We start from the raw sequence: 68,641 nt of genomic DNA, 5'->3' as shown, positions 1-68,641 counted from the left end.
CCAACTCTTTACTAATAAGCGACTAAAAGACTACATCTGATGGAGAAGAGGATTATCTACTGTATTCCTTCCGTCGTCCTATACTTATTTGTGCTAGTGGCACTTTTTAAGGAAGTTAAATTATCAAAAGGGTATTTCTACTACCTACTCGTTACTCAAGCTGTTTTGGTATGTGTTTTTAATAGAATTGTTTATAAAAGAAATAATAAGCACCAAAGGGATGAATTTCAGAACATAATTGTATTTCTAAATTCATTTTATGTAATCCAGCTTGCAAACTTGACAAACAGTAGAAACTGGTGGAGTATTTTGTACACGAATGTACCTGTCCTCATAAGTTCCGTCGTAAGTTGATAAATATTCAAAAATTAAGTACGTGTGCAACTTTAGAGAAAAAGATTTGGATCAAGCGGCAGAAACATAGCTGGATTTACGAAATAGTACTAAACGTATAATTTCAGAGCTACTGCTTGGCGACGCACTTTGCATTCGTACAAACCTATATGATCTTCTTCATATCGCTCTACAGGATGACTTTCACCACGTGCCCTGTAAAGCACATAATGGTTAATGTTTACTCTTTGGAGGTAAAACTAACGACACCTTTTCCCTAAGCTCAGAGTACGCATCAGCAGAGAACTTTATCTGATTTTGATGAATTCTAATAAGTTGAACATATGTTTCACATGCTAGACAAATACTGGCCAAGTCTACAGGCATACATACGGAACAACGCGTGAGGCTCATAAGATGACGCAAAAGTGAAGGTATTGCACTGAAGTTGAAAAAAATAGGATTTTTTCTTCACGTCGACTCAAAATGACGCCACCAATAATCCGAAAGTTGTTGTAATTTGAAATTTTTGAAAAATAATGCTACTGACTTAGCAAGACCGACTTGATGCGAAACAATAGTTACTATAACTGCGTCCGCTAGGATGCTTTCATTTCCACTGTCGCCTTGAAAATAGCAGGAAAACGGGAAGTTAATGGTACATTATGCAGATGAGATGATTTAGAAGCAAAGTGAAGGATGTGAGAGTGAAGAGGAAGAATCGGCAGAATTTGCATATCTTTTCTTCAGACGTTTGCAGTATATTCTACTCTGTTTTTTTAGATATGGAAGTACGCGTTCCCTCTCAGTATAACGTTTACCTTGCTCACACCATTCTTTTCAACCTATAAATTTTTGATCTACAAGAGTTGGTTTGAAGAGGACGAAGAATCTAAATGCTATTTCATAAAGACCGATGCTGTAATTAGTTCTCTGTATCTTATTGGACTTTTAGCAAAGTGCTGATCGGATTTTTAGAGGATGTATATTGTTATGACTGAACTTCTAGCCTTCATGTGCATACTCTTGATACTTTCCACAACCGTTGATATCGTAACGGTGATATTTCTCAGCATTCGTTCTGAAAGTTACAATCATAACAGCGGAGAGCGAAATATGTTTGTACTGGCACTTTTAGATGTATTTATTGAGACTATTTTTGTCACTTTATACGTGAGTTTTCTTTCAACTTTCTAATTTCACAATCAAAAAAGAAAAATGGAAAACTGAATGTGAAAATCTTGTTTCGCTTGTCAGATCTATGCATTTGTGGTAGTTTTCCGTAAACCATACTGTAAGGGTGTAGGTGATCAGTTAGGGTGCCATGACTATCAATTTCTCCCAGTTGTTTTTAAAAAAAACGGCACTGGAAACGACCTTCGCGATTGAGAATTCTCCTACTAGGCTCCTGGCAACGCTTCACGTATGCGCGCTAGCGAGTAGAGCGTCGATGCGTCAATAACCCTGTCCTCTACGCTGTTTTCGAGGACAGCCAGAGAGAATTGAGCACTCATGTTTCTTTTCATCATCTTTAACCCTATTTTGTTGCGAGCAAATCCAAACGTTAATTCTATGATGCCTATAAAATTGGATTTTAAATACATAGGTCAGAGGTGTGGATGCACTTTTTCGATAAACGGAACTCATTTGCAAAAAGTTTCTCACTCCTCTAAGCTAATAGTATTACAAAATTTAAAAATATAAAGAATTTTTTTTCATTTTTTTTCAGGCATTAGTAATTGGCGGTTTTTTCTTGTATCGAGTAACGTACTATTATTTCTCCTTTTCAAACCAAATTTGTATTATTTGTTTCTTGTTTTCTTTTGCCAAAACACTCACTACTATATGTGTAATAAAAAATCAAATGCTGATTAATGGACAGCAAACAAACAACGAGACCTACGCTGAAATAGTGGCTAACAAGGCAAAACAGTCAAACGTTTCAGGAATAGCGATTCAGAGGCAGAATTATTAATTCAGATAATTATTTACGTCGAAGCAGGTGTCAGTATGACAGCAAGAAAGTTGGTTCCTTATGCATCTGACGTTCTTACATTCTCGAACGCATATCTCCTCGTCATTCTGAACAAACGCATTCGCAAACGTGTTAAAGGATTTATTTGGTGCCCAGGTAGAGTCACGCACATTCTCTTGGTTACAACGCATTTCTGCCACTTACGTTAAAATTCGCAGCCAATAAGTATCGTTTTAATGGTACCTATTTTCGTAGTTAAAATAACTATGTGGAGAACTGTTTTTACAACTTTAACAAGGTTCTGTTTTACAAAAAAAAACTCCCTTCTCCTGGTCATTTACAGTATGTATAGATGAATGTTCTATACTAGGATAAGAAATATGTAAGCATCTGCAACTTACACAATCTTCTTTATTATAATTTCTTAGGTTCATTTTTTTTTCTTGCGCTATCATAACTTCTTATATCCATTTCTTTTTTGAGGACTAAAAAACGTATTTTCAGGATTCATCACAAAAAATCGGTTTATGTCGAAGAAACGTGTTCCTGTACTTGTTGTCAGTGTTCATCGAATAAACTAACTACAACAACTTAACAACTAATAAGTGACTACAATAATTGACTTTGTCATTAACATGACAAACGATTTGTACATCAGTTGACAGTAGGTTACACGGTAGTTTCAGTTGGAAAATGACGACTATAAAAAAGTGTTAGAATTAACAAATCAGTAGTTGATGTTAAACTTATAACTGTAATTTCAAGTGAGATAATTGCGCTCCTTCATGTTGTTTTGCTCATATCTAGGACAGCTATGGATGTCTACGAAAAGTTGCTATTAACAAATGATTTGCTATATCATACCCTGAAATTTTTGCACACTTTTCCTTGGCTAAAATTTTGCATAATTTTTTGTGAAGTGTTCGAAGGTCGCGAAGGTCGTTTCCAGTGCCGTTTTTTTTTAAAAACAACTGGGAGAAATTGATAGTCATGGCACCCTAACTGATCACCTACACCCTTACAGTATGGTCTACGGAAAACTACCACAAATGCATAGATCTGACAAGCGAAACAAGATTTTCACATTTTCAGTTTTCCATTTTTCTTTTTTGATTGTGAAATTAGAAAGTTGAAAGAAAACTCACGTATAAAGTGACAAAAATAGTCTCAATAAATACATCTAAAAGTGCCAGTACAAACATATTTCGCTCTCCGCTGTTATGATTGTAACTTTCAGAACGAATGCTGAGAAATATCACCGTTATGATATCAACGGTTGTGGAAAGTATCAAGAGTATGCACATGAAGGCTAGAAGTTCAGTCATAACAATATACATCCTCTAAAAATCCGATCAGTACTTTGCTAAAAGTCCAATAAGATATAGAGAACTAATTACAGCATCGGTCTTTATGAAATAGCATTTAGATTCTTCGTCCTCTTCAAACCAACTCTTGTAGATCAAAAATTTATAGGTTGAAAAGAATGGTGTGAGCAAGGTAAACGTTATACTGAGAGGGAACGCGTACTTCCATATCTAAAAAAACAGAGTAGAATATACTGCAGACGTCTGAAGAAAAGATATGCAAATTCTGCAGATTCTTCCTCTTCACTCTCACATCCTTCACTTTGCTTCTAAATCATCTCATCTGCATAATGTACCATTAACTTCCCGTTTTCCTGCTATTTTCAAGGCGACAGTGGAAATGAAAGCATCCTAGCGGACGCAGTTATAGTAACTATTGTTTCGCATCAAGTCGGTCTTGCTAAGTCAGTAGCATTATTTTTCAAAAATTTCAAATTACAACAACTTTCGAATTATTGGTTGCGTCATTTTGAGTCGACGTGAAGAAAAAATTTATTTTTATGTGTTGCGCTAGACGAAATCTTCCATGAGCGCCGCACATTACGCAATAGTGGTAACTATCCCACTCTGGTTTCGGTAGTACACATCTAAATCGGAGTTGATCGGATAATGTTGCACGGTTGCATTGCACCTATCCTGTCGATACATCACCGCTTACCTTCCGTTAACTCTACGGTCAATCGTTGAATTCGTTTCGAAGCTATCCAGTGAGGAATGAGCATCTTGGCTAGGTCTCCGATTCGCTTATGTTCAGCATCTTGTTCTGTCTTACGTCGAGTTTGACGGGACTCCGACATGCTTCGTGTTGTCGTTTTCTTGCTATCTGAGCTGTTCTCAGTTACTTCGGGCTCCTTAACAACAAAGTCTGCGTGGCCACGACTAACGCGGCATTCGAACTAGTGGAAACATAAGCATGGAAGTAGATAAAGAGAAGAATACCACATCAATTATCGAATACAGCGGCAGCAAGATTTACGTCTTTATCTGGCTAGATATTTGTTAATTCAATACGTATATATAAAGTACATAAAATATACATAACACATACAAAATACAATATAGAATATATAGTATACAATGCACAATATAAAATATACGATATAATACATCTGAGCATTCTAATCCTCTTACTACCACCTCACCACACTACACGGAGTATCTGAAAGCTCTGCGTAGATAAAGATCTTAACATTCGTTGCTGTTTGCAGTACTCTCGAGTAAGATCTAAATCCACATGGTAGAAATATCAGAGTCCTTCTCGGCCAGATTTCACACCTGCATTCCTCTCACGAATGTGTGGGGGCATAATGAATGCCAACATCAGCCAGATCGTTCAACTGACTGATCTCAATATCCACACTTTTCGCTCTTACGGTCATCGCTATGTTACTCCCATCGTGGAGCAGGAGCGCATTCATCATGTGGTCGCAGTATCTCTTATTGATGTTGTACGCCTTTTTCGCTCCTGACATCGTTACGAAATTATAATTAGATTGCCTCATAAGATATCGCTTCCTGTCCACATCAGTTTCGTTCTCATAGATAGAGATCATGAATAATCTATATGAAATGGGTTTATTATTTGTAATCTGTCTCTGTCTTCTATGTTATCACTTTTTGTTGTCTTGGAAATAAAAATTGTCTACTTTTACCATCTTTTTTCAAGTACAGTCTGATTGCTGTGCGAAACTTGTCTCTACGACGGTGACGATCGAATGCGCCAGTGCAGTAGAGGGGGTACCTGGCGATAGTTTTTAGGTGTTTAGGTTTCCTTGCTGTGAATGAATGTTTTTGTAGCATTCTCTTTCCACATACTGATCTTTAAGTGATAGCGTCTAGGTGATTGGAGTGCAACAGGAAAAGAAAGAAGAAGAAGAAATATATATAAACAAGTAGAAGTATCGGAATCATAGCCGATCATTCTGTAAGGTGTTGTTTCGACATTCAAAGTTGCTTTCTTTGAGTGTGCTGTAATCGCGTCAGTTTGTATATGGAAGTTGGCCAGTTAGTTGCACTAATCAATTGGCGAGGCGTTACAAAAATTTCTGAGATCGCAGTGAGTTGTGAACACAAATAATAATGTAAGTAGACGTGACATTCTGGACGATCGATGACGAACCCACTCTTGCTGACGTTGAAAAATGGGATGCTCACGTGCTTCTAGCTGCCGCCAAACAAAAACTACGGAACGAGAAAGGTAGCAAACACACGTACGTCGGGCATAGGTGGGTTTTTTCACAACGTTGAATAAACCTAGATCAATGAGGTACAATTTCGAGGACAGTAGCAATGATGAAACAAAGATGACTAGAGAAGAACGATTGTAAAAAAAAGACCTTCTATTCAAAAAAAGATCTACTGAGGTGAGAGTGAATGGTCAAAGTCATGCGGGTACGGTTGTGAATGTTGTATTGTAGGCCGAACACGTCGAGCGCGGATAACTCTGCACTTAGCCTTTTCTTTGTCTGACCCGGTCCTGGGTTTCGTGGCGATGGTGATCACGGTAAGTTCCATTGCAGGATAAGAGAGATGCATTTCTCAGAGGTGATCCCTGAAGAGACGGATCCTGTCATTCGTGATTTTTTGATAAGTTCTGTGTTTTCCTTGGCGTGCATGATCTCTATCTATGAGAACGAAACTGATGTGGATAGGAAGCGATATTTTATGAGGCAATCTAATTATAATTTCGTAACGATGTCAGGAGCGAAAAAGGCGTACACCTTCAATAAGAGATACTGCGACCACATAATGAATGCGCTCTTGCTTCACGACGGGAGTAACATAGCGATGACCGTAAGAGCGAAAAGTGTGGATATTGAGATCAGTGGACATGTGGATATTGAGATGTGGATATTGAGATATGGATATTGAGATCTACCATGTGGATTTAGATCTTACTCGAGAGTACTGCAAACAGCAACGAATGTTAAGATCTTTATCTACGCAGAGCTTTCAGATATTCCGTGTAGTGTGGTGAGGTGGTAGTAAGAGGATTAGAATGCTCAGATGTATTATATCGTATATTTTATATTGTATATTGTATACTATATATTCTATATTGTATTTTGTATGTGTTATGTATATTTTATGTACTTTCTATAAACGTATTGAATTAACAGATATCTAGCCAGATAAAGACGTAAATCTTGCTGCCGCTATGTTCGATAATTGATGTGGTATTCTTCTCTTTATTTACTTCCATGCTTATGTTTCCACTATTTCGAATGCCGCGTTAGTCGTGGCCACGCAGACTTTGTTACTAAGGAGCCCGAAGTAACTGAGAACAGCTCAGATAGCAAGAAAACGACAACACGAAGCATGTCGGAGTCCCGTCAAACTCGACGTAAGACAGAACAAGATGCTGAACATAAGCGAATCGGAGACCTAGCCATGATGCTCATTCTTCACTGGATAGCTTCGAAACGAATTCAAGGATTGATCGTAGAGTTAACGGAAGGCAAGCGGTGATGTATCGACAGGATAGGTGCAATGCAACCGTGCAACATTACCCGATCTACTCAACCCCGATTTAGATGTGTACTACCGAAACCAGAGTGGGATAGTTACCACTATTGCGTAATGTGCGGCGCTCATGGAAGATTTCGTCTAGCGCAACACACACTAAGGAAACATCCGGATCTTAGTCACAGAAGCGATGAATTTAAGGTGAGGGCAGAATTGGTGCAACATTGCAGGGTGCGACGCAATAAGATACGAACCTAAACGAAGCGATGGGAATAGATGATGTTGCAGGTGGTGGAGCAAGTAAGCCGTGGAATAACGGAAAGGATGAAGAAAGCATCGATAGATATGCACAAGGTTCTAGTAGTAGTACTAGTAGAAAATACCGCATTCACAGAGAAATTTTCGAACAACTACGCGAGTGCGGAATCCCCGCTTTTCCCAGTGTCATCGTTAAGGTAGGCAATGCGATCAGGTGTCGATCGGTTCACATTCACAGCGTAATGTAAGTAGCTTAGATGTGTGCGTATGTTAGAGCTTTGCTGGTTTAGGAACAACCTGGACCAACATGTCCACCCACATGGTCCGCATCCCTTATACCACGATGCAGGCAGTATCGGGTACCTGACGACCCCGATTACATCGGTATCGATCGACTTTTCAGAGTAGTCATGTAAACGTTTATATGCATTTGCACGTATAGGAGGTGCAAAAGTGGACAGGCAGTTCACGAGTCTCCCATGTAGGGAATCGATGTTTGCGCACCAGTGGGACGATTTCAAGGACGGGTATACGGAACAACGCTTTAACGTACCCAATTCTCTGCAGAGTTCCCAAGGTTCTTTCTTTCTCTTTCTTTCTTACTCACTTTCTTTCTTTCCTTCTCTCTTTCTTTTCTCTCTCTGATCGTGTCCGCTCCACCGTATTATGTCCTGCTCATATGGATGTGCGCCTGTGTGTTTTTTGTATGTTGGATATGTGTGTATGTATGTATGTGAATGTTTATAAGTGTATATGCATCTATACAAATATATACGCATTCAATTCTGTCTTCTTTTTTCCGCTTGGATGGAGCACGCTGATAACGAATTGAAATTTTGAAGAAAATTACGTGCTCAAGATCATCCACTGTTCCAACGGTATAGGGAATACCTGGAGTCGATTATGGTGAGTACTGCATAGTCATGTAGTTACGCAGATCGCCTCACATCTTTATTTTTTATACGTTATTTTTTATACATATCCATATACGTGATTGACGACAATAAGTGTGATAGTGACTTCGTGAACGTAGATAATACCTGTGGACCTAGGATCAAGCATGGAGATTGAGAATAAGGGACGTGCAACATACGTGTCTTATTTGTGCCGCTTCATGTTAGTTGCGATGCGATCAAGACGAATTATGCTCTTCGGTTCAACTATTCGCTTGATGGATGAATGTAGCTGACAGTTTCCTCTCTTTTAGACTTGGTCGAATCGTCACAATGGACGATGCGATTTTTTCGTCCGGTATACTGTTATCGTTCTTCGAAACAATACAAAAAGCCAAGGTGCCAGTAACAACCAGGAAAGGGTTTACTAAAGCGTTAAGCACATGGTACCACTTTCTGCTCCTTGTCCGCAATACTGGTAAGCGGTAGGATGTCCGCGGCACAACTGAGACAAATGGATGGCCACTGTTCTTAGCTCGATTTCGTTTCAGGTATGGGACAGCAACGTTTGGCTGAAGTGGAGCAGGCGAGATATCGTGTGAAAGATATTTTGGATAGAATGAAAGGAGAGGAAAAAATCCAAGTTACTTTTCGTGGAGTGTTGCCAAGAAGACAACGAAAAGTACTGAGTAGGCATGCTCTGCGACACGTAGTCGGATATCACAGAATTTTTAGGCAGAGATGTTGTGCAGTGTAGTTCGCATGATCGTAACTCACAACCGAGTGCTCAATGCGATGAGGGAGATATACAGCGTTTGCACCGACACTCATAACCTAGAGCGAAGAGAATACAACCATTTCATGGGGTGCGTAGAAATTACAAACTATAGTACAGCGCTTAGATTATGTAGACACCACAGTTTTCACTACTATCAGATCGAGTCGAACTTTTTCAGAGCTCTTATGGCGTACATTGTGCACTGCAATACTGCGGGGAACGAGTGCATCTACAAAATGATGCACGGCTCTATATATCCCCCGTCCGACCGTGAGCCGTCAGAAACTGGGAAATCGATAACGAGAAGAGATGGTGTAATGGTAGATTATTGGGTGGGTTGTTTACAAAGGTTTGCCAGTGGTATTTCATATTAGGTGGTTGCGGTGGCACCGTAGCGAAACGTATGCTATCTTCTGTAGGTTGGCGTGTACGGTAAAGGAAAGACAGCGGAAAGAATACGCAAAGAAAGCACCTACCGAGGGAATTTTTTCGTCATCGATGAGGTGTCGCGGTTGCTGGTTGAAATGTACACCAGAATGCGTGAATGGTATGTATGTATGTATGTATGTATGTATGTATGTATGTATGTATGTATGTATGTATGTATGTATGTATGTATGTATGTATGTATGTATGTATGTATGTATGTATGTATGTATGTATGTATGTATGTATGTATGTATGTAAGTATGTATGTATGTATGTGTGTGTTTGTGCGCTTCACTTGTCAGCTCGTTTTCAGGGTAGCTGAACGTAACGAAATCCGTCTAGCAAGTATTGAACAACCCGATTCACCGTTCTTCCTTAGTTGGTTCGGTCGAGCAGTGTCGCGATCGATGGTCCCAAGACTAATGAGGAGGTTTTTTACAAATTCTGGTTGTGATAGTCTAAATATCTCCTGTAACACGGTATGTAGTTGCGCATTTCGAAAATCGAAAAAAATATGGCACGATAATGATGAGTAGGTTGGACGTTTTTACGCTTACAGTCAAGACATCAGACAGCCAGGTTGCAATACGAACGATACTTGGAGAAATTGTATCGGAGTCAACAAATGCCAGGTGTAGATACGGAATGTGCTATTCTAGCAGGCATGTACAGTATCTAGCAATCGTAGTTGTGGCTTTTTTGAAGGATACGCCACTGAAGGTCACAAACCGTTAACTCAACTACTGAACTATAACGATAGCTGCATCTCTGCCTGTGCGATAGCTTACAGTCGCCTAATGAAGTATGCGGATCGTGAAGCAAGGAAAAATACGGATATCATCGAAAGAGTGAGGTCAATGGTGAAGATCGTGAAGTATGTGCTTTTAGGCGTTTGCATGTGTGTATCATTGCAGCAGCATTACATCACATAGATCGCCATTTTCGGCTTGAAAGAAGAGTTGGCGCGTGATCAGGAAGAAGCTGAAATAGGCGAGGATCTAGAAACACCAGAAAGTGTGGCGGCGGCAACGGCAGCGGCAGCAACAGACGACGGCGAAACAACGTCACTGTCTTCAGCGGAGGGAAGTGATTATGAAGCAACAGCTGTATCTGCAAGAGATATGTGATAGGCGTCGGATCTCATCGGCGGTATTGCACTGTATGCAACACATGATGTGGTGCTGATGGCCGCGTACAACAGGTTACGTAGTATGTCTTTATTTATGTGTATTTATGTGTTAAAAACACACTCGCAGCACATCACCACAATTGTTGAGAAGACCTGCGCGACAACAGAAGTGAATGCGAGAAGGTGAGGTTGAAGCAGTGCTCATAACATTTTTATTTGTAATATGTGTAAAAATTCTATGAATGTATAAATATATTACACCGACACCACCACTGTCATGCTATTATTATAGATCAATACACGTTTGAACTTGAATCGGAAGGAGTAGGAGAAGCAGGAGCACTCGAGAGAAGCAGCTTTTCACCCACTGCTTCCTCTTCACCATTGGTGCGACGAAGAAAATATCCACCAGTAAAAGGGGAAAGTAGTAGAAGCGCGCAGCTATCCGCCGGCGGTGATTACAGGATCGATGAGAGACCAGTATCAGTGCTTGTGAATCCAGACGAACTGGCGTTCGAAAGTGTGGAGTCCAGTGCAGCCGAGCTCGGGGAGGACGCAGCTCGCGGAGACCAGTAAAGAAAGACGTGTAGGAGGACGGACACCGAGTTTGTTGCAGAGAAGCCGGTTAAACGTATAGGTAAATGATCAAATTATTTATTGAGAATAGAGTTCATTTACCATTGAGTTTCTGTGTGGACATAGACGTATATAGCTCATCCGCTAACACACAACAAATAAGATTCTCTTTAGTAATCGACGACGAGGACGACGACGACTATGAGAAAGAGGAGGTCGAAACCGGGACGGATAGCCAAGTCACTGACCATCGTCGAACATTTGCTTCGCCTTTTTCACTGCTGCCATCACCACCCGAAGTCGGACTTGTGAAATCCGACGATGGTGGCGACGGCAGCGGCAGCAATGGTGGTGATGACAGTGGTGATAGCAGCAACTCGTCATCCGATAGACTTGTAACTGTCGATGAGCCAGCAAAAGGAACAGCGCCACCAACATCATCAACACCACAATCATAACAGCAGCGGAGGGGAACTCACAACTCACCGAGTCTACGCAAGTGAAGTGGTAGACGTTGTTACCGTAGGGTTGCAGCAATTAAATGCTACTGAATACACGGGCGGTCTAACGTCGTTCTCAACGGATTTCGAACGAAGGGATTTCTTGCGACGAAGGCAGCAAGCACCAATACAGGCTCATTTATTCACTAACGTATTTCTCGCTGTGCAACAGAGGCAGAGTCGTCGTGTTTAGGACTTTCCATGGGTAGAAATAAGAGAAATTCCTAGTATTGGTGGAAGAGGAGTGTTCGCTAAAGTCCCAATCCCAAAGGATTCCGTTGTCTGAGACTACCGTTACGGTAAGGTAGTGGTCGTCGTCATGGTCGGTTTAGTTTGCTCATCCATCTCATTTTAATGTGGACTGGTGAAACATTTAAAAGAAGTCGACGAGATGCTTACGACATTGAAAACCGAGCGACGGAAATATGTAGAGGCGTATTTAGTGCAATCTACAGGTAGGTGATTTTGTCCAGCTAGCCAGTATATATATATATATATACGTATACATATATATATACATATACATACATATACATATACATATACATATATATATATATATACTGACTTATATAAATATGAATAAATGAATTAATATATAAATATAAATATATGTTATATATATAGTGGTTTCAGTTCGTGAATCTGTGAAAATGTACCAGCACGCAATACTCGCTCATGAGCCAACGTACAAAGGAACAGTTAATATTGGAAGGCTTTTGAATCACAGTTCGAAACATGCAAACTTAGCGAATCACGTTTACACGACGCTCATCGAAGAAAGGCTCGATTCAATGATGTACTTCAGAGCGATTCGAAAGATTAAGGTTCGTGGTGGCAGCATTGGTCTTTTCGCTGTCTATCCTCTAGAAAACTGGCATAATTTTAGGTAGGCGAACAGCTGCTGTGGGATTACGGAAAGCAGTACAATAAAGAGTTTTTGCGGAAGAAATGTACCTGTAATGTGTGCGATCCACAGCTAGTCGAAGGTAGGTATCGCGTAGTTTTCGTTTCGCCGTAAACGGGAAAGCTAGCGTCATATTTCCGATACAGAGTCAACAGCTTGCCTCAAGCCATTAACAATCACCGAAGTGGCCGCCGCCAAACTTGAAGCGAAGGCAGAGCCGTGGAGTGGTGATCCATCGTTTTCCCAGCAAGTGTTCGGATCTGCACTACGTCGTGTACCCTTCGGTGTTCGTGATCTGTTGTTATCGGCGGCACGTAAAGCAGGAGGTAGAAGTTTTCTTCTCGAAGACGTAGGAGGCGATGCGTTTACAGCATAGGCACGGAGCCGAAATGTGGTGTTTGGTGTGTCAGGAGTGAGCATAATACGATAGATATGATAGATATTATATATATATATATATATATATATATATAATATACCAGTACAAAACATATTTAAGAAGAACACTTCACTGCTGACATAGAGGTACCACCAGGTTGCACAAGCAATCTTTGTTGTATGTTGTTGGCTGCATACAAGGACGCGTACATACGGAGAAACGCAGTGATTCTAATCCTGAATCGCGATCGTCACCCAGCTGTATTACTGCTCCGTCCTCGCCTGCTCGTATCGTCGAAACAGCGCTACAGTTGCTGCCTCGCCTACGTTGGACATAATTACAAAGTGTACCCTGTGGTAAGTTGCGTTACTCATATCACGTACAGGTTGTGTGTGTGTGTGTGTGTGTGTGTGTGTGTGTGTGTGTGTGTGTGTGTGTGTGTGTGTGTGTGTGTGTGTGTGTGTGTGTATGGTGGGTGGTGGTGAAAAGGTTTGCAGAGATTGTAGGTTGCACATATTTCAACATGTTTTCGTTTTCCAGAAACGGCAGACAATCGGAACGAGTTCACGGCAACCGATAGATGTCGAGTACAGAGCTGGAACATTGCCACACTTCCCTACTCTTTCCGATTTCCCGCCCTTATCGGTGTTGCTGGCAAGGTGCAGTCTGCAGAACGTGATAAATTTTTAAAATAAATCTGAATATCAAGAATAAAAGAAAAATAAACATTACCCGTTTGTTCTTTCACATCGTACGCAACAATTCACGTCTTGCACAAACAGACACACAGACACAGACAAACAGGCACACAGGCACACACGTATTCGTGATCTCTTCACGTCTCTCGGTTTTTTACGCGCTTACGGCTGCTTCTCCTTGAATTTGAATAATGAAGCGCTTGAAAAAAAAACTTGATGTTACTTCGTGAGAAACAGCTACGATCCCTTGACTCATCCAACACGAGACATATCTGTTTGAGTGGGTATCCTCAGGCTACTGCACATATTTCTGGTAACAATGTCGGCGGGCAGTGTTTACGTCCAGTCGCACAAACTTCAGTGTTGAAAAAGTCAGATATGTCCTGAAGGGATCTTCCGGCCTGTCTCAATCCGATCGTTTCTCCATCGAGGAGCTATACGCGTGATCAGCGTCGTCAAAAACCCCCACTGCCTTGTCTAAGGTACAACAAGGTGCCCTAAGGGCATCCTCCATCCGCCTCCCCATGCACCCATACTCAACTGGTCGCATACAGCTGTGATCAGCGTCATCGAGAACCCTTACTGAACAAATTTCGTCAAAATCCGACCATTCCGAGTGATACAGATAAACTATGGTCTCAAAGGATTATATAAATCCTTTTTTCCGATTTTCAATATCCATTACGCGCTACTCTGTTCAACCCCGAATTTTTCCGCGGTGGCCCTTTGGCCGTCTCGACAAATAAGTTGTGGGCAATTACTTATAGTGTGTAATTACTCAATGCTATCAGTACTGTTTCGCCGCGCGCGAAGTCGCGTCCAAGCCAAAATCGCTTCGCGCGGGAGCGGCCGGCTGCACATGCGGTGCGGAACGCCTCACAAACGCTTATCAAAAGAGGAGCGACAAGAAAGAAGAACTAGTTCAACAGAAGATTTGAAGATGCTGAGAGGAGTCGAGGATGTGGTTCAAAATGAAGGAACGAAGACACTGCTCATCGCCCTGGCACCCGCTTAGAGAACCGCCGTGCAGCAAGGATCAATAAACCACTTTAGTATGTATGTGTAAATGTGCGTATCCTACGGAGAAGTAAGTCACACTTACTCGCCCCCTGGTACAAGAGATGTCCAATGACCGAGCCGGTCATTAGAAATTCAGTCTTGTCGGACAACAAGAAGCGCGATTTGATCCTTATGAAACAGGTCAAGGACGAATATCGCAAGTATTCTGATGACATACTACCAAAGCAACATTTCATAACAACTTCGATACGACAGCCGCAAACCAGGAAAAACTGTTTTCGTCCAGGAAATCATTGATTCGATGACGGTATGAGTGTCTCAGGATAAACTGCGGGTAGACAAGGACGGCCGACTGAAGGAACTGGACTACGCAGCACTGAAGGCTCTATAGTTCGTAGTAGAACCTGTAGATCCATCGCTTCCTGAAGTTCGTGTTAGAATGGTCAGTCGATTAGACGCATGCAGAGGATACGCCGTTGACGATAGAAGACCTCGTTGCTGAATGTGAGGATTTCACCGCATTGAAAATGGACCGCAGAGACGTGGATTGAAGTCATAATGTTCATGTCATGCAGAAAAAGATTGTGGAGTCCTTCAATTGTGGAGGACAGCACTACAGAGGCACATGCCCGCTTTTCTCCCCTTACGTTGGACAGAATATGCGACATAAACCCAGAAGATTATCCTAAGAGAGGGCAGTGCAGGAATGATGTCGCTTTGACCGCTCGAACCTACTTCGATGTCAGAATCAAAGGACGTTCTTTACGCTTAGGGCTCGACATATATGCAGGTACCACATTGTTTTCACGTCGAACGTGGAAGAAGCCCATATCTCCAGCCTTGGAACCCTGTATCATGCTAGTCCAGACGGCAGACGGATCACCGATGAAGAGTGATTGAAGATTCTCCGAGGACTTCATTGTCGGAAACCGCATAACAGGGAAGAACATTCAAGGTAATAGAACTTGTCACGTCACCGAAACCACGAATCTACCAGGACTGGAGTGGTGTATTCAACTCTCGGCCCACAAGGAGATAAACGGCAAGTACCACTGATGAATAGTGAATAATGAAAAAGCAAACATAGCGCAAATTATCACAGACTTGTAGAAGTAATACGATGAAGTATTGAAGTGCGCACATGGAAGATCCACTAAGACAGAAATTGCTGTTGAGGGAGAACGCAGTGCCTGTTTCTAATAAGAAGCGAAAGGTACGCTATGCCTCCGTGCCAGATTTGGATGCAGAAATTGGTTGGCTGGTTGCCGAAGAAATGATCTTCCCAGCAGAACATTCAGAGTGCGCCTATCGTTGTAGTGATGAAAAAGCGGACAAATCCGCTTGTATGAAGACTTCTCAACAGGATTAAATAAGGCGCTGCAGTTGGTCCAGCACCCATTGCCCATTGCGGAAGGCATGACCACAAAGCTGAATGGAAGACAGCTTTTCACGTTACTCGACTTCGCAGAAGCATATCTGCAGGTGGAAGTTGGAGAAGAATCGAAGGAAATGCTGAAGATTAATACACACAGAGGACTGTATCACTACAATCGTCTACCCTTCTGCGTGAAGTCAGCACCTGGAGTATCCCAGCAGATTATGGGTTCAGTGATCTGTGGACAGGGGGAAGGAAGCGTTGCTGCCTATCTGGATGGCTTGATAGTCACAGGTCACACATAAGAGAAGTATCGCCTTTATTTGGAAGCACTACCCGGAAAGATCCACTAATACGGCTTCCGCCTCCGACTGGAGAAGTGAAACTGTCTGATGCCGCACATCCGTTATCTGGGAAGCGTAGTAGACAAGGACAAGCGCCGTCCTGACCAAGAGAAGATTCAGGTCATCCGCTAGAAGCCAGTATCGAAGAACGTGACAGGAGTTCGCTCGTTGCCTGATATGATAACAACCATGGATCGCGGAGATGGGCACCGCTGGATGCTTTGTTGAAGGAGAAAGATCCGCACAAATGGAATGAAAAGTGCAAAACAGCCTGATTGCACGCTTCAGAATTGCTCCTGAAGCATTTTGGTCCTACTCTGGAAATAATTTTCGCGGCTGATGCATCAGACAATGGAATTGGAGCAGTGTTCCTGCACAGGATGCGGGATGGGACTGAGAAGCAATATGTCGCGCAAATGCATTGCTGCAGAAGAGAACTGCAGAGAGATCGAGAAAGAGGGACTCACCCTGATATTCGATATTCGGAAGTTCCCCCGTCACATATATGGATGTCGATTCAAGCTCCTCACGGATCACAAGAGGTTCCCACACTTTTTCGGACCAAAGAAAATACATATGTACACGGCGAATCGATTGCAACAATGAAAGTTGTTATCTCTCGGATATGATTTTGATCTCGATCACCAGAAGTCGGCAAAGATTCGTCTTGTGATAATCGGGAACAAATTGGCGTGAAAAGCTGACGTTTTGTCACGCCTGAATCCTCCAAGATAGCCTCAAGTAGTAGATGTTGTGATAGCCAAAATTGAACAGGACATTCTCTCCGTTCATAGTGCTGCTGTGAAATCATTGCTCGTGACCAGGAAAGCTATTGAAGAAGGGTCCAGAAAGGACGAAAAGGTATCGGTAATATGAATGCTGCAGACAGGAACAAAGCTTGTTAGACAAAGGCGAATACCCATTTTTTCTCATCGACTATATTTTGCTATTGTTCCTATTTAGCTTGAATTACCTCAACGAGTTTATTCCCATTCATTTCACACCTATTGATTGCGGGACTTTCACAGGACTCGTTCGATCGCCGCCGATTTCAATGCCCCATGTTCAGTTCTTATCGAAGGTGAACTCAGCGTCGCTAGCATTAATTTTCTTCGCAGCGAATAAGCAGGTGTAGCGCAGTTGGTAGGACCTTCCTCGTGACTGGATTATTTGCCGATGGTCCGAGACCGGCCTTGTGCAAATCATCCCAGATCCCTCCTGAGTCGACAAATTTTTACCAGACTTGTCTGATAGTATAAAAACACTGACCCGGCAATCGTAATGCTCGTAGGTTGAATCACTCAGTGATCTATTAGGAAAACGAAATCAACCGAAACCAGTGCGAATTACTAGACTCGTCCACAGCGCGGATATGATACAGTTAGAGAAGCTGAAGTTTTGTGTGGAGAAAACGTCTTAAGCAAACTGTGAATTACCTGTTCCCCTAAAAAATCAGAAAAATGGGAAAAAATGTATAGGACAGGAAATCTACAGACCTCATATGGTACGGTGAAGTTACATCCCTATATGAATCGCTAAAGCAAGAAGTGTACTATTCAACCCCACCATGTTCGACGATGCTCAGTATGGTGTCTAGATATTTGTCCTTCTACATGAAAATAGAGCTTATGCTCTCTACTATCACGTGTGCTACGGACACGATGCAACACCGACCAAGAACTACAATCAGTTCACGTCTTCCTTGAATTCAACGAATGCAGAAGAGAAGATCCACTGTGCAAAACATGTGCAAAACTATTAGTGTTACTGTGCTACTAAATATCTGATAGTGCGGGTTTATGATGCCTGTATATAATTAATTATAGAACAATTTATTTCCGCTTGCTTAATAAACTTGAAAAGGTGATCTTCCAGTCACCGTATCTGTGTTAAGTTGTTAAGTTTGGCACTAGTGTTATGCCGGGCTCCACAGTGGTCTGGACAATGTCTGGGGGTGTTCAACTTGGGAGATGGTTGTGTCCGGACAAATTGGAAATATTGTAGGCGTTGAACTAACATTCAAACACAGCTCGAGAATGATCGCAGAAGTACGAGGGTGTAGTGCTTCCACTTCACGCACTGCAGCTATCATGGATGGGCACATCTCAGGACAAACATGTTCGAGCATCAGATTCTGGCGAACGATTATCTCGCAAGCATAATGAACGCACTGAAAGTGGATTCGTGAACAAGAAAAAAAAACTGCTATATAGGAGCAAACTCACAAGAGTGACGGAATTTCTCCCTTCCCAACAAAGACGAGGATCATCACGAAGGGTTTCACTCAAACCATATTCGCATAGATCTTTGCAGCTGGAAAATTTCTCATTTGGACAGGTGGCTGCTTTTGTTGTCGGAGGCTTTGCAGTAGTCTGTGACGCCGGAACAATGCCCGAACACAATTCACTAATCTTTTTTTCATCAAACTGTCGTCTGTCCATGTCGCGGCCACGCATTTCAACTGCCATAGACGAGCACATTTTTGGACAAGCATATTCGGGATCTTGACCATCTTCCATCAGTATTCCGCTAATAACTTCATTGCAAGAACTAAGAGTACACTGAAAGTGGATTCGTAAACAGCTCGGTAACAGCTAGTTAGCTGTAAACTCACAGGATTGTATTTTTTCGATTTATGCGGACAGAAAAACTTTGTAGGTTCAAGAGTTTTAGGAAATACGTGCTGGCACAGCTGTTCGCAGTTGTGAAATTCTTGGCTTGGATAGGTCATCGCTGTTGTTGTTGAAAAAGGTGTGGTGGTTTTTGATGTTGAAATTCTCGAACAAATTCCACGAATCAGTTTTCCGGGATAGTTTCGTCTATTCATGTCGCGGTCACGCATTACAACTGCCATGGAAAAGCACATCTTTGGACAAGCATATTTGGAATCTTCCCCATCTTCCATCGTTAAAGCAGGTATTCCTCTATTAACTTCCTTACAGGAACTAAGAGTACACTGAAAGTGGAACCGTAAGTAGCGCGGTAACAGCCAGTTAACTGCAAACTCACAGGATTGTAATTTTTTGCTTTTTGCGGACAGAAAAACTTCGTAGGTTTAAGAGTTTTAGGAAATACGTGCCAGCACAGCTCTTCGCAATTGCGAAATCCTTCGTTTGGATAAGTCATCTCTGTTGTTGTTGTTGTTGTTGTTGTTGTTGTTGTTGTTGTTGTTATCGTTGTTGAAGGCGTCGATGTCGTTGTTGTTGTTGTTTGTAACGCGTTAATTAGTCGACAAAACTCACGGTGTCTAAACCCGTCCATATCACGAAAGTCGACGAAATGTTCAGCTATGTCTTCACATATCGTTGGGCATGTCTCGAAGTAATAGTCTCCACGAACCGTCTCTTTGAAAGCAACAAGTTCGCAATTTTCTAAAATGCGCTGAAAGTGGATGCGTAATGGAGAAAAATATGGAGATAGTTATGTGAGACTCACCCGACGATCACAACAGAGTTTGCTAAATATTGCACTCGTTATTGCACGGCATAAGCCGTAGCAACTGTAGTAATCGGTTCGTAGAAGGGCACGCGGGATACGAATAGGAATTGGAGTAGTAGCTCTCCAACTGGAGTGCGAACAAATTTCCAAAAATTTGCCCATTTCTTCAGCAGGACGTAAGGAACGAATTCTCTTGAAGTGGGCCATCGTGTGTTCGCAGATTTCTGGGCAATCAGATGTCGGATATTTGTTAATAAGTCCGCAAATATACTGGTAACACTGAAACTGGATTTCTATAGAAAATGGAAAGATTTTTCCTCACTAGGAACTTACTGAGTTCTCGAAAATACAGTATTTATTGAAGAGTGAATTTTGAAGCAGTGCGTCCAAGCATAATATTTTGCAGTAGGAAGATGTGTAAGCCACAGACAACCGGACATAGAACATGAGAAGAAGTGTTATTGCAGCCGTTATGAAAGATTTCATATCGTTTGGCGAGAATGTTAAACCATTCAGAGAGAAGCATATATATGTAGCGATTAGCGATAATGCAATAACCCCTCGCTAAAAGCATTCGTATTACACGTCGTAAAGCCATTAGAAGCGTTAGATACTTTCTGTTCAACAGAAGCAGGAAATGTTCTGCAACCAATCAATAACGAATTAGTAACTGTCTATTCACATTACCATTGCCGTTCATTAAAAGCGCGAATAAAAGGGCTTATAATTGCGGTGTTTCTACGTATTTGTATAAGAAGCGGGGAAGAGATGATGTGATATATCGAAGTATCGGGGCGAGAAATAATTTCTGACTGCTGTTTTTTCAAATTTCAAAAAGGAAGTACCCACTTGATTTACAATTTCCCGATTTCCAAAAAACTTGTGCTGCTATTTCTTGAAGTATTTCCATTCAATTCTTTTCCTTTTTGCTCATTAGAATGATTATTAAGTGGAAAAAACGGATCATTTTTGGCACCACTTGTTTCCTCCGTTTAACAAGGACAGTGTGGCCACTGGAATTAGTGCTGTGGACGGATAATCAGTCGAAGGTGATAATACCGCTCTCCTTTCGTCTCCCTGCTCTCCAGAAATGGGGAATATAACCTTAAACACATTATAAACATTATGAAACATATATAGGTATAACAGTTTTTCTGAGTTGAAAAAAACGCTTTTGTGACGGGTGTAGCGCAGTCAAAGAGAGGTTTGACTGCAATTGTGCGATCGATTTTATGGAATCGCTCAACATCATATTCCAAATATTTCATCTTTCTCACCTCGATTATTGGTACCAAACTCGCTAGGGGAGCTCATATAAAGCTCGTCGAAAAACACCTGACATATAACCGCATTGGCCCACGCAGATCTCAGAAGAGGCCACAAAAATGTAAATTTTCAGAATTCTGGAATGATACTGAAATGAAGCGGAAAGGCTCATCTCTGGCGATTTGATCAACAGATTCTACTTCATTGTTATTGCTCATTTTTTCTGAGAAGTTTCAGAAAACAAACCTCTCTGACAGTGGCCGTTTTTTGAGTGGTCAAAGATTAAAGTCAAAATTATCCTTTTTGAAGATCCTGGAGACAAACGGCGGACAGCATTCTTAGGTATAACTTTTTCATATACAACACTAATGTCAACAACGGCGGCCTCACTGTCTCTACTAGACGAAGAATATAGATGAAGAAAGTGTTCGTTTTGTTCATCATTGAACCATCACCGGTCCCCCGGACTGAAGACTTTTATCCATTGAACACACAAACTAGTGCTTTTAGAAAACAGGAATCGATGAAACTTCAAGAAATTGTAGTCTAAATTCGTTGTATAACAAAGACGTCCACTAGGTCAAGTGGCTATATGACATGCCCAGCACTGACTTTTCTTTTGTGAAAACATATTTCACACTCGTTATTGATTGATTGCAGAAAATCTGACACCTCTGTAAAATTGAATGCATTATCAAGGACGTCCTCAAATGCGTCATGCGCCACATATAATATGATGATTCCATTAGCGAAACATAATTCCATTATCGTCAGTCGCTAAACATATTCTTTTTGCTCAAAGCATTTACACCTTCAGAAAACGTTACGAAATCTATCATAAGGGCTGCTGTTCCACTTTTGCTTGCTTTTGGTTGTCTCTGACCTTTCCAAAACAGAAACTGTTTGATTAATCAGAATTTGCGAATAAGCTTAATGCGCTTCGGGCTCTGTATGAAACTGAAGTTCTTAACTATCGTCTTTGTCGAAGGAAGCCTTATTCAACACGTGAGGAATATTGGCAACTACTGCTGCTACTGCTCACAAATCCACTTTATACTATGTATGTATGTATGTATGTATGTATGTGTATGTGTATGTGTATGTGAAACAAAAATCCACAATGGAGAATTACGACTCCAACGACGTTACATGGGTGAGCTCGCGCCTCAGAGCCGTAAAACCAGGTTAGGCGGTTCCAACTGCGTCGAAGTGCCGCGAATCCAGGGGGCTACAGCAGCCTGATTGCTTCTTTTCTGCTACGCCTTCAAGACGCTCCGCCCTTGCCACCCTCCCCACCCATTTCGCCGCGTCTGCCGCTCTTACGACGATTCTTTTTTCGCCGCGTCTCCAGCTCTTATGATGCGCTTTTAAAAACGAACGGAAAGAAAAGTACGTGGTATTAGATGTAGTTTGAAGCTCTACATAATGTGTGCTTGTAAGTTAATATAAAAGAAATAGAGAATGATATGGGTTTGTACATGTGATATGCCATTTAGAAATGCGAGTGGAAATGAAATTATCCTGTTTCAACTTGTTAGGTGCAAAACACATCCATCTCTGGGAATGCAAGAGACGTTTCAGAGATGATGCACTGATTGGTGTAATGCTATATTTTTTTTCACTTTTTCTTCGCTTCCTAGGACTTTCCTTTCGCTTATCTAACTGGGTAAAACTGTCATCCAACGGCGAACGAGGCACTAATAATGCCCTGGAGACATGGGTTTTGCTTAAAGGCATCACCCCACGAATCTGAGGTGGCAAAGATTTCAGGTCGTATACGGGATGGGAAACTATGGAGAGGGAGGTGATTCCGTCCATTTCTTCTTAATTGCCATGAAAAAAACGGCCCGGAAGATGCGGCTCCGCACAGGGCTGGCGCGCTCCATTCGAACTCCCTGTAGAAAATAGTGCGTCAAAACGGCTGAAGCGGTATCTTCCGGACCGTTTTTTACGGCAATTAGGAAGAAATGGACGGAATCACCTCCCTCTCCATAGTTTCCCATCCCGTATACGAATACACCACCTAAAATCCTTACCACCTCAGATTCGTGGGGTGATGCCTTGCTTGGAGTGTGCGTGGAGTGTGCTTAAAGGTATATCTCGAAGATACAAAGGTCTCTGTTCGCCACTGAAACAACTTACCTGCCATATTGATTTTATGCTGGGAATAGATAGATATGAAGCGATAAAACGCTGTTGAAAGAAGTTTGAAGAACCATACAAAGTTTCATTACATAAAACTGTATGAAACGTACAAGTAAGTATTGAAATATTTGACATGTGCTCTACATAAACATTATATCTATGAAAAATTTTGGAAAGATAAAACGTAGAAAGGAGCTTAAAGAATGCATACAAAGTAATAAAGTTGCTGTTATTATAGCTGCTGCGGTTGAGACTTGAACACGAAATCGTTGAATGGTATCGTGACAAACATATTTATGCACTGCTAGTTTATATAAAAGACTTAGGACATGAAATGTAAATTATGAGATGTGTGAAAATATATGTATATTGGAGCATCTTTTTGAGATAATTTCTACATATTTAAAGTTAAATTAAATAGAAGGATCTACTTCTTCTCTTTTATTAACATGCACTTAGTTTACTATATCATCAGAATTCGCTGCGGCAATTCGTTTTTCATCCCCCCCCCCTTCAATCACCGCTTCGTCTCGGCGGGAACGTCGCACGCGGCGTTGATTAGAGAGCAATAGGGCTGCGGGGTGTAGGTGATCTCAGGCAGTCGTGGAAGCTAATATCTGGTGGAGCGGCATGCGTAATTACGCGGGGACGCGCGGTGCTGAAGGAAGGGCAGGAGCAGTCGCGGGTTCCTCTTATCCTGCAAACGGGAGGTACTACTGCACCTTGTCCCGTCCCCCTTAAACGAGTGCCACATATCCCGAGGTGCAGTAATACCTGTCGTATGCGGGACAAGAGGAACCCGCGACAACCGGCCGACTGCTCCTGTCCTCCCTTTAGCACCGCGTCCCTCCTTGTAACTACGGCTGCAGCTCCACCCATCTATACGTCCTTCACAACCGCTTGGGATCATCTATCTCCCGCCTCCCTATTTCTCTCTAATCAACGCCGCGCGCGACAAAGCGATGGATATTGCGAATTTTGAAAGAACGGGAGCGAAAAACGGATTGGCGCAGCAAATTCTGATCCATTGATATCGTAAACTGAGAACATATTATTGGAAATAAAAGGGGAGGAGTAGATCCTTCTATCCATTACTTCACATAAGTAAAGGTTGTCTTAAAAAGATTCTGCAGGTCGTTTGAGGTTTAGGAATGTGTAGCTGGCCATGGCAATGAATTGCTGTGGCTACCCGATAATGAATTCAATGCTCTCATTCTCCCAGACATGTACGGTAAAAATTTGTCTGCACCGGAGGGATGAAAGACTTAGTGAACACCAGGACAGATTTGAACGTCCGATCGATCGTGCAGGCAGCAGAACCTCAAACCGACTGAGCCACACCCGCCCATTCTCAAGACCACATCGGATAAAATGCAACATCTTGCATTACAAAGCTCCAACGCTGTAAACATCGATATCATTGATCTAAGCAGAACTGGGAAAGCATGCTCCGTTGGATCGTTACTGTCACACCGTAGGAGATCTAGTCATTAAAAATTAAATTTCTTGCCGGATCCTTGTAACCTCCTCTTTCTTCGGAATCGTTAGGATCTCAAAAACGTTCGCTCTTAGTGGAAAATGATAGGAGTCAGTTGATGAGGGTACGTAGTGTATTGTAAGTAAAATGTTGTAAGTAAAGTTCATTTTCTATTACTGTGCTTTGCTTAAAAATTTAAAAATGTTCCACACGAAAGGAGGAACCACTGGGCTACTCTGGCATGCCATCGGGACAAATGGAAGAATTACTGGCACCCGCTCGACCAATTCGAAGATCAAAGGGAGTCAAGGTGATCAAGGTGGTCAAGGTAAAAGTTTTTTTAGCTGTGTGAGAGAGCCAGCCGTGAGTCGGCCCACCACGGTTTCGAACCGCCAAGCAGTGCAGTTCACCCGGAATTTTTCCCGACTGCGCTACACGCCCATAAAAACACATACAGACGGATTTTTTACTGCTTATTCCTTCACTCTAACATCAATATTAGCTTCTCCTCCGTGCCAATTCCTACACCTTCCTAATTTTTTTCATTCTAAGAGCGAACGAAAATGTCTCTTCACCTTACTTATTAATGACTGTTTAGTTAGAAATGTTGATCTGACAGTTGTAAGTTTATGGGTCACACACGGGAAACGAAAAACGATACCTATGAGAAGTCCTTGTAACTATAAGTGCTAATATATTGCCCTGAAAACCAGCCCAGAAGATATAAATATATACATTAGTTATCATTTTAAATATTAGCCAAATTCAAAATTAGAATAATCGGCATACAGCGATACATCACTAAACCCCAAATTTTCAGATAATCAAGCTGAAGGTTGAGAAAAATGCGTTTGCAATAGGTCTCCGCGATCCAAGCATTAGATCACCTGAGTGCGAACCGTAAGTACATTCTTCTTAAGGACTTAACGATCTTTTTTTTCTGAGGAAACGGTACCAAAAATTAGTCGAACTTTTTCAATTTGCTGTGATTCGCGGCCAGAACTACTTGTTATGCCTATGTGCAATCCGATGCGTTTTCAGCAAGCACTTCTAAGTCAATGTAAGTTTTTTCTTTGAAATATTCATATCACTTTTTTAGTTTTCGATCTTATAGGTGTTCAAACAGATGATTATTTTCAAATATCGCGAAGAATATATCAGAAGAATGGAAAAAATTTCCAAGAAAGTTAAAAAATAAAAAGTGAAAAATAAACTATTAACTTAGTAGTTCAAATGTTCTCTTGTCTTAGAACCTCGGCATATTCGGTCTGTGTTTTTTGACAGTGTGCCTGCAAGGTTTTTAGATGGAAATTTTTTATATTTTATATTTTCACTACCCTGAACTATTATCGAAACACTGACCCAGGGTAGTGGAGCACTTGACGGGACAGAGGTACGGCTTCGAGCGCTCCGGAGTGCTATTTTCTACAACGAGTTCGATTTGAGCGCGCCCTTCTTGTGCATGCGCCGCATCTTTCGTACCGTTTTTACGGCAATTAGGACGAAATGGATAGAATCACTCCCCTCTCCATAATCTTCAATCCTGTATCGTATAAGAATGTTCCACCTGAAATCCGTTCAACCCGAGATTCGCGGTATGCTGCCTTTATTGACACGTGAGCTCGGCCTTATTTAAAGCTGTTATTTGATTGCGTTCGTCTTTTTAGCACAGATATCTAGCAGCGGCACAAAGGTCCTTCAATCCTATGTTGGATTCTACATTTCCACTACTGTACTACTTGTAGCTGTGAGTTCCAACATTACTTAGGGGTTTTTTTTTTTTGTTGAGCAGATAGGCCTTTCAACGGATAAATTACGCTCGATTTCACCCTTTCAGGCTCCGAAATAGGGAAATTCGACGAAACGTTAGCAAAGATTTAAGCATTGTAGCAACCTCGAGTTTGGTTCAACTTAAGAAGACAAAGACTGGATCTTTGGAAGCATTTATTGAGCGGAAAATCTGTTGACTTAATAGAATCAAGTGTGATTGGGCATACCTTCGTTATGAATTCATCTCTGGTTCCATAAACATTGCTTCCTTGGCGCGTTACATTTACTGTACTAATAGGCTAGTTTTATTAAAATACTCGAGCTCATTCCTATAAGATTGAATTTCGATTAACTAACCTTCACCAATGGTTCGTTCTCAGTTCCCATTCTATTACCTTCAACTCTCTATTCAAGGTTGTCGCAAGAACACTGCGAAACTAATAAAAACGAAGAACAAGACTACTGTAAATTTACTCATTTCATTGCACCGAAGCGACAAGAAAAAGTAGAAGACCGGTTTGAAATGGATTACGAGAAAAAAAAGAAGAAATTATTTTTAAGAAAAATATACGATGAACATGTAAAGAACGACATTCTCTTGCATTTTAACCTAGTTCTATAATTGGCACCGAGAGGAAATTGGAATGTTTTGATTATGAAGAAAATGATAATGTGACAAGGATATAAAAGTAAAGATATGAACTGTACAAGATGACATGGAAGATTGGTGACATTGACGATACTAGATTGGTAAACTCTCCGATTTTGCCGGTGAATTGTTGATGTTAGCCAATGTGACGTCAGAGTTGGGAATTGGAGGGATTTGCGATAAAAGAACGTGTGACAGTACCGTCGGATTAAGCGACGGTATTACCCTTGCAGCAGCTGCTTTGAGGTAATCTGAAAAGAAAGAGAAAGGTCGACTCAACTTTTTTGAGTATTATTTCTTTAATGTAAAGCTAAAACACAGTAAGGACTTTAGTCCGAGGAAAATGACAGTATTTCTTAAAGAGGGTGTGCTCCAAATCTTTAATTCTAAGTTTATATGTTTTGTGATAGTGTACCTGCGAGGTTTTTAGATGGAACCCTTATTTGCCTTTTTCGCCATCTTCAGAGGCTTAAATAGAGGGTGACTGGAGCAATGCTACGTTTATCTCGTCAGCTGCTACACTACCCTGGGTCAGTGTTCCGATAATCGTTCAGGGTAGTAAAAATATAAAATATAAGAAATTTTGAAAAAGCCGAAACGTCAGGCAAATAAAGTTTCCATCTAAAAACCTCGCAGGCACACTATCACAAAACACAGACCGAATATGCCGAGGTTTCTAGACAAGAGAGCATTCGAATTGTTAAGTTAATAGTTTATTTTTTACTTTTTATTTTTCACTTTTCTTGGAATTTTTTTCCTTTTTTCTGATATTTTCTTCGCGATATTTGAAAATAGTCATCTGTTTGAACATCTATAAGATCGAAAACTAAAATAGTGAGATGAATATTTCAAAGAAAAAACTTACATTGACTTAGAAGTGCTTGCTGAAAAAGCACTGGATTGTACATAGGCATAATAAGAGGTAGCTCTGGCCGCGAATCACTGCAAATTAAAAATTCAAATAATTTTTGGTACCGTTTCCTCAGAAAAAAAGATCGTTAAATCCTTGAGAAGATTGTACTTACTTCTCGTACTCGGGTGATCTACCGCTTGGATCGCGGAAACCTTTTGCAAACGGATTTTTCTCAATCTTCAACTTGGTTATCTGAAAATTCGAGCCTGTTTTTTAAATCCTTCTGGAAATAACTTCTGGAAATGACAAGTAGAATAATAAAACTATATAATGAGAAACAAGATTTGGTGATGTATCGCTGTATGCCGATTATTCTAATTTTGAATTTGGCTAATATTTAAAATAATAACTAATGTATGCATTTTTATCTTCTGGGCGAGTTTTCAGGAAAATTTATTAGAACTTATAGTTACATGGACTTCTTATAGGTATCTTTTTTTCATTTCCCGTGTGTGACCCATAAACTTATAACTGTCCGATCAATTTTTCTAACAAAACAGTCATTAGTAAGTGAATTGAAGAGACATTTTCGTTTGCTCTATGAATGAAAAAAGTTCGGAAGTGAAGGGATTGGCACGGAGGAGAAGCTAATATTTATGTTAGAGTGAAGCAATAAGCAGTAAAAAAACCGTCTTTATGTGTTTTATGAGCGTATAGCGCAGTCGTGAAGAACTCCGGGTGCAATTGCACTGTTGGCGATTCGAAACCGTGCTATTCTGACATTCGTCTCACTCAGGTAAATAAACTTTCAACACTTCACTTACAATACGCTCCATCAGTCGACTCCAATTATTTTTCATTAAAAGATCCTAGATCGTTTTTGAGATCTTAACGATTGCGAAGAAAGCGGAGGTTACGAGGATCCGGCAAGAAATTTTATTTTTTATAACTAAATGTCCTAGGGTGTGTCAGTAACGAATCAACGGAGCAAGTTTTTCAGGCTCTTCTTAGATCAATGATAACGTTGGAGTTTTGTAATGCAAGAGGTCGCCTTTTTTCCGAGGTAGTCCTGTAAGTGGGCGGGTGTGGCTCAGTCGGTTTGAAGTTCCGCTGCCCGCACGATCGATCGGACTTTGGAATCTGCCCTGGTGTTCACCAAGCCTTTCACCCCTCCACAGTCGATACATTGGTACCAGATTTGTCTGGGAGAATAAAAACACTGACTTGACACATCGGTTAGCCCGTTCAAGTCATTACATGTTCGTAAACCTCAAACGATTCTGAATTGAAGTGAGCATGGTGGCACGCCCCAAGCGGATCGATCAACGCCAGACACACTTTAATCTAGTAAAATCATGTGATAAGAATAGGAATAAAATATGAATAGAATAGACATAGAATATTCAATGAGAACCTTTATGTTGTTCAATAAAATTATAAAAAATCCAAGATGTTGATGGGACTTATTCTCTCAACTCCTAGTGTTCATGCAGTCATGTGTCTCCCTAAAATGGTGCTGAAATCTCAAAAACAAAACTGTTATTTGGACTCTGAAAGACTTAAAAATGTTAATAGCAGATACTGTCTTTGTGTGAATAGTTTCATTCGTTCGATTTCTTTTTTTTTGCCTTGTGTATTCGATGCCCAAATATATTCGTACACAATAAAAGTTAGTTAATCACTTTTTTTCTGTATGTCAAAATTTTTGGCTTCACCTCCTCCTTTACTCAACGTTACTGGAATTACAGTACAGAAGTTTTTTTTTACAAGAGGATACTCACTAATTGATTTTGATATGCTGTCACGGCCATGAACTGCGTCTCAGGAAAAACGAATGTTCGATGGACTTCATCGGCGAGGTTTACCTGAAAAATTAGAATTATTCTTAGCAAATGATTTTTACTGGTCTCAGGAAAGCATTGGAAATGGTGGTATCTTAGAAGATTTTAGCGAACCATAATGTCAGAGGTTGTAGTTTATTCGGAAATGTATTTGTCCATGTAGCGAATTCACAATGTCTATTCAACTACATTTTTTTTCTGTATTTTCTTTTCTTCCCTCTAAAAATTATTTTTCCTATTATTATGCTTGCATGTCATGTTTTTTTTCTGTTACGTTACTTTTCGTTAAAAAAAGCACGGTTTTCGATGAATTATTCTGTGCAATTTTTGATAAACTGGAGAAAAAACAAAGATTTTTCTCTCATTTTAAACGATTCCGAACCAGAACGTAAGTAGTAAGAGAATAGCAAGTCACATCAATTCGATTACTGATCCCCTATGACGCTTTGCGTATAAAATTAGGCACATTTTTTTCAAAAAATAAAATTCTATCATGTCAAAGAGTTGTTACAAAGAGAAAAATCCGCTCTACATGCCAGACTAAAAGCATTAAAAATACATTTTCATCATCTTGAACTCAGTTGTGCAAATCTATTTTTTAGCCGCAGTAGAAGTGACGAAGATGATGTTCATTTTTTGAAAGCTACATACTTCTGGATAGGGAGATAATACTTCCGATAAAATGATGTCCTGACTTTTCTTTAGTGTTTTTATAGGTATTTTTTTGTCATAACTTGCTAAGAATCAAAATATTTTGCCATTTTAGTCTAAGTTAATTGGAGCTATAGTGAGATAATGGAAAGAAATGTGCTGTTCGTGTGTGTTCTTCCATTGTTTTATAGAATGGAAACTGAAAATATATAAATAATGTAACAAAATAAATCAATAATATAAGAATTAATAAAGTACTAAAACTGCATTGTGGATTTTGGAATTCGCTGATCTCAAATGTCAGTTGGCAGCCATATCTATACATGAAAACAGTAAGAATTGCATGTAGTAGCTCTTTAAAAATCCCCAAAAATCTACAACAAATAAGTCGTATCTTTACCTATGAAAAACGAAAAAATTTACGCTCACCTTATTGTGGTCCAGATGTTGTCCCTTATTTCGCCGAACCAGATGAATTCTTGGTTGATATTTGTGCATCGAGTTCAAGATCAGCTGGAATTTGTGGAAATCAAAAGAAGAATTATTTCCTAGATTCCCGTATTATGATCACCGTGTTTTCTCGTTGTCCATCAAAGTAGAAGGAAAGAACTCACGTGTCCAGCCTTGTCGATTTCATTGTTGGTAAGTTTGGCTTTTTCGAAAGAAACCACCTGCTTCAGTAGCTGCAAAAGAAATTCCATTAAGTGCAGTCAAAATCCTGTACCTTATATTTTGCACTTTTTTCTTTGTGATCTGTTTTGAAAACATTGTCAGAGGTTTTTCAAAAATTATTCAAAAATTATCAAAAGCATTTAAATTATTCATGCCAATTATTTAGTCTAATACTCTTATTTCTAGAATAAATTTCATACTGACCTGCTCTCCTGTATATGGTGAATCTGGATGTAAATAAAGTCGATTTTTCGGTGCAGGTTCAGCCTTTCCTGCCGTTAACCACGCAGATTTATTGTAAATGTAACGGTACCTGAAATATTTAGATTGTGATGAGCGATGCATCACATCATTTTCTGGGAGTAATGAAATAAACAGCCGCTTGCCTTTTATTGTCAACTGGAATCACGTCAAGAAATACATAGTAGAGCCCGTCAACGTCAATATTCGATATGGACACTTTTACTGTGGGAAACATCCTCCTAAACAAAGATAAATACGTTAAATAAGTACAGGCAAATCGATCAATAATAATTATAATAATATAATAATAATAGGTTTAAAAATACAGTAATTAAGAGTTTGAAAATTTAGGTGATCGTTCGAGTTTTTCACCATGAATATCTAGGCACCCCTGAGCGCTGGACGATTATGGTTTGGAGGATATTGAGATATTGTCAGCTAAAAGAGGTGGTTCCCAGGGAAAAATACAAAAAAATTGTCATACAGCATTCTAGTATGCAGTATTCTTATTCTTTCCTAAATAAGTACAGACGAATCAATCCATAAAAATAATAGAAATTCTTCTATTTTTACTTAGCAACGTTTTTAAGTTGAAAAGATAGCATTTTTTCTCCGGAACCTTCATTTTCGAATCAATAGCGCTGTTTCTAGCGAGAAAATCCCAGCACGGACGGAAAAGTGCGGACCTCGATGGAGGATACTGATTATTTGTTGAATTTCTGACATTTTGTTGAGATGAGAATAATTTCGTTAGAGGAAAATAGTTGTTAAGTTTTGTGGTTTGCTCTTCTGTATCACACATAATTCTTTACGATTCCACTATGATTCCATTCATGTGTTCCATGTTTTCAGTGTGAACTTCGGCCACTGGTCCAATGGAGGTCAACCTCGGCATTCCTCCCCAGAGTCGTTATCTGCCTCTCGACCATATATATTAATTCAAAGTGGTTGTAAGCGCGCAGCGAGTTGTTCCAGCGATTAGCATAAGTAGCCGATTTACAATGTTGGTGTCGCACGCTCGTTCCCGCCGGCTGCGCGTACGGTAACAATTAGTGCCGACAACAGAAATAGCGAAGAATAGAACAGTCAAGAAGGAGAAAGAGAGCAATCTTAGAATTTTTTCGGAATAAAATGTAATAAATAGAAGTAGCTAGTGAATGATATTGAAGTAAAACCTCCTCCGATTATTACTCGGCAGAAAATTCCCCGGAATAAACGTCACTTCAAGGATTTCATAGAAGAAATACGTTGCGAAAACCTTAAATTTCAATGAAACTTTCCAAACTATGACAACACGATGACAACATTCCTCTCCGGTCAAATCTTTTTTCTTTATTCAGAATCGTTTTTTTTTAAATCCTTTTTTTTCTGTGAAACCAAATTCACTGCTTTAGTATTTTTTTTTATTTGAAAATAGAGTAGAAAAATATTTCGTCCATATAACTTTAAAAGAATCGAGGCCATTTTTTTTAGTGAATTTTCAAAAATCTCAGAGCCTGATTTTAAAAGAATGAATCTTGGAAGTAGATAAATAATGGTGTGGGACGCGGACGCCTTCCTTACTGGTACTGAAGGCTGCTATTTGCTAATTTTCAGGAGCAATTCTTGAGTAATAATTAAACTTTCCCTTTTCTTCAATTTTTTTATTTCGTGCGTCGGTGTAGTTCGGCCTTTTTTTTTCTTAATTACATATTCCTTTTATGGAATGTATTGCTCACAGCGAATACATAGATTGGTTCTAGAACATTTTCTTCCGGGGTTTGTTGTGTAAATATGGAGAATGTGCACATTTTGGGACTAACAGAATTCACCTACAAATTTTCTAAATCTTGTTAGTTAATCATCACATTCAAAATCATATTATGGAAGAAACCTGGGCACGTTAAGAAGATGAGCTTATTCACAAGAAAGCACTAAAGGTTACACTAAATGAATACTTTTCAAAAGTATGTCACGCATTACAGGGCTGCACGTCTCACAACTTACAGTAAGAAACTATGTAGTATGTACATGCGTGAATCAACTAGTCGGAGCAGTATTTATGATAGGAAAAGTCATGGTAAATAATAAATAATCGATCTCTTTCCTTTTTCACAAGTAATCTGACCTGAATACTACTCCAAATACTGAAAATATGTCCTCTACGTAGTTTTTTGCACTTTTTTGCGCCAAGCCTGAAAAAACGTTCCAACTATGTAGCAGCAGGAGGAGGCTATCTCATTTTCTGCCTTTCCAACTTTTTTTCAGGGAAACGATAATAAAGTAGAGAGAAAGGAAGAAAAAAAGAACATAGAGATTGTTCTGAAAGAAAAACTCACCATGAAATTTATCATTGGATGCGTAAATGAAACAAAGAATGTTGAATAATAGAAAAAAATAAAACTTTTCGAGACGTTAGCCTTAAAAGCAAGGGATAAAAAACAGGAATCAAAAGCAGAAACTGTTGTTTCACGGGCTTCCACCATTTCTGAACCTACCCAGTGTTATTAAAGGACCGAGTATGGTTTTCTGCAACTTTACTGAGGCACCATAGCGCTCAGTGGTGCTCGAGACTATGTATGCCCATGTATCGCCAAGGATTCGGTAATTCTGCCTACTTCGGCTATAATCTATCCATAACGTACTTAAAATTGCACTTACACTTGACCGTGTTTATGTTTCCAGTTTCGCGCATGCAACTTTTTCCCACACTAGTTACAGTAATCCTTGTCTTATCGCTCTATGTAGGCTTCATATGTGAAACCTCTCTTAGGATGTATCCAAATAGCAAATGTGTTTCACCACAACATCACAACTTATGCACAACCCATAAACGATTTCATGTACCATTAGAATTACCGTAACAACCAGTTCCGTGCAAGCTCATTCACTAGTAATTCATTTTTTCACCATTACATTTATTGATTGATATGGCCTCGAATAAAAGGCTATGCCGACGATAAATTGAAATTCAATCAATGGATCAATCACAAAGGCGAATTCGAATCGGTTGTTCTTGCTTTGCTCGTCAAAAGACTCGTTCCGCGGGTGCGCACGGACATTATCAGAATAGCACCTGTATGGAGTACGGTAGCTGAGGTGGAGCTATGAACTATGCAAGAGGAGGCAAGATGAGTACCGAAAGCTCCTTGTGATGAGGTTTCGATTCTCGTTTCGATGATATTTTAGTTCGTGGTGCGGATTCCGTCTGTCCATGTGAATTTCGTGACAACAGATGGCCATTGAATAAGGCAGCACGAAATCACCGCTTTGGACTCAAGGGACCATCGTAGCCGGCGAATGATTCACTAGAACGTTTCGTCATCCGCGTTCTATTGTAAATGAGGATTTAAAATCTCAGTAGAAAGGATCTCAAACTCTTATTGACAGTTTTATTTATTCTTATAGAAATATCTGCATATTTTGAGAAAATGGGGATGCACTATAGAGACAGATAGAGGCAGAGTGATGATTGTTTTAGAATGTTATAGGGAATGTTTCAGAAAATCGCACAGTTTCCAGCGAATTTTTTCCCTTCAACATCAATTAAACTGAGAAAACATCCCACGTATAGCTCGAAAAATTTTACGAAACGGAACGAGCATTTTCCAGGACCACTACCATATATGAAAATGTGGGAAAATTGCCATATGACGCTGATATCCAGATTTCTTAGCGCTTCTAAAAATAGAGATAAGAAACTTGTCGATAGTCAAATTTAAAAATTCAAAAGTTAAAATTAAAAAATTAAACTGGCATCGCATTGTATTGCAGTCAGATAGGAGAAGTATCAATGTTATGTGGATTCCACCACAATTCCAAAAATATTCTCGCTTCGAAATTCACATAACTACTATATTATGTTATTTGTGTGTTATTTGTGCAATTTGTTCATTCTATACTCCATCTGTAAACACATGGATTGCTATCTGAAGAATAAACAAATAAATAAAATAAATAGCTGGTTCTATCTACGGTGGAACGTACTATTTCATGCTTTTATTATCGTTTTAATAACCAGCAATCAGTGAAATAATGTTATCTTTATATTTACTATTTAAATAGCTGCATTTATTGTAGCTATTTCTCTGTAAAGTTCTAGTTTCTAGGTAATAAAGTTTCAAAATAAACTATAGCTTTCACACTTGGATTTTCAGCCCTTCAAAAATCCAAGAAATGAAGTAAAGCTATTGAAATAGAGACTTTTTTGTTGTACAACTTCACCAAGTCAATAAAAAAAACTAATAATCTCTTTCTTAGTATTCAAAAATTGCATGAGTTTTAACTGGTTCTACTTAGAATTTTCATTACATATCTATCTATTTATAAAAAAAGTTCATAGTAATTTATGATTAGTTTTTCACCAAAAAAAGAGAACAGTACTGTGGAAACGAGAATTACATATCAACACATCAACAAGTACGGAAAATCATTCCATGAAATTTCCAAACAGTTGAATGTTAGACTTTCAGATCGCTTTTGCTATCTTTTTTTAGGAGGTAAACAAGGTTGTAGTGATAATTTTCTTTTCTCCAGCTTTCCTTTGAAATAAAACAGTTTCTTAATGGAAGGAAGTTTCCGGGAAAAATCCCAATAAATGTGCTGACTCGAATCCGAGTCTCGAATCGAAGCTGTACAAAATGTAATCCGAAAACTTCCTATAGGAATTTTATTTTGTTCAAAAATTACATTCTCCAACGATTTTCAAAAACCAAACTTTTTTTAGTATGAGTGATACTCTCGTCGAGGAACATTTCAACCCATTTAAAAAGACATTTACATGTCCTCTTCCCACTTTAGAAGTTTTAGAGAAGTATAAGAGAAGTATAAAAGAAGTATAAGTCCTTCATTTAAGAATCTCTTCAAAGATAAAGATGATGACAAATTTTCAGCCACCTAAAATCCCTATAACATCTTGATTTGTGGATTGTCACAAGGGTAAAATTAGCGCATAGAGTCAAACGCGTTGGGATCTATTGATGACTAGAAAAGTTTTATTGCTGTTTAACGTTATAATCTGAGCATTCTTCTTTAATTTTAGATTTTTCGGCTAAATATTTTTTGGCAAACACATCAACTCTGTTGAACATTTTGGAGAATGACGATAGTCAGGTTAAAAAGTAACAAACGAATGAATTCTTAACAAAAAAATCAATTGATCATTTGCCATGATTACGTTGATCACTTAAGTTACCTCTGAGTATAACGAAAAAACGGCAAGAAGCCTTATGCCAGTCATCATAAAAGCAAAAAAATACTTGAGAAACCAGAAATCTTGCAGAAATTCCCTGGATAACATTCTCAGTGGAATTCGTGATACCGATATCGCTAAATCGCGTTTTTTTGAACGGAAATTAAAACACTAAATGTCCTTAGACCAACTAAGACATCTCTAGATCTTTCAAAAAGAAAATTTTCCCCTGGATATTCGGATAAAGTCATTCCAGAAGCACTACAAGAGCATTTCGTGTGAAATATTCGACATTAGTAATCTATCTGGGAAAAAGAACGAAGTGTAGGGCTAATTTTATAATTTTGATCACTAGGAAGAGATTATTTAACTTTATTTTTTTAAGGAAACAGGAATAACTGGAAAAACGTGAGAAAAGATAAAGTGTTTGTTTGTCACTGTGAAGTATGTATGTATGTATCCATGTATGTAGTAAACTTTGGTTTGAGCTCAGATAGGATTTTTTTTTCTTCTAAATTGTGATGAGCATAAATACAGAGAGCATTTTTGAGGTGCTCCGCAGAAAACTATGAGAGAAATCACATGATAAAAGGAAATTTAAATCTACGTTAAGACGAGCAATTTTGTGAAAATAAGTTTAGAAAAACATTTCACTTTATCTGCGAAAACTCAATCTTTTCGAATTTTATAATAGAATGATTTAGGAGTTTCTCTGATCTCAAATCCTTAGGTTTCAAACGAAAAATGCAACATTAAATTCAACCACACACGTTCCATTTCAATATTTCCAGCCCCCTTCATTTCTTTTCCCGAATTCCAAGAAGGCTGACATCATCTAAGTTTCATTTTGTGGCTGCCTCGTTCGAGTAGTCATCGCCAAGCAATCAGTAGAGTGAGTGAAATGTGCTTCTGTGGTGGAATTGCTGGAAAACAAATTTCGCAAATGGAAGCTACTGTAATTAACACTTTGGCGGCCCGCATTATCCTGATGAGAAGCACGCGTTGCACATCCATTTCTTGCCAAAAATGAAGTCTATTAGGTAGTAAAAGTAAAAGCAGAGAGAGAAGGCCAAAGAAAACTAGCTCTTTTAAGGTAAAATTGTGTGCGTCAAACATTAAAACCAGTAGAAGTCAGTGTGAAACGCGAGAAATTTGGTAAGAATCAATAGCGACATGTCATCGCCCTTACAAAGAGAGCGAAATGCCAGAAAAAATCGAGACCAAAACCGAAAGAGTAGAGTTTAGAAGAAGGAGGAGGTGTGAGCAGCATACACAACTAAAGCTTACCGTCCACTTTTTGTGATGATCATTTCTGTGCCGAGTTCATAAAATTTCTCCCACAATTCAGCTCCTTCCAAACGACATTCGATCCCATCCAGAGGATCTCCTTTTGACGGTGTTTGAGACGTTTTCCCGGGAGGACTGCCGCTATTCGTGTTGCTGCTTAGTGTCGTACATTGTTTACTTTGAATCGGAACGGAATCAGGTGAAGGACATGGAGAAAAATCCGGGCTTTCTGGAGAAGTTGGTCGAGCGTCCAGCAAAGCGGCAACAGAGAATCGAGCACGTTTAGCGCTACTAGCGCCCGAGCAGCCATGTACGTTGGTGGTGTTGGTGGTGCTGGAACAGCTCGGCTGCTCCACCAGCCCACGCTTCGCCATTGTTACTGATCTCGTAGTCGGCGCGATTGGAGAAGCCGCTAAAAAGAGGCGGCGCCGGCCAATCGGCGCCGTCAGGCACGCCCACTTTCAACACCAGCAAAAACGCGAAGCAGGTGAGAACGTCGGTTGTGGAGGATACGGTAGTGCGTTAAATATACTGAATTGGGTGGAATTTAAGATGCAAATGTCGTGCGTACAAGGTTACGCTGATGGATGATGAATTTACCGAAGATAACCACCAAAGCGATGGTTTCGACCGTTGCGTTAAGTGATATCGACACTTCTGTACTTATCACTCGATCAGATCTCATCATACGTGTTGAGTGGCTGGCATTTATTGTCGTCACGTTATCCATAAACCACGCATAACCGAAGTGAGAAAAGTCGCACCCCAATGGACGCCTTACACTTCCATAGAGCCACTCCGTAGCATCGCTTCTAATCCCTCGAGTAATCGTCAGATAATCCCCTTCCAAGACGACCGCCACTGCCGTGCTTTACAGCTTGCTAAAACACTTCTCATCGCATCATCAGAAGCGAACATCTTCACATCAATGTACTGTAGCGACTTCTTGGAGATGCTGTCAATTTATTCTGTTCGCGAGTAGGTGGTAGTAACACATATGGACGTGAAAAGACCGCGTAGTGTCGCGCACCACAGGTGGTGGTCGCATTGATGTCGGCAATAAACCACGAAGGGGTGAATACCAGCTCCAGCACCGACACCACCACTAAACCTTATATGGAAATCACGATTATTCTCACTATTCCTGATATTATTGAAGGGATCTAGCGCAGAACTACTGTAAATAAATCTTTTCTATAAAACCTGTAGTCAAAGGATTTCCACAAGGTGAAATTGGGGATTATTTGGATCAGTTTGGAGAAAATATTTGGAACTGCCAGCTGGTGGTCTCGAAACGAACGAACTGTACGCATAGGATTTTCAAGCTACACCTCTATAAAACTAGTGAACGAGCCTTCTTTACATAGTCTTTTGAAATGCTCGCTTCTCCTCTTCCAGAAACATTTAACCTCAACCGTGAATATTTTTATCTACGAAAATATCCGAAGCTATGAGTGCAGATGGAATTTCCAGAAGTTACAGGGTGTGAAAGATTATAGTTGCGAGTTATTGTTAATGACTTTATTTCTTATCTCTTATTTATTTATTTTCATCATATTGGATTTCAACATTAAAACTCGACATTAAAAAACATTCAAAATGGTTTCAGAATTCAAATTTTCACGAAAACGACTAGAAATACCATCGGATTCGATTAAAATCCACCATTTCCCCGTTTAAATAGAACTTCATAGTTGGTGACATAAGTTGTTTTAAATCTCCGCGTTTTCTCACTGGACCTCCTATAACACGAGCGCTTATTCCCTGAGGGACCACAATTTTGCGTTTAATTTCAGTGAGATGTCGTCAGAAAAAGTAAATCTTCGAATGTTTTCCAGAGGATAAAAAAAACCCTGGGCGAAATATCAAGCACATGACATGAGGCTTTCGCGGCATCACACACACATGCACACGGGGCATGTTTTGATTCGATTCGCATAGATGTCTATCTGATGGACGAATTAGCATGTAAGGAATGGATTTCGCCGCTGCTGGTGCTGTGGCAGCGCGACGTGTCGGCTCGAAACGAGCGCGATTGTGGTGCGATAACACGTCGCGGTTAGTGGGCGACAGCATGATGGAATACTTCCACTATTCACACTTGATCGTGGAGAGATATGGGGTGGAAATCGTGTGCTTCAACAACGTTTCATCTACCCTTGAGGTGGGGTCATCCATTGGAATTTTTTATGTACATGATCGTAACAGCGTTCTTCAGCGTACAATTCGATGATCCACGAACGTGTTCCGCTTCCCATACAGCATCCATAGCAGCATCAGCATCAGCATCACCGCATTCCTCGTCGCTCACTGAATAGGTTTTGTCAACGATAATGTGCAGGCAAAGTCGCACATCATGTGATTTACGTACAATACGCGCGGATCGCGCACCATCGTTACGTGGCGATACGGTAACGGCGATTCAACGTTGTTGTACGAGGAGCCGGCTACGTTTTTCTACGGCATCACCGCATTCGGCGCGCTGAGTTTACGACCGACTGTTGCACTTAAGAACAACCCGGCGACGCGATTCTCATAATTGGATGACACCCGACGTAAGAGGCCGTTACGCACATAAAATATCATTTTATCACATGATTTCATTTCGCCACGCTGCCGGACTCCTGTGGGACATGGAGGATTTTAGAATCTTGCGAAGGAATTTGTTTCACCATGCGTTATCCAGGATGTATCAGCAAGAGAACCTCATGCTCAATACTTACTTCACTGGGTTTTGCTGACGTCTATTAATCCCTCCTACCTTTGTTTTGAACAAACCGTTTTCCAGCAACATTTTCCAGCGTGGAAAACCAAGAAAAAGTGGGAGTTCTTCGATAAGGAGAGAAAGAGAATTAAATATCAGTAAAAGAAAGAAAAAGAAAAGAAAGAAAATCACTCCGCTAAAAGAGAATAAACCGGAATTCCAACAGTGTGCATGTGTAGTGTTCCTACGGTATCCAATCTACTGCCCAATCAACATTTTTCAGGGAAAATGATCCATAAATGTGCTTATGGATAGTACTGTTGAAAAGAAAAAATCTAAGAGTGATGCCGTCTCTACCTTCTGGAGTAGCAGACCGGTCTGGACCTTGAGAAAAAAAGTCGACTTTTCAAAAGAACGTAGTTGAATTTCTGGCCGGGAACGTATAAATGTTCTTACCTGATCACGAAGTCTTTCTATATATCTTGTTATACTAGCGAATATTTGAACGTGTTATGGATGCTCAGTCTCCAAAAGCTGTCACAACCGGAATCAACACTAATACCCTTTAAGTTGACGACCGACTCATAACCCTTTTCTCGTTGCTCAGCTAGTCAAAAAAGAGATGAATGCCCTAGTCGACGAGTCCGTTACGAAATGCTCGTTATCCGCATACTTTAGCCCATAAACACCTACAGTATCCGTCCCGAAGTGGAATTCGTTCGGACGGACGGACGAAGGGACGGACGAAGAGAGGCCCGTCGCGCGCACCCCAGCGTTGATCCTCTCTATTTGTCACTTTTTCTCCGATGCTTTCCGCCCGTTCCGGCGTTGCTCCAACGCCCATAAAGCGACAATTTGTAAGCTGAAGCGACTGATATATCTATTAAAATTAATCAAGACGGATGGTAGTTGTCGCTGTCTGACGGCTCCTTGCGCTTCATGCTACGTCCGACGCCGAATGTCTACGTCTCCATTGGGCCTGCAATGCCTCCGTGGTGCTCTGACAGGCCGACAAATGCGTGCAGATTTCGCGGATTTGAGGGCGCAACGAATCAAACAGCTAATGGTATTAGTGACTAGATTGCGAACACTGATAATACGAACACTCCTCCCGGAGGACTCCGGACATATAGTTCTGGGATCTGGTGCTGCTGCAAGAGAAGTGTTTGCAAACATTCGCAGCCAGCAAGATATGCACTATGAACTTCACTCAACCTACGCCCGTTTCGTCGTCGTGTCACCATTGACTAGGACACGAAGACGAGATGTCAACATTGTCATATATCTTCGAAACCCCTTGCGGGTAGAAAAGACAGAAAAGTGTTAATTCGCCGATTCTGACGAGCATTTTTTTGACATAAACAGCCCAGCCACGCACCAATGCGCGTTGCTGACGTTTGTCACCGAGTGGATTTGTCTGAGAGGAAAAAAAAACACACGAGATTCTGCACGATTGCAAACGGCATCGTTCGTTGAGAAGCGAAATCAAAGGAATTCCGGGTTGCTTTTCAATGTTGATGAACATTTCAATTAATGGATTTATTGCAATAAAATCCAGTCACAACAACTTTCTACAGTTCATAACTGGGCGAAAATTTCTCCAAACGTCTTTTTACATATTAGTATCTTACCAAAAAAAAAGAAACTTTCAAAACCCTTAAAAAAAAGCTTATTATTACGAAAATTGTGCTTCCCTTCTTAATTTTAATAATTGATTCCTGTCCGCTATCTACATGAACGCCTACAAAATTGTGAAAGGTTGGAATTTTTCAGCCAAAAGCTTCTTTTTAAATAGTTGCTGGTAGAGGAAAAGTGGGCAGAATTTCCTGGCGCATAAACATTCAAAAATATTAGAAATCATTCAAAAAAGAGGAAAAAAGGAAAACCTACTTGCAACTCATTGGAGAAACGACGAACCCGCCATGAAATTGTTATAGGATAAGGAGATGGGTGAACTTTATTTTTTTATATCCTTATTTTTAGATTTTTTTATATGGTAGGCTCCATATTTGAATCATTTCTTGCGTGGGCGAACAACTGTAGTTTCGAAAGACAGAAATTTCTCGATTGTGAGGCCACGGAAACTGTCAAATATCAGAAACATGAATTTTTAGAGTTTTTGAAGATTTTGACGAACTCTCAATAACTTAAGCTCTAGAATTGCAACCATAGATTTTTTAAAGCAAATATCAAATTTGATTCTTCAATCAACGAAAACATTGGAATTTTCCAAAGTTTTTTTTCCACAGTCATAAATATTAAAAATTTTATCCAACTTCACCATTTCATCCAGATCTCTAATGGAGTTCATTGTTGGATTAATCATGCTGGAAAAGTCTCAGCAAAGTGTGAGACTGGAACCGTGGATTTCAGATTAGTGTCCTTTAAAGCAAATTTTCAAAGTGTTCATCACATCATTCTTCCTCTCCCTCTTTATTTTCTCCCTTTTCTCTCTCTTTCTTTAGAAAGTGAAGTAATTTTCTCGGTAGCACACAGAAAAACATGATTTGAAATTTTAAAAAAAAAAATTTTATGAGAAAATTCTATCACTTTTGTTTTACACGACAAAACTAGCGCAGGACAAAGAAGAAAAAGAAAAATTATAAGAAAGAAATAGGAGGAATGAAAAAAAATCAAAGACTGTCGTGAAGAGTATGCAGAATAACGTTCCCAGCGGAAAGACGCGAATGAATCGTGAAGATCAGGCGACGGGTGGTAGGTAGGTAGGTCGCTATTTCTATCGTTTGTCCAGTAGTCCTTCACGAGTCGTTAATTCCGTAGGCTCTCAGTATGGTAAGGGAACACCGACAACTACGATATCATGCAAATCATGGCCGTAAGTGGTATACGTTTGATCAGCCGCTCGACCTTTTAAGGCATCATCCCACGAATCTGAGGTGGTACGGATTTCAGATGGAGATGAATGGTGATCCCGTCCACTTCTTCCTAATTGCCGTAAAAAACGGAGATACGGTTAGTGGAAGATACGGTTTCGAGCGTCCCAGCGCGCTATTTTCAACAACGAGTTTGATTGGAGCGCGCCAGCCGTGTGCACACGCCGCATCTTCTGAACCATTTTTTTACGGCAATGAGGAAGAAATGGACGGAATCACCCCCCTCTCCATAGTCTCCTATCCCGTATAGGAATGCTCCACCTGAAATCCGTACCACCTCAGATTCGTGGTGTGATGACTTTAACGCCTCGTCTGAGAGGGTGAGCTTCCACGAATTTTTTTTTTCCAAGATAGCATTGATAACAAATATTGCACGATAAGGAGAAGTTGACGATCAGCTGTTGATCTCCGATATGTCAATTCCAGCAATTCTAGCGTACCAGGATTTCCAGTCTAGCTCAACCTCTTCACCATACTTTCCATCCATTCATTTTCTGGACATCGGTCAGAACTTCTGCTCAAAAGCCGAGTGAAATTAATCATGGAAATAAGCATATTCGCTGCACTCATACGTTTTAACAACGCTGATAAAAAAGAAATTTTCTAAAGGTGGGTGGGAATAATCATAAAATGTCGAAATAAACTCAAAACATCAAGAAAACGCTGTTTATTCAATTTCACTGTCTTGTTGTTTCTTGTTTTGTTTTGTTTTTTTTTCACTTCATTAAGTGTGATTGCATTTTTTCTGATATTACACCTACCCCACTTTTTTTTCTCTCTGCATAATATTTTTTTTAATCAATGAGGTAAATAAAAAATTGTTGTATCAAAGAGATCCGATAAAATTTCACACTAATTTCTGTATATAGTCCGAGAAAAAAAATTCAACTTATTCCAAAATTGTTCTAATTCACAGTTCTCTAGCAATTCGTTGAAAATCTTTCCTATTTCATAATAAAAATGTGGATTCATTAAAGTTTGTACTAAAATGAGGGAAAAAACATAAATTTTGAAATAGCAAGTGAGAAAAATCGTCTCCAGCCTTTGTGCGAGACTGCTTTAAACTTATACTTTAGAGAAATTTCTAGGTTTCTTCACAGTTGTTGTTGTTTATTTATCATTTTTCATTTGTAAAACGATGATGTAATGTTACGTGGTGTTTTCTCGTGTCGGTGACCTCTTTTTTTTTTATTACGGATGACCCCTCGTATTGATCGGCGAGACCAAAGATGGTTGTTTTCACGATCGCGCGACAGCCCGTTTGTTGGCCACCTGATAACGCTCGACGAATGTAATCAGACATTTAGGAGCAGCAGTTAAGAGTTCCTGTTGTTCCCCTTACGTTAAAAATGGATGGTGCTAGTGTTCTCGCAAAATCTCTAAAAGAACAGGTTCGTTTTTTTTTTCTTTTCTCTTCTCGGTTAGTGGAAAAAAAAAGAAATTTCTCTAATGATCGTACGTACAGCATGTCGAATATATGTTCGGTGTAGTTGGTTTCCCGATTATTGAAGTTGGAATGGCAGCACAAGCACATGGAATCAAATATGTTGGATGTAGAAATGAACAGGCGGTATGTTAAATAGTGATATTTTGTGATCTTTCATCCATTTTCCTAGTTTCTTCTTTCTTTACTCTCTTTTTCATACTAGTTTTCTCTTTCATTATTCTTGTCTTCACTTTTTTCTTCTTATTCTTTCGCTTAGCTCAGATAAAACGAGATATAAATGTAAAAAACCAAAAAAAAACCTTCACGGACTGAATTCGACCACAAGAAAAATATTTTGCTGAACCATTGTAGTTATCTTCCCTAAAACATACCATCCGTTGCCCCTTGAAGTTTTGAATGAGAATTCTATGGAAATTTCCCAATTATTTCCAAATGGACATAAGTCCTTATAAGCTGGATGTATTCCGAAAAGGCTGGCAAACTCCATACATCATAACTTTAGCCCTTTTAATTTTGGAAAATTGGTTTATTATTGGTGTTCTCATTGAAAAAAAAGAAATAATCACTGTTCAGCACCATTTTGTATTTACAATGGAATGATTTCACGGCATCGCCTTAGTAATATTTCTTAATCGTTTACATCTTATCCTTGTTAACAAAGTTGTGTTAAGACAGCATTTTTCATAGAATTTGTGAAATTTCCCTCGTTTTTTTTTTCGAAATAGATTGAAGTCTCTATGAGCTTTTTACATTTCTAGCAAATTGATAAAGTTCATACAAATTCTTCACTTTTTTTTTCAAAAGCAAAGTAGGTTTATTATTGGTGTTTATCATTGTATTATCATTTAAAAACTTGAAGTTTGGGATTATTTTGTTCTTTTCGTTCAATGTTCAACGTTAAATAATTTTGTTCAAGTTCCAAACTCTTTTAGGCTTGCTACGCGGCTCAAGCTATGGGATATTTGACGAAAAAACCAGCCGTATGTCTGGTTGTGTCCGGTCCTGGACTACTTCATGCGGTTGGTGGCCTTGCCAATGCAACTGTAAACTGTTGGTGAGAGATTTCCATGTTTTGACACCGATTCAACCTAATATATCTTTTTTTTTCTCAGGTAAATAATAATTTGTAGTGTTTTATAGGCCTGTGATTTGCATCGGTGGCTCGTCGGATGTCGATCAGGAGAACCGTGGAGCATTTCAGGAATGGCCGCAAACGGAATCGGCACGGCTTTGCTGTAAACATGTCAGCCGTCCGACCACATTGCAAGCGATTCCACTTCATGTTGAAAAGTTGAGGAATTTATCTTTTCCTTGGTTCACTTGCAGTTTGTCACTTCGAGTAATAATTTCTTATTTTTTTCCCCAGTTTCCTCCATAACTCTCTCACCGTTCAGGGATGAGGTTCCGTTGAGTAGTTTTTTTTTTTGGATTTTAGGCTGTTCGAGAATGCATGTATGGTCGTCCTGGAGCTGTTTACATTGACATGCCGGGGAATTTAGTTCTATCCACCATGGAAGAGGATCAAATCCCGTCCGTTTACAAGCTATTCGTAAGAAAATAAATTCTATTCAAAAACAAATAAGTGTTTTTTTTTTAGGTCTGTGCCGAAGGTGCCGTTACCACCACCGGTTTGTCTTCCACCATTGTCGATAGTGCGCAGAGCTGCGGTTACCATCAAACAAGCGCAGAAACCCCTGGTTATTGTTGGGAAAGGCACGTCAATCCGCACCTTTAATATTATCCCTATATTTTTTTGGATTTTCTTTTTTGAAGATTTTAAGTTTTCCTGCAAAACTGCATTTGCCTTTTGATATATTTCTCTTTCAGTAGTTCTAACAGTCACAATTATTTATTTTTTAAAACTACATTTATTATTTCACAATTTTCGTACAAAACCATCCAAAGAATGAAGAGGATAATTTTCAGGACATTTTCTCTCCACTAAAGACTCGGTATGTCGGATTTAATCACTGGAAAGTTCTTCCAGGTGCTGCATGGTCTGAACGTGGTTCAACGATGGTTCAACAGTTCCTCACGAGTAGTGGCCTACCATGGCTGGCCACACCTGGAGGCAAAGGAGTATGCACGGACTCTCATCCGAGGTTAGTTCGTGAACTAGCAAACATGGAACATGAAAGCAGATTGAGCATTCCCTTTTTATCTTCTATTCCCAGAACTATAAGAAAAAGTTTTTGAAGGTGAAGATTTATTTTGATATCTTCGATATTTTTTGACTCTTGATTTTTAATCTTTTGTTTTTTAATCCTTGGTTTTTTTAAACATAAAATTGGGAAAGGAAATCTTTTGCTTTATGGTTTTTCTCGAAATCCATCTAGAAACAAATCTATAAAATCGTCGATCTCACTACTTAAATCAACTCAGATTTTCTTTTCTTCTCGCTTCTTCCTTCTGAGTATTGATTTTTTACTTTTATTTATTGCGGTTTGTGGAAAATTTCGCCTATTTCTGTTATTATCGATTATTTTTGAGCAGCTTCTATCAATCCCTGTCATACCAGTTGGGATATTTTTCCAGCAATTCTTCGAAACTTTTATTTTTGCCAGCTCGTTTTTTTTTTGGGAAATTTACTTTATGATGTCTTCTCAATTCTTGTTATATTCTTTCTGCAGTTTTCTTACGGTTTCGATTAAATTAAAAAAAAAATCTCACGAGCTCGAGATCTTCTGTCACCAACGCATCCATTCTCCAAATTTTTCTTTCAGATCAGTAGCTCCCGCTCGATCGTTTGCGCTCCGTGAAAGCGATTGTATCGTACTTATAGGAGCAAGACTGAATTGGATGCTACATTTCGGTTTACCTCCCAGATTTAAAAGTAATGTAAAGGTTGTTCAGGTATAGTTCGGCAATTTTCGGTTCACCTTAGCAACTTTTTCCTCTCTTCATTGACCTTTTAGATCGATATTTCTCCGGAGGAATTCCATCAGAATGTGCAAACAACGGTGCCGTTACTTGGTGATATTGGAGAGACTCTTAGTTTGGTAAGAAAAATTACAGTAAGGCGATAGTGGAGGACTCGTTTTTTGATGTGAAAATTCCGAGATAAAAACGCTGTTTTATTATAGGTGATCTCAGAAATGAGCGACTGGAAGTATTCCGAGAAGGAAAAATGGATGATCGACCTGTTGGCCAATGCAAATAAAAACAGGTTCCCAATTTCACTTGAATTTTTTCCTTATTTTCGTGTTTTCCGTGGAAAAAAATCTCTTTTCAAGGGCGGTGGTAGAAGAAATGGCTGCCAATTATTCAACTCCACTTAATTACTACGCAGCATACACACCTGTACCTTCCATCTTTTTTCTGTTAATTGGCTGCATTTACATACAGTAACTTACTGTAAGCACACGGATCTCTTTCAGATTCGTGATTTCTTAGCTAAAAACGACGTGATTGTGGTGAATGAGGGAGCAAACACAATGGATATCGGGCGAACAATGATGCCATCGTTATTGCCACGACGACGACTGGATGCTGGAACTTTCGGTAACCATTTTTTTTTTCTGTGTTCGCATTATGATCCTCAAGAATAAAAACTGTGTATGGATTATATTAAGGAACGATGGGTGTTGGTCAGGGATACGCTCTCGCTGCTGCTTTATTCTGTCGTGATTATTCACCAACAACGAAGGTGCTCGTTGTTCAAGGAGATAGCGCTTTCGGATTTTCGGGCATGGAAATCGAGACCATAGCAAGGTTTGAATCGAGATTTTAAGGTTTCATTCGTAGAATCATCCCTGATTATGGGTATTTTCATGTGGATTCTTTCTTTTTTCCCAGTTTGTCTCCATTCGATTCAATTCTTTCTCCTTCTTTTTCTATGAAGTACTTTTTGGGCAAAGAAGAATAGGGCATTATTAAAAATTTTTCTTTAAATGTTCTAAAAATCTCAAACGTCCGTGAAATTGGACTCAATTTAATTGCTTTTTTCCTTATTTCTACCCTTATTTTTACCTTTGATATTTTCTTTTCTTCTTTTTTCGTTTTCTTTCTAATTCCATTTTCCACAGGTTTTTAAGAAATTTGAGATATTCTCAAACTTTCATTCGTGTCTGATATAAGAAAATATCTTTATATTCTTTTCTTGTCACTTTTTTTTTAGAAAAAAAACCTAGAAAAATAAAGTGAAGTATAAGAAGTTCGCGTATTCCATTCAAGGTAACCATTCCCTAACCTTAAGTTCAATCCCTGTCTCTGTTTTTCCTCGTCGGTTCACAAGAAGAAAATATCGTAATATCCATAAAAATGCTACTTTCCAGATATAAGTTGCCTGTCGTTACTGTAGTGCTCAACAACAGTGGTATTTATCGTGGAATGCTTCCGGAAGACATGAAAGCGGTTGACGGGGATCCAACATTGCTGTATAATTGATGCTTGGTTGATGCTGCTCCACAAAAATCATCCGAATCACTCTCATTTCAGGTATCCTGTGTTGTCGCTCAGTCCCGAATGCCGCTACGATGAACTCTGCCGTGCGCTTGGTGGTGACGGTTATTTTGTGAAAAATGTTCCTGAGATCGAACAGGCACTTTCTAAGGTGTGTGTCATTTTATGGAGCAGCATCTCCACTTTTTCCCTTTTCATCTCGAGAAATTTGACTCGTTTCAGGCTTTCCACAAAACGGATGGTCCAAGCCTGATAAATGTGATTATTTCAACAGATTCAGAGAGGAAAGCACAAGCACATCCATGGCTCACTCGTTCTAAAATGTAGAGCTTACCATAAGCATGTACACCTAGTCAATTAGAAAATCAGTAAATTCTTATCGCAAGGATCTCGAAAAGTCGCCAATGGTCTTATGCGTTTCTAGAATGAGAAAATTCCATTATATTTCTCGTAATTTCTTTCAAAAGAAATAAAGTGAACTATTAGATTAGTGCTCAAATAATTTTTTAGCATAGTTTTTCGTTGCCTTGTCTTCACAACAAATTTTCTCCGGTTACGCCTATTTTTCATGTGGGAAGTCGTGCAGCGTTTTGTAGCGCATTTCCTGGTGGTTATCAGTGCTGAAGTGATTTTGAAGAAAAGTCAGTATTTGCTTATTACCGATACTTAGATATTCACTTACGAGTTTAAGGTGGGTAAGTCTGCAGCGGAGAGAGCTCAAAATATCAACGCTGTTTGGGGTAAGGGAAGCATTACCGAATCCACGGTACGGCATTGGTTTTAGAGATTTCGTTGTGGTGATACGAGCCTCAAAGATAAGGAAGGTCGAGACCACCTTTCCAAAGTTGCTGAAGGCAATCATCGAAGACTATTTGCCTAAACAACAGGAGAGGTTGCCCAAGAACTAAGCGTTCACTATTTAACAGTCGTCGGCCATTTGGAAAAAACTGGAAAGGTGAAAAAGTTGGACAAGTGGGTCCCACGTGAACTGAGAGTGTCCCAAAGAAACCAACGTTTTGAGATCTGCTCAACGTTTCTGTTACACAACAAGAACGATCTATTTCTTGATCGTATTGTTACCTGTGACGAGAAATAGATCATTTAGGACAAGAGGAGGCGTTTTGGTCGATGGATGGACAAGGATGAAGCTCTCAAGTACTTGCCTGAGGCCGAAAATGCAAAATGCAAAAGAAGACCATGGTGACTGTGTGGTGGTGTGCTACAGGTTTAACCCACTACATCTTCATGAAACCTGGCGAGACCATCACCGCAGAAAAGTACTGCAAAGAACTGGAAGAAATGAACCGCAAATTCCAAGTTCTTCATCAGCCGTTAATGGACAGAAAGGCCCTGATTCTCCAATACGAAAATGCCCGACCACACATTTCAAAGGTGACGCTACTGAAGTTGAACGAGTTATGCTGCGAGACTCTGCCTCACCACCATATTCTCCAGACTTTTCGCAACCGACTATCACTTTTTTAAAAATATCTGGACGGCTGTCTAAGAGGTGAGATCTTCCAAAACCAAGGTGATGCCGAAAACGACTTTCGGAAGTTCCTAGACTCCAAAAGTTCGGACTTTTATGCAGAGGAAATAGGCAAACTTCTGTCTTGTTGGTAAGGATGCCTGGACTGTAGTGCTTCTTATTTCAATTGATAAAGTTGATGTTGAGGCGAGTTATAGCGTTTTGAAGTGAATGTTTGAAAACGGGCATTATTTTTTTACCAAGCTAATTCAAAGAGACCACGTATTACTATTGAAGTATGTAGCTATGCGCTGACCTAACACAACGACAATGCTTCGGACATTCGTAAGACCCCAATTACTGTGAAACTTGATTCAAAAATCGATGGATGTGATGATGAATGGAGTACGAAGAAGAGATAAGCTGTAAGTGAATAGAAAATGTGAAATGTCTCTTGACCAAGAGTTCTGAATAATTGGAATTTTTGAAAGAAAGAAAGGCGACCTTTACAGAAGCAGTCTAGGTCGATGCATAGTACTTCAGCCGTTAAATTTTTTTCTAGAAATTCCTAAAGCTACCTTGGGATAAATCCTGTAAATATTTCGTTATAGGATTGTTTTGAAGAATTAACTCTGGGAAAATCTGCTTAAACAACAGTAGTTGTGAAATTTTATGTTAAATTTCATTCACTACAAGAATAGCTACGTATATTTACAGGCTAAATAGCTAGAGACTGTCTTACAAAGATTCTAGCCTATGTACTTTCGGGGAAGAAGCTCCCTACGCTCTCCCCTCTCCGCGTCTTCTCCTTCCGGTTGAACGTTCGTTGGTTTCGTGTCGAGCTTGACTCGCCTGATGACGGTTCCAACGTTTCCAAATCGAAAGCTTCGAAATTATCAAAAGAACCAGCCTGAATCATCCTATTAGAAAAGTTTGAGTCTGCAACAGAGGAAATTTTGTGACAAGAGAAAAAAAAAACAATTAGCTACTAATATGTGAACTTTTTCTTCTTCTCTCTTTTTTGTTATTAAAGTTATAATAGCGATATTTCACGCAGCATTGAATGAGAGAATAAACGAGGTACTTTTTCACATCAGAAAAATGTCTATAAGCAGGTCAAGCTAAGCTTTTCTTCAACAAAACGGCTGTCGTTGGGGGTTTCTTTAAGAAAGAGGGGACTAAAAGAAGAAGAAAAATACCAAAAAATTCTAGAAAAAGAAAATGTGACTGTCTTGTGCAAGATTTCGCTCCCTTCAAAACGCATAAAACGCTGCGTATACGGAAATGGACGTTACGACATCGAGGTTGATATTTGCGTAAGTAAACTTCATGATCGATTCAATCCGTAAGTTCTCAGTTAAAGGCATCACCCCACGAATCTGAGGTGGAGCAGATTTCAGGTGGAGTACTCTTATAAGGGATAGTAGATTATGATGAGGAGGGTGATTCCGTCCATTTCTTCCTAATTGCCATAAAAAACGGCCCGGAAGATGCGGCGTGTGCACACCGCTGGCGCGCTCCAATCGAACTCGTCGTAGAAAATAGCGCGCCGGAATGCTCGAAGCCGTATCTTCCGTGCCGTTTTTACGGCAATTAGGAAGAAATGGACGGAATCACCTCTCCCATCTCTATAATCACCTATCCCGTATACGATTACTCCACCTGGAATCCGTACCACCTTAGATTCGTGGAGTGATGCCTTTAAGTTTTAAAATGAAACGAGTCCAAGCACAATGTAATCTTACTGCATCTCTGAATGGATCATCCTCTCCTTTTCTTCTTTTACCTCTGCCTAATGTCCTTGATAGCTTAATGATTCTAGCCGTAGGAGCGAATTTTGGCAGATCAAACACTCTTGCTTGGCTTATCGTATGTGGTCTGAAAATGAATATGTATACTGCAGTAAAACCACTTTCACGTGACGGGTCACAGATTTTTAATTTAAATTTTAATTTTAGATTTCGAATAGAGGGATTTTTTTGAATAGAAGTTGTCGATGAACACTAAAACTTCTAAATTCTGATGAATGTTTTCTTTGGGTATGATCGAATCTAATCGTTTCGGTGATGAATATCGATTAGGCGAGCCACAGTGAGTGAAAGGAAGGCTCTTTATTAATTTACTGTCAAATTTATGCATTATCGCATGTAATTCCTGCAATAATCAAATATTTTCATTAATTAAGTGACCCGTAGTAAAAGTAATCGCTCGCAAATTGTCGCATTACCTTGGGATTTTTCCAGGAAGTGAACATATTTAAAAATTTCAAGGATGGTTCAATTTTTTTTTGATTTTCCAACAAATGTGCACTATCATCTCAAAATAGTGACTGTCAGACTTTATTACGACGTGAAATGTACTTGATTGTAAAGGATAAAGGATAAATTGTCTGGCGTTAAAGGCATCACCCCACGAATCTGAGGTGGTGCAGACTTCAGGTGGAGTATTTGTATACTACGGAGAGGGGGGTGATTCCGCCCATTTCTTACTAATTGCCGTAAAAAACGGCCCGGAAGATGCGGCGCCGCACAAGGCTGGCGCGCTTTAATCGAACCTCTTGTACAAAATAGTGCGCCAAAACGAATGAAGCTGTATCTTCCGGGCCGTTTTTTTACGGCAATTAGGAAGAAATGGACGGAATCACTCCCCTCTCCGTAGTCTCCCATCCCGTATACGAATACTCCACCTGAAATCTGCACTACCTCAGATTCATGGGGTGATGCCTTTAATCAATCCGCTTGGGATGCGCCACCAGGTACACTTTAATTCAGGGGATCGTTTGAGGTTTACGAACGTGTAAGTGGCCTATACAATGACGTGCGGTGGCTAGCCGATGTGTCAAGTCAGTGTTTTTATCCTTCCAGACAATTCTGGTACCAATTTACCGACCCCGAAGAGAGGAGGAAAGGCTTGGTGAGCACTAGGACGGATTCGAACCTCCGATCGATCGTGTAGACAACGAAAACTCTTAGCGACTGTGCACTCGCCCTGATTATTTGATTGTAGTGGTGAAATTGTCCCACATTTCAAAATTTTTAAAATATTTTCTGCGCCAGAGAGAAGATTTGACTGAACTGGATCGTATCCCTACGTGTTTACGACAGAACAATACGTTTCACTTGCAAAAATTAGGACTATTTTAGTATTATAAAGCTGAATTTTTATTTTTGTCGGCTTCGTTCTCATTCTCTTCATTTTCACTGAAAGCACTCCTTTATGTACCTGTTGGCTGCTGCACCATCAATGAATTGACAGTTCATGTTCGGAAGCAACAAGAACAGAGAAAATATCAGCGAAATAAACATCATAGCTGTGTCTCGTTCTTCTAAAAATACAGAAACAATGTGGATATTTGGTTATTACATCAAAATACAAAGAATGCAATGATTATCCGTACAAATTCTCCTAGTTCATCGAACATATAAATAATTACAAGTGAACAACGGCCTGTTGTGCTAAATAAAACATATTTAATAAGAGTTTCTACGTTTTTAACTACAACACACATTATATTCTCAAATTCATCTCTTTTTTTCAATTTGAAAAATTGTGTGAAGTAAGAAACAGGAGCGAAAATTTCTATTTAGGAGAGACTTCTACCTACATTCATTCAGTTTTAAAGGGAAAAATGTCTCATTTTATGTTACCAATGATAATTTATAACTTCTTTTCTTCCATGAAAAAAAACAGCGGTAAATAAACAAAATTTCTATGGTTTTGAGAAATCATTGTCAAGTATTTCGGTGTTCTGAGATTATGACAAAAGTAGTATTCGAAATCAAGAAACAGCTAATCAATACTTCGAAGGAATCCAGGAAGCAAATTTCGTTCATGTATAGGCGTAATAAGCTAAGATGTTGTGTGATTACGTTGTGAAATGCAAGATCAGACCAACAAAACCCGTCAGCTTGGCGATCTACTGATCGAAGAACTTGATTCCCCGCCGTAGGCTAACGTTTCATTGTCGATGCTTTCTTAAATGATCCCCTTATAACAAAAAAAAAACAGAGAAATTAAAGAATTACAAAAAAATACATAGAGAGGTGTAAATAAAACATTCGACAAGTAGAATCTACGGGCGTAGGGAAAAGACAAGGATTTAAGAGTAAAGCGAAGACAGTAAAAAAAAGAGAATTCGCATTTATAGAGAAATATATAAATATTCTAAAATTAGAAATGTAGAGTCTGGGGTTCAATGTAAGCCAATTACAATGAAAAACTATCGAAATAGTTGAGAAGCCCGTAAAAAACTTTACTAGTAACAAAAAAAAACATCTCGTAAAAATACAACATGTGCCAATTGTGAACGCAACGATAAGCATCAGAGTCACGACAGTGTCCTTCGGGAGAGGGAACCGATTCTCCTGCTGCTTCGATCCTCCCATTGAAAGTTGTGTTCGACATCATCCATCAAGTCTTACAATGTTTTCCGTGGAGTAATGCTAACCACAAAAGGTGAATTGCCATTACTCAGCACTTGTTTCGTAGTAGATCCTGAAAACAAAGGGGTATTCATCAAAAAAAAACACCAACTCAAAATTGAAAATACAAAATTGAATACACTGAAGAACTGAGAAAATGTTGAGCTCGTTTTTTGGGGGCAAAAAATGATGGCACATCCTGAAAATGGTATATTTGAACACTTTCGGAACAAAGAAAATTTTTCGATTTTCGCCTGCTTCAAGTTCTTAACCATTTGTATTTTGTTCAGATCTCCCTAATAAATTTGTAGCACCTTTCATTTCGTTTAGTACAGGTGGAAAAAAAATGCTGCAGTTTACACTCAACATCAGATTCTCATTAGAATAGACTTCCGTTTTTCCACATCAATGTGGTGCTTTCTGGGCCCAAGCGTTTTGTGTCCCAGAGGTCCCAAGGGGGGGGAGGGGGAGGAGACAAAAATAGAGAGAAAAAGAATAAAAGTGGAGAGAGCAGAAGAAAGAAGGTTGGAGAAACTTCAGCAGATGTGATGAAGTTGTCCTCAACAAAAGTATGGATTTTAACCATATTGCTGTAATGAATATGTTCAATTAATCTAAACAGATCAGTAATGTAGCTTGATTCGTTCGAAGTTAAAGCAAAATATTAACTAAAATATCATTGAAGCTTAATAAATGAATACAAACTTACGTGAGCATCGTAGAAGTTCCAGGACACGTTTGCGAATCCGTTTGTTTAGAAGAAGAAGAAGATATGCATTAGAAAAGGTGAGAATATCGGAAGCATAAGGAATTAGAGACTGTGCTGCTGGACTGCCGGCAGAATTAGTGTAAATAATAACCTAAAAATTTCAATTTCTTTCGTTGTGTTCGTCGAGAAGAGTTTAACATTGGTCTCGTTCGGCAACAGTCGCAACTTAGTGCAGCGTCATGCGTGGTTATGGGACACCACCCTCTGGAATAGGACACACCGCCCCTTCTCCTCCTCCTCCACTTCTTCTTTTCCTCCTCCTCCTCCTCCTCCTGCCCCTCCAACGTTTATGCAACAGTTCTCGGTTGTTGCCAATTCAATACATTGAATATTTAATTTCTTTCAAGAAAGAAAAATCAAAAATTAGCCGGAGAAGTAACGTCAGATGAGAAAATTTAACTAGCTGACAGAAGCGAAGTCCACCAAATAGCAGAAGAAGCAATTTTGTTGGAATGTTATTGAAATACTGGTATTCAAATACTTTAATTTTTATTCCAATCTGTTTTAGTTCTAAAATCTATTACGTATTTTGAGTGCTGATTAAAGGAAATAATACAACTAAAAAAGAGAAGCTCCAGATGCATATGTAGGTCGAACCACAGAGGAACGACGAAAAAAAACACGAAAAAATAATTCGTAGAAGCGAAAAAGGTGAATTCAAGTGGGAACAATTTGAAAAAATGTCTTTTTTCTCAATTCTTCACCATCGAAAATGTGGAAAAACGATGGAACGCTGAAAATCGATTGATATGGCATCTGACTAAAAAATTCTCGGCTGCAACTCTGTAAAGATAACACGTTTAGGTCTAAGTTGCTCCGAGTTATTAGACTTTGTTCAAAGTCATACACTATCCGGCGTGCTAGCAAAAATTGGGATTTTGGCACTTTTCCCCACTCCAGAAAAACGGGACGACGTTTCAAAAAATCACCTACATATAGTATTCGGAAACTGAGTTTGAGGAACCCAAAATTTGCAAAATTCCCTCTTTCCGGACCGTCTGGTCCGCTTAAACTTTAGATAGGAAGAATCTAAAAAAAGTCGGGAAAATTCTGATTTTGTTCAAGCTAAATTTTAGAAAATTTCTTTTGAAGGTCTCAAAAAACACCGGCATAAATAATTTGTACGCAGAATCTGTGCTTTCTTAGTCATTAAATCCTGTGAAATCCACTTTTAAACTGCTAAACACTACGTATAACTAGATTCTTTATCTTTCAAAAGCTGCTTCAATTTTCTAGATCTTTTGGGAAAATTTGAGACTCTCAGAGGGGTAACGAACCTGCGTCGTCCTATTGTTACATTGGCAACAGTCACAGACGTAACCACGGGACATCAAAATAAAAAAAAAACAAAATCTACTTTGAAATCTATCACCGACTATCTAAATTTTCCTAATTCTAAATTCCCTGCTAGAGACTTCTACTGCGTAACAAGAAAGGATGCTAAGGGAGAGCGACCTCTTGGAACTTCTCAGAACTGAAATAAACTCACGTATAATGCGACGAAACCGGCCTCGATGAAGAAATCCAGAAGTGCTAAGATGAACATATTTCGCTCAGCTCTATTTTGATTGTTAAGAGGACGAAGGAAAAGAAACACTACTGAGATGGCATTAACACTGCACATTAGGACCAATAATAAACACATGAAGACTAAAAGCTGTGTCATGACAACGTACAGGCCCTGAAATCGTGAAAATACTCTTCATTGGCATCATTAGCCTTAATTATTGTGAAACAACTACCGCTTCTGTTCTTAAGATAAAGTACTTGAAATCGTAGTCGTTTTCAAACCAATTTCTAAAGATTAGAAATTGATATGTTGAAAAAAATGGAGTGACAAGAGTGATGACTACAGAGGTAGGGAACGCGTAGCTCCATATCTAAATAAGAATAAGAGAATGAATAAAAATAAACCAAAATATAAAATTACTTGATGAAATACAATGAAAAATTTGCAGAAGAACGACTAAGATATTACCATCAGAAACGTAACTAAAACTCTCAACTTTTAATAGAGTAACATTTTTAAAATTATCTCCTGGAATTAGAGAATGTAGTTTTCGAAAGCAAATACATTTAGGCGGAACATCAGATTATTTCTTTATATTCTTTTTCATGTCCGCTGTAATAAGCAGAACAATTATCTTAGATTTAGTTATGGTCATACTCAATTGTCATTGAATCTTGGCATGTATGAATACGTACATAGCTCCGATCTTGTATTTGTTGTTAGTTCTAGTGAAACTTAGCCTGCTTAGAGGAACGTCAGGGAGAAATCAAGTATTTATTCGAGTGTATTTTTTTTCTGTAAATTAAAAAACTTGCCGTTTTGTGTTTTGTAGGAAGCGCAATAATTGTCGTTCGGAAGAGCGATATAAAAAAAGTCATGTAGGTTTGCACATATGCAAAATGGAACACCAGGCACTCACACTGAAAGTGTAAACTATACAGGTACTTTACAATCTAAATGCTGTTTGTCCGACCAAATCCAATTTCGATTTTTCCAGAATTGGCTGAAACAGTTTTCAGCTGAAACAGTTAGTTCTCTCTATTTTCAAGTGATCAAAAAAATTACGATTGAAGTTACGATGACAGGCGCCCTTGTGTATAAAACGCTCCACCAATCTTTTACTTCTGTCACATTGGCAAGTTGGACTGCATAGAACGAATTCAAAAATACAGCGATATTCTGAAATTTATTTCTTTAAAAACTGAAGCATACTTGAATGATCACATGTAATGAAAGTAGTACCAAAACTGCTTGAGTCATGAGTAAGTGGTTGAAGTGTCCTTTCGATCCTTTAACTTCTTTATACAACGCTATCAGCACTAGGGCGTACAAAACCACAGAAGGGATGCAGTAGATGATCCTTATTGTCATCTAGTTCCTGTGATATTATTAGTTTGAAATTATGAATGGAATAATACGAGAGTACAATTGAAGAAATTACAATAACTAGAAATTAGTAGAGCTTCTTCACTATCTCAATCATCGGGGATAACGTGAGATCCGAGACTAGGCAAAACTTCAACAATTATCAGAGAGGGATACACATTCACAAAGGAGCTGATTCTATACCAGAGGTCCAGGTGCGAGTTTAGCGAGTTTAGGAGTAGATATAGTGCAGTCAGTTAGAGATTTTACTGTGACTGCATAACGGATGACACCTCCTCTTGCCAACCAAGCAAATCGGCCCTCCAGGATCGACAAATTGGCATCAGAATTCTCTGAGAGGCTTGGAAACAGGCTCCGAAGACGGCGATATTGTCGAAACGTTAACCAGGAATAAAGGATTGTAACAACCTTGTCTACAGCTCAATTAAAGAAATCAGTTATTATTGAAACAATTATTGAAACATCAACATGCCGAGGTCTATCGAAAGGCGGAGGCTTGAAAACACTTATGTACTTGGCATATCGGCTCCCTCCTCCTCTCTCCCCCTGCCCCACACTGTAAGGCAGCATACGCATTCCAAACCTGTCGTATCGCCATTGGGATTGGGGAACCCCGAAGCTCATTCATTTCATCTTTTCAGGACAGGTTTTAATGGAGGGGAAAGTGGTTTGATGGAATACATATCGCATGTTTCTGTATTGCGAGGAAGCTTAAAGAGAGGTTACTCGTATATGTATATTGTCTCAAATCACTAAGAAAGGAAGAAACGCCGTAACATTTGCTGAAAGCTAACAACAATCTTCGCGTTTTGCTCGAGATGCGGACTGAAAAACCTACATCCTTTTAATATAAGCAAGACAATTTCTCCAATAAATTACTTGATGTGGTAAGCCGCGAAAAGAGAAAGGTTGATCAACAACAAGTTGGTGGGCAACATCTAAACTATTTATCTTAGACGACGGCGTACAGCGTTTGAATTGCTTACCTGTTTACAGAATTGAAAACAGCTCAAAAACTTTTCAGATGTTGTTGTGGATAATTCTAATCTGCTCTCAGTTCTGTTTTTCTTCTCATTTTGTCTGTCACAACAACTGAGTTTTCAGCTGCAATGTTATGCTACCAACATCGTGACACATTGCGCAAATAGAGGAAGGATAACTGCAGCTTGCCGATCCTCAAAGTGAAGCAAGAGCCAAAATGTTAAAACATTTTATCTTTCTCACGGCTAAAAATTCGTCGTTTCCGTCGTCAGAGTCTGGAAAATCAGATCCTTCGTAACAAAATGCCATGCCTCATCCAGAACAAGTCATCATCCTATAAGATACTACATCTGAAACCGAAAAGCGAAAAAGCCCAAATCGTTGTGCTTACCTGAGTAGCCGCGATGTTAGCGGATCTCTGCGTGATACAATCTCTCCGCTAGTATTGATTGAGATGCGACCCCGTAAATCAAAACCCAAAAAGTCTTGATACGGAGTCGATTCGTTGGTAGCGCCTATGCACTCTTTCCTTTTATTAATTTTTGGACTTCTCGCATTCATCCAAAATTCTGCGAGCAACAATTTTGGGTTTGTACGATAAGATTGTGGGAGCTGTGCAGAAAAGGGCATTTTTCTGACATTTTCTGCGATGTGAGGGATCGCTGCGTTGGAGCCATTCATGTCATTTATATTTTCTTTAGTTCAAACACAAGTGGGTCGCTCGGTATCGCTAGTGTATTGTTTTCCACAGGTTTTGCACTACACCAAAGACCATGCAGTCGCCTGCCATACCAAATGGGCATTGTAGTTTGGAGTCACGCAGAAGCGATCGTACATTCTGTTTAAAATTAATTGCTTCTTGAGATTTGCGGGGAGCAATTTTCACAATTCTCTCTTGGCTCTCGAGAGCAACCTTAGCAAATTAACCCGCAGCCAACTCGTCGGTTATGAAAGACGAGCAGAAACTAAACTTTTTTGAGGCATTCACCGCTGCATATCCTTGTTGGAAATTATGACTTAGTCTATGCATTACATTAGCAGTGTAACCTTTGGAATTACCACCAGTCTCTTTTAGGCTTATACCTTTATATACTGCGACTGTTCATTTAGTACCTTGAGACAATTGTCCATCTCTGCTTGAGATGAACAGACAAGGAAACAGTCGTCGATATATCGGCTATAAAGCAAAAGTTGTGTTTCCCTATTCGGTTTCTAAATGTTGGCCAGTAAAGCAGTGGCCAGCGTTGGCGCCAACCGTTTTCCTATGGGAAAACCTCTGGTTTGAGCAGAATAGTTACCCGATCATCTAAAGGCAGTGCTTTTGAAGCATTCTGTGAGAACAACCATTAACTGTTCCTCTAGGCGGAGCCCTCACATTATGTTACTTCCAAGACGGCTCGCTCTACAGCACTTCCACTGTCGAAGAATTTCTAGCGCAACACCGTAGACTTAATGGGGTATGGATTAACACCAGTAAGTCAGCACATTTATCACCTTCGACTGTAATTCGGCTCAAAACAGTGTTACCTGTCTGTACTGTCTTGAACCTTCTAATAAAAACTCACAAGCTCACCTCTGACAGTGAGCTTGTCTCTGAAGATCCTTCAGCGCTCAAAGAAAGACCTATCATAAGCTGCGTAGGGGCCCCACAGACAGGATCGCTTTGTTCTTAAACACAGTGTAGGTGCAGCTGCTGAAATTCGTACCTGTGCACCTCACAAGCACCCATATGTTTTGCAACATAACCACTTAAAGAACACACGTTTTGAAAACTCATGTGTAAGAGAGTCTTTCGATGTTACTGCATTGTACACGAACGTCTCCAACTACTTCGCTATGCAGGTTTCTGAGCATTGAACTGAACGCCAGAGCTCAATCAATCCGTATGGTTTTTCTGTGGAGCAGTTGATAGTTGTTCTCAGGAAATGTCTCAAATGCACTGTCTTCAGATTGTAGTGCAACTATTTTGCCCAAATCAAGGCTCTTGCCGTGGGACAACGGATGGCATCAACGCTCACCATTGTTTTCATGGCTAAAATTGAGGCACCGATTTGGGAAATACGACCTCTGCTTTATAGCCGATTAATTGACGACGCTTCAATTGTCTGTTCATCTCAAGCAGAGATGGACAATTGTTTCAAGGTACTAAATCAATAGTCGGAGTATGTAAAGTTCAGTCTTGATAAACCTAAAGTAGAATGGTTACCCTTTCTCAACGCATAAGTGCATATCTCATACAGAACGTACAGAGCAAAATGGTACCGCAAACCTTTAACAACTTAAAAGTAATAAGAATACTATACTCACAAACATGAAATCACTATTGTTCGTGAGTCAAACCTTATTTTCAACAGCGCGCACTACATCATAGTACAATCCTGTGATATAACATTTGAAGAAATAAAAGGCTGTTATAATAGCCATGAAGGGCCAAAAGTTAAGGACTACAAGCATAACTCGCATTAATTTCTGTGCAACCGTTCAGTGCGAATCTCAAGTGTTATCAATCGAAAGTGGACCATCGAATGAAAGTAATGTAGTATATCTGGAGTTTAGTCACGTTCTGATACAGCAACAAAGTCATACGTCTTGCAATGTGCATGAGATTATATTTAATCTACATGGAACACTTGTATACCCTCCCAGGTCAGGAAAAGCCAAGCGATTACTTTGGAAAATTTGATCTAGCTGATCTTCAACCACTCCTAGAAGCTCTCAAAGGAAACTGGAAGTGAGCGCTTCGAACGCTGGGTACCTTGGCAATAACAATTGGGATCAGTTATTCGCTGGGTCCCCGCCATCGCTTTACTACTGGCCAAAACTGTAATTACCACGCTGAAAACTGTTCTTTTCTTAGTACTTAGTAATTCTCCTACTGAATCTGCTTTGTGCCTGCGCAGGCAGGTGATGCATCGCACATCAAAGACAGAGGTTGTGAAGACGAAAGACTGCGGGATCAACCCATAGCACGCTTTTGTTCAATACCTGCAGTCTTCCAAACATTTTCTACTCGTCTCCTCCCACACCCAATTGCAATCTCTTCCTCCACTCGCCAACTCAAAGTGAATTCTGGACTCGACATTCTCTGGGATAGGAAAAGAATTGGAAAATTCCTAGCTAATATGGCACGTTTTCTTACGTAATGTATAGATCTTTTTTGTTGTATCGCCGGTGTGTTCCTATCTCGGAACATAATGATGATTCGTAATGTTTATGTTATCATATTACCTTCTCCTTAGTCGGATCATATGGCAAGGAGGCAGCTCGCTTGTGGCAGGAGTTGCTCTTTTTGTATACGACAGCCGAAGACAGCCGGCAATTTCTGTTTGCTCTTGGCTTCATAACAGTAAACCTTATCTACTGAACCACTGTTTGTTTTCTTGAGTTTCAAACCCATTTATCGTCATCCACGCTAACTCACGCGCATGCACGTGGCGTTTTTTATTCCGGAGGTTTACTCTGGCTTTCTTCAAAAGTCTATATTTGACAAATTAATTCAAATTGATAAATAATTCACAACGAGTTTGGGAACACCTGAGAGCTTCATTTACATTTAACGCAAACCACACAACCTATATTGATTCGTGGACCAACAACTCACGAAGTAAACTGAAGGATAGGTTATTCCCTACAAAACACAATTGAGAACAGAGTACATGTTAATTCCGAACTGTCATATAAGTCGACAGAACTCTACCGTTCATGAAATGCAGGAGACGAACAGTGAACTTGGTGTCCTCTTCCAGAGATGAAGGTAGTAACTGGTTGTATACGTCTTTTGATAGAGGCAGCTTAACTGGACCCACACTATATTGACGACGATGGATAGTATGGACAGTAAGCTCAATCTAGGTACGGAAGGAGCATTTGCAACTTTCCTCGAGAAACCTCGCCAACGCCGGCTCGTCTTCGCGATCCATAACACAGAATTAGACGTAAAGTATGATGCTGCCGCTGTATTTGCACGACGTGACTAATTGAACGATTTGAGTAATCGAAAATTTCTTTTTAAGTGCCCAGTGACATTTGAATCCTGGGTGTCTCTACGCTTTGCTCTTTCTTCTCTGTTTCAATTTAAAATTGAACCTACAGTTTCGGACAAACTTTTACAGACTTCCTACTGTACTTCGAGATGGGCTGGAAGGAGAAAGTAGGTAAGGACGTTGCTGGAAAACGCGTGCTGGTTATTGGCGCTGGAGGAATAGGATGTGAGCTGTTGAAGAATATAGCGTTGACAGGATTCAGAGACATACATGTGGTAATTGTAAACTTTGTTTCGTTGTTGTCATGTAATAGCATGTTTCCTTCTACCTCTGTTTTCTCATGGAAAATGCTATCTTTCTTTGTTCTTTCATTCTTCTATTTTTACAATTATAGATAGATATGGATACTATAGATGTCAGCAATCTCAACCGCCAATTTCTTTTTCGTCGAGAACATGTTGGAAGACCAAAAGCAGAAGTTGCCACAGAAGCAATTCGTCAAATGTGTCCCGATGTCAACATCACTTTTGATCTGGACAACATTTTCAGGTATTTTTAGAGTTCTCAAATGTTTATATATGGTGTACATTGTTATTTATGTTTAGCTCTAAATTCAACATTCCGTTCTTCCAACAATTCTTTATGGTTATGAATGCTTTGGATAATAGAGGTAGGTTTTCTCCAGGTTTCTCGAGCTTTAATTCTCATCGCAACAAATCAACCTATACATTTCGTTCATAGCATGGATGTTTGGATATTTTATTTTTTTAAGCTGCTCGTAATCATGTGAACAGAATGTGCCTAGCCGCCAAAGTTCCCTTACTCGAAAGTGGGTCTTCAGGATATTTGGGACAGGTAACCAGTTCTTTATTATTGTTTTTGGTTTTTAAAACGATTCTTCTGGAACATTCAGCCATGTGTATGTTTGTTTTTTTGAGAAATTTTATGCACGGGTTTTACATGGTTTCAAATGCTATGTCATGTTCTTTTATTAGTCTGGCTCTTCTTTGACTTTATTTGTGCGATGCACTACGCATCTCCCGTTCGGAGATCTTGCATAGAGAAGCGAGAATTTATCTCCTTTTATATCTTCGACAAGTATCCAGGAAGCTTGTTATTTCTTCTTCTCTCAGAAACATCTAGTTAGGATATTTCTTTTCGCTATCGTTCGTTGTATTTCTCTATTAGAATTATTCCATAAATCGTTATGCCGTGAAAATCGGTTGACCTGGCTTTTGATTTCTTCCTCCAGTGTTTTAAATGTTCTGGAGAATCAGATTCCCCTTATAAGAGTCAAGTGAGTTTTGTCATTGCTTAGGTCAGACCAATCATACGTGATCGTACGGAGTGTTATGAATGCGTCCCGAAACCACCACAGGAGAAAACGTTCCCCGGTTGTACCATCCGCAACACTCCCAGTGAACATATCCACTGCACAGTATGGTCAAAACATGCGTTCAAGTTCGTTGAATTTGTACTTCTTTCGCTGCCTTTCGAACTGATCACTTCTGCTATTTTAGTCAACTGTTTGGCGAACTCGACATTGATGACGACATTTCGCCTGATCTTACTGATAAGGGCGACCGTGGAGACGATTCTGACACTAAAAAGGACTGCGAAATGACCGCTAGTGATGACCATGCCAATGCAAAGAATACGGCTAACGGTACAGCTCCGGATGACAACAGCAACGGGCAATCTAGCGAGAATTCGGAACGGGAAAAACCAATCAGTACACGAGCTTGGGCAGAAAGTGTTAACTATGATCCAGAGGAGATATTCGATAAGGTAAGCGTTTTTGTTTTGAGGAAATAGCTTGCACACAACATGGGTATGAAATGGTGTTTAGCTTTTCAACGACGACATTGTTTATCTTCTTCGCATGGAACATTTATGGCGCGAAAGACGTGCACCTGTTCCTATTAAGAAAGCAAATGCTGTGGCGGAAAGTATGTCTTCGTCATCGGCATCTGCGTCATCTGTCAATGATGTCAATAAGGTTTGGTTCTTTTCCTTTCTTGAATGGTTTTCTATTGAAACACGTATGCAATATCGCCTGTGTTTTAATTTACTCTTTTTCTCTTTTTCACTAATATCATTCCAATATATTGTTTTCGTAGCATAGCGCTTTTCTGATTTTGACGATTTCTTAGAGGTTGGCTATTTTTTTCAAATTGTGTATAAAATGGTTGTGATGTTTTTTTTTCCGAACTTGAAATTGGTACCATTTTTGTCAAGTAAGATGGAGGCTAATTTGACTCATAATATTTGTGACTGAACTGACATTATCAGCACAAAATGTATTACAAATCATACACACAACTAATACTAGTACTGTCTTAATGCAGATACCGGATTCCTTTTTTCTTCAAGTCAAACAAAACGGTCTCCGCACATTTTTGACGATTGATTTGAGATAGACGTCAATTGCTGCAAAAGTTTTCCCGCTTCCTAGTCCAGCGTCTAGAAGTGGATCGACTGTGCACTTTGAAATTTCTTAATTGAATTTCCTTCATTTTTAATAGTTTGGTTTGTTGATTTCGACTCATACATGCGACAGTAGGAACCTGTGCTCCGACCCTCTCCGCATTTGGGTGATTGGCAAAGGGATTCTCATCACTTGACCTGCACCCCGTGAGCCACACCCCTTCACCAGAGGAAGGTCCGGATTCTCCCTATCGCACCTATGATTCGTCTTCTCTTGTCCTACATTTATTGACTTGACCATGTGTCAATCAAAACACATTTGTTAGTAGCGGCTTTACCTAATCATTTACCTTTCCTGTTGCAAATATTTCGATGGTAGTTCATGTTATGAGAATGGATATTTTAGGTGTGGTCGGTCGCTGAATGCGCAGACGTGTTCTGCGACAGTGTAGCAGCTCTGAGCAAACGTAAGAACGGGCTAACAAGAGACTCAGTACTGCATTGGGATAAAGATGACGAAGATGCAATGCGTTTTGTGGCTTCTTGTGCAAATATTCGTGCAAGTATTTTCGGAATTCCACGTAAATCATTGTTTGAGATCAAATGTATGTATTTCTTCTACTCCTTAGAAATGTTGTTGAGTGGACCATCTGAAGACTATTTTTCAGCGATGGCCGGAAATATCATTCCTGCTATTGCGACCACAAATGCAATAGTAGCCGGCATGGTTGTTATCGAAGCAATGAAGATAATTTTTGAAAAACTTGACAAGCTGAAAGTAGTGTTCATTAATCGCGCTCCGAATCCTAGGGGAAAGGTATATACTGTTTAGTTTCTCTTTTTTTAACATTTGTGTATCCCTTATGTTTTACTGTACACTTTGTTTTCTCTATGTACCAAAAATGAGGATCTGTTAGAATTAGATTTAATGACTGATGAAGTAAGGGAATTGTGCCAAGATTGTATTTCGTTGTTCTGTTGCAGATTTTGGTCGACCAGGTCCCTTTTCCACCTAATCCTCACTGCTTTGTATGTTCCGATAAACGGGAATGCTTTGTCAAATTGAATCCGGAAGAGATGACTGTGAAAGCTCTGCAAGACAAGGTAGTTCTTATGAAAATCGACCTACGAAGGATTTTTGCGACCTATTTTTGTTCGGTTGTTTGCTGTTGTTTTTGATGTTTGCTCATGCTGTCGATTTATATTACTGTTACGATTTATTTTATATTTTATCTTTTTTGTGTTGCTCTCCTAAAATCGTGACTGTTTCTTTCAAATTATATAGTTGTAATCGTACTTAGGTACTGAAAGGTGCGCTCAACATGGTTGCTCCTGATGTCATGGAGGCAACTACCTCACGTATTGTTATTAGTAGCGAAGAAGGGGAGACTACTCGTATGTTCAATCCACTTTCTATTCTCTTTTTGATGTATTTGTGTGACGAAACCTACACAATGATAGCATCATCGTTTAATAGATCTCGAGGCGAAGACACTGTCAGAACTATCCATAGGGAACGGTTGCATGTTGATGTGTGATGATTTCCAGCAAAAACTAGAGCTTAAGTTAATTCTAAGCGAGTGCAAATCTATGAAAGGAGATGAATTTGAAGTACGTTATTTTCCTCTGTATTTTGTTTACTTCATATTTATTGATCCACTTATCATCTTTTTGAAGGTACTACAAGACAGTGCAGAAGCGAAAGAAACTAAAGAGGAAGAGTCGAGAAAGAGAAAGAGCACAGCTCTTCCAGAAATGTCCGATGGCGAGGTTGCTGCGAAGCGTGTAAAGCTATAAAATATACGTGAGTTTTAGTACTGGTTAAGATTCTCTTTATAATAAAGTTATGTCAATCGCAATCTCCAAGTGGCTGTACTGAGTTACTTAGAATTTCTTCGGAATTGCATTCTTTGGCGCTTTTTTATCTTGCTTTTCAATGTTTCATGCTAACTTCCCCCCTCTGAAGCTTTTTGGGTGTCACCAAAACACTCTATGAGGAGGCAAATCTTCAGAGGGGACAAGTTAACATGAAACTCTTGACACTATATGAGGAGTAGAGCAGTCAGAAGACGTTTGCTGACAACAGAGATATTTTATTCAAAGTAACTTATTGCCCTTTTTTGCGGAAAAAAAAATCATTTCTTTGCTCTTACTGCTGAAAAAATATTCTTGCAGCCGTCGTAATGATTTCGTTCCCTCGTCACGGCATTATTTCCACTATCTCAGCAATGGAGAAGGGTTTTGTGGCTGGTGGATTCATCTCAAATTTAGTTGAGTCGATAGACCTGCGGCCACTGAGCTGCTGCTCTTCCGTTGTCGCATCTAACCGGTTGTTTAAGGTCGTTAGCATTTATATGTCTTTATT

At 39.6% G+C, this 68,641-nt stretch overlaps 16 protein-coding genes across 24 annotated transcripts; 11 read left to right on the top strand and 5 right to left on the bottom strand.

The window, feature by feature from the left end:
• Window positions 1-443: 443 nt before the first annotated feature.
• RB195_016951 (uncharacterized protein) lies at window positions 444-5,225 on the bottom strand (the record flags this gene model as incomplete). 2 transcript variants are annotated; one of them, XM_064183714.1, is made up of 6 exons in its annotated part: window positions 444-549; window positions 599-775; window positions 884-959; window positions 4,331-4,523; window positions 4,815-4,896; window positions 4,963-5,144. In XM_064183714.1, the coding sequence occupies 6 exons, from the start codon at window positions 5,142-5,144 to the stop codon at window positions 444-446; spliced, it is 816 nt and encodes a 271-aa protein (XP_064039596.1). The 2 variants fall into 2 exon arrangements, with proteins under 2 accessions (XP_064039596.1, XP_064039595.1); XM_064183715.1 differs by lacking the exons at window positions 444-549; window positions 599-775; window positions 884-959; window positions 4,331-4,523; window positions 4,815-4,896 and adding an exon at window positions 1,308-1,414 and having other exon boundaries at window positions 5,015-5,225.
• A 976-nt stretch (window positions 5,226-6,201) lies between these two features.
• RB195_016950 (uncharacterized protein) lies at window positions 6,202-6,543 on the top strand (the record flags this gene model as incomplete). Its single annotated transcript, XM_064183713.1, has 1 exon — window positions 6,202-6,543. The coding sequence occupies one exon, from the start codon at window positions 6,202-6,204 to the stop codon at window positions 6,541-6,543; it is 342 nt and encodes a 113-aa protein (XP_064039594.1).
• A 447-nt stretch (window positions 6,544-6,990) lies between these two features.
• Window positions 6,991-11,200, top strand: RB195_016949 (uncharacterized protein; the record flags this gene model as incomplete). Of its 3 annotated transcripts, none has more annotated exons than XM_064183711.1 (13): window positions 6,991-7,136; window positions 7,206-7,338; window positions 7,686-7,779; window positions 7,838-7,922; window positions 8,603-8,766; window positions 8,840-8,970; window positions 9,024-9,154; window positions 9,245-9,398; window positions 9,486-9,613; window positions 9,809-9,873; window positions 10,201-10,343; window positions 10,428-10,581; window positions 10,917-11,200. In XM_064183711.1, 13 exons carry the CDS (start codon window positions 6,991-6,993, stop codon window positions 11,198-11,200), a joined length of 1,812 nt encoding a protein of 603 aa, XP_064039591.1. The 3 variants fall into 3 exon arrangements, with proteins under 3 accessions (XP_064039591.1, XP_064039592.1, XP_064039593.1); XM_064183710.1 differs by lacking the exons at window positions 7,686-7,779; window positions 7,838-7,922 and adding exons at window positions 7,426-7,592; window positions 10,055-10,127 and having other exon boundaries at window positions 9,809-9,974; XM_064183712.1 differs by lacking the exon at window positions 10,917-11,200 and having other exon boundaries at window positions 10,428-10,622.
• Window positions 11,201-11,265: 65 nt separating this feature from the next.
• On the top strand, window positions 11,266-11,658 carry RB195_016948 (uncharacterized protein; the record flags this gene model as incomplete). The annotated part of the gene is made up of 1 exon (XM_064183709.1): window positions 11,266-11,658. One exon carries the CDS (start codon window positions 11,266-11,268, stop codon window positions 11,656-11,658), a length of 393 nt encoding a protein of 130 aa, XP_064039590.1.
• Window positions 11,659-12,353: 695 nt separating this feature from the next.
• RB195_016947 (uncharacterized protein) lies at window positions 12,354-16,073 on the top strand (the record flags this gene model as incomplete). Of its 2 annotated transcripts, XM_064183707.1 has the most annotated exons (6): window positions 12,354-12,527; window positions 12,590-12,689; window positions 12,754-12,933; window positions 13,107-13,342; window positions 13,527-13,645; window positions 15,881-16,073. In XM_064183707.1, 6 exons carry the CDS (start codon window positions 12,354-12,356, stop codon window positions 16,071-16,073), a joined length of 1,002 nt encoding a protein of 333 aa, XP_064039587.1. The 2 variants fall into 2 exon arrangements, with proteins under 2 accessions (XP_064039587.1, XP_064039589.1); XM_064183708.1 differs by lacking the exons at window positions 13,107-13,342; window positions 13,527-13,645; window positions 15,881-16,073 and having other exon boundaries at window positions 12,754-12,983.
• Window positions 15,846-16,073, top strand: RB195_016946 (uncharacterized protein; the record flags this gene model as incomplete). The annotated part of the gene is made up of 1 exon (XM_064183706.1): window positions 15,846-16,073. The coding sequence occupies one exon, from the start codon at window positions 15,846-15,848 to the stop codon at window positions 16,071-16,073; it is 228 nt and encodes a 75-aa protein (XP_064039588.1).
• A 47-nt stretch (window positions 16,074-16,120) lies between these two features.
• RB195_016945 (uncharacterized protein) lies at window positions 16,121-16,384 on the top strand (the record flags this gene model as incomplete). The annotated part of the gene is made up of 1 exon (XM_064183705.1): window positions 16,121-16,384. One exon carries the CDS (start codon window positions 16,121-16,123, stop codon window positions 16,382-16,384), a length of 264 nt encoding a protein of 87 aa, XP_064039586.1.
• A 1,104-nt stretch (window positions 16,385-17,488) lies between these two features.
• RB195_016944 (uncharacterized protein) lies at window positions 17,489-20,347 on the bottom strand (the record flags this gene model as incomplete). 2 transcript variants are annotated; one of them, XM_064183704.1, is made up of 8 exons in its annotated part: window positions 17,489-17,641; window positions 18,441-18,593; window positions 18,649-18,984; window positions 19,038-19,379; window positions 19,433-19,551; window positions 19,666-19,804; window positions 19,859-20,140; window positions 20,195-20,308. In XM_064183704.1, 8 exons carry the CDS (start codon window positions 20,306-20,308, stop codon window positions 17,489-17,491), a joined length of 1,638 nt encoding a protein of 545 aa, XP_064039585.1. The 2 variants fall into 2 exon arrangements, with proteins under 2 accessions (XP_064039585.1, XP_064039584.1); XM_064183703.1 differs by lacking the exon at window positions 17,489-17,641 and having other exon boundaries at window positions 18,339-18,593; window positions 19,433-19,804; window positions 20,195-20,347.
• A 4,643-nt stretch (window positions 20,348-24,990) lies between these two features.
• On the top strand, window positions 24,991-25,940 carry RB195_016943 (uncharacterized protein; the record flags this gene model as incomplete). The annotated part of the gene is made up of 4 exons (XM_064183702.1): window positions 24,991-25,077; window positions 25,570-25,649; window positions 25,715-25,809; window positions 25,864-25,940. 4 exons carry the CDS (start codon window positions 24,991-24,993, stop codon window positions 25,938-25,940), a joined length of 339 nt encoding a protein of 112 aa, XP_064039583.1.
• A 1,321-nt stretch (window positions 25,941-27,261) lies between these two features.
• Window positions 27,262-38,259, bottom strand: RB195_016942 (uncharacterized protein; the record flags this gene model as incomplete). Its single annotated transcript, XM_064183701.1, has 8 exons — window positions 27,262-27,419; window positions 28,034-28,110; window positions 28,194-28,273; window positions 29,803-29,886; window positions 30,943-31,026; window positions 31,128-31,196; window positions 31,390-31,498; window positions 37,886-38,259. The coding sequence occupies 8 exons, from the start codon at window positions 38,257-38,259 to the stop codon at window positions 27,262-27,264; spliced, it is 1,035 nt and encodes a 344-aa protein (XP_064039582.1).
• A 1,601-nt stretch (window positions 38,260-39,860) lies between these two features.
• On the top strand, window positions 39,861-50,535 carry RB195_016939 (uncharacterized protein; the record flags this gene model as incomplete). Of its 2 annotated transcripts, XM_064183697.1 has the most annotated exons (17): window positions 39,861-39,943; window positions 40,227-40,296; window positions 44,791-44,874; window positions 44,949-45,053; window positions 45,863-45,984; window positions 46,071-46,173; window positions 46,366-46,479; window positions 46,528-46,627; window positions 46,918-47,032; window positions 47,654-47,783; window positions 47,846-47,929; window positions 48,308-48,431; window positions 48,503-48,641; window positions 49,205-49,306; window positions 49,368-49,482; window positions 50,023-50,097; window positions 50,437-50,535. In XM_064183697.1, 17 exons carry the CDS (start codon window positions 39,861-39,863, stop codon window positions 50,533-50,535), a joined length of 1,764 nt encoding a protein of 587 aa, XP_064039578.1. The 2 variants fall into 2 exon arrangements, with proteins under 2 accessions (XP_064039578.1, XP_064039579.1); XM_064183698.1 differs by lacking the exons at window positions 39,861-39,943; window positions 40,227-40,296; window positions 50,023-50,097; window positions 50,437-50,535 and adding exons at window positions 48,014-48,096; window positions 48,164-48,230; window positions 49,554-49,658 and having other exon boundaries at window positions 44,833-44,874; window positions 46,366-46,460; window positions 46,528-46,643.
• Window positions 40,056-41,433, bottom strand: RB195_016941 (uncharacterized protein; the record flags this gene model as incomplete). Its single annotated transcript, XM_064183700.1, has 2 exons — window positions 40,056-40,195; window positions 41,283-41,433. 2 exons carry the CDS (start codon window positions 41,431-41,433, stop codon window positions 40,056-40,058), a joined length of 291 nt encoding a protein of 96 aa, XP_064039581.1.
• On the top strand, window positions 41,548-41,916 carry RB195_016940 (uncharacterized protein; the record flags this gene model as incomplete). The annotated part of the gene is made up of 1 exon (XM_064183699.1): window positions 41,548-41,916. One exon carries the CDS (start codon window positions 41,548-41,550, stop codon window positions 41,914-41,916), a length of 369 nt encoding a protein of 122 aa, XP_064039580.1.
• Window positions 50,536-55,216: 4,681 nt separating the features above from the next.
• On the bottom strand, window positions 55,217-58,870 carry RB195_016938 (uncharacterized protein; the record flags this gene model as incomplete). Of its 2 annotated transcripts, XM_064183696.1 has the most annotated exons (8): window positions 55,266-55,293; window positions 55,371-55,419; window positions 55,930-56,080; window positions 57,479-57,670; window positions 57,732-57,869; window positions 58,315-58,419; window positions 58,565-58,678; window positions 58,742-58,870. In XM_064183696.1, 8 exons carry the CDS (start codon window positions 58,868-58,870, stop codon window positions 55,266-55,268), a joined length of 906 nt encoding a protein of 301 aa, XP_064039577.1. The 2 variants fall into 2 exon arrangements, with proteins under 2 accessions (XP_064039576.1, XP_064039577.1); XM_064183695.1 differs by lacking the exon at window positions 55,371-55,419 and having other exon boundaries at window positions 55,217-55,293.
• A 2,997-nt stretch (window positions 58,871-61,867) lies between these two features.
• Window positions 61,868-62,693, top strand: RB195_016937 (uncharacterized protein; the record flags this gene model as incomplete). The annotated part of the gene is made up of 3 exons (XM_064183694.1): window positions 61,868-62,008; window positions 62,352-62,512; window positions 62,576-62,693. 3 exons carry the CDS (start codon window positions 61,868-61,870, stop codon window positions 62,691-62,693), a joined length of 420 nt encoding a protein of 139 aa, XP_064039575.1.
• A 994-nt stretch (window positions 62,694-63,687) lies between these two features.
• On the top strand, window positions 63,688-68,551 carry RB195_016936 (uncharacterized protein; the record flags this gene model as incomplete). Of its 2 annotated transcripts, XM_064183693.1 has the most annotated exons (15): window positions 63,999-64,124; window positions 64,244-64,398; window positions 64,455-64,519; window positions 64,622-64,704; window positions 65,168-65,310; window positions 65,370-65,637; window positions 65,699-65,848; window positions 66,683-66,881; window positions 66,945-67,093; window positions 67,261-67,380; window positions 67,578-67,671; window positions 67,754-67,887; window positions 67,954-67,997; window positions 68,030-68,080; window positions 68,452-68,551. In XM_064183693.1, the coding sequence occupies 15 exons, from the start codon at window positions 63,999-64,001 to the stop codon at window positions 68,549-68,551; spliced, it is 1,881 nt and encodes a 626-aa protein (XP_064039574.1). The 2 variants fall into 2 exon arrangements, with proteins under 2 accessions (XP_013296817.2, XP_064039574.1); XM_013441363.2 differs by lacking the exon at window positions 68,452-68,551 and adding an exon at window positions 63,688-63,718 and having other exon boundaries at window positions 63,979-64,124; window positions 67,954-68,073.
• Window positions 68,552-68,641: the final 90 nt, after the last annotated feature.

Source organism: Necator americanus, chromosome II (genome assembly GCF_031761385.1).
Source record: "Necator americanus strain Aroian chromosome II, whole genome shotgun sequence".
In the NCBI taxonomy this organism is placed as follows: Eukaryota; Metazoa; Nematoda; class Chromadorea; order Rhabditida; family Ancylostomatidae; genus Necator; species Necator americanus.
This window is presented reverse-complemented; position numbering and strand designations above follow the sequence as displayed.